General features: G+C 40.2%; 1 long non-coding RNA gene across 1 annotated transcript; it reads left to right on the top strand.

Moving 5' to 3' along the window:
• Positions 1 to 30,932: 30,932 nt before the first annotated feature.
• Positions 30,933 to 32,681, top strand: LOC138407469 (uncharacterized). The gene is made up of 2 exons (XR_011240872.1): positions 30,933 to 31,229; positions 31,452 to 32,681. It is a non-coding gene; the product is annotated as an uncharacterized lncRNA (long non-coding RNA).
• Positions 32,682 to 72,089: the final 39,408 nt, after the last annotated feature.

Below are 72,089 nucleotides of genomic sequence, written 5' to 3'. Positions count from 1 at the left end.
ATACATCTGTGACCCATGTATCATGATAATTATTATATTGTGAGCTTGCCAATTCACAACCCAGGTCTATATACATACAAAAATTACAGGTTTATCCATTTCAATGTAGAAGGATGTCTATTGAGACAAGCAGGCAGAAAGCAGACATGAGTAAACTTTTGAAAGAAGAAGATAATTGTTTCGCATATGGCAAGTGAAATGAACTGACTCACTTGACAAATTGACTAACCAATTTGCAGAAAATGTAATGACTTACAGAGTGGACATATTTGTGCAGTGCGGAGGTTGTTTTTTGGCAAGACTATACAGTAGCTAAGTAAATCCTGCAAATCATACCGACCTTGAGGCAGTGGGTTAAAATGCAAAATTATCATTTCATACCTCCCCTTGTAATTACCATCTCCAAACAGACAAATACTTTCTCTTTTTTGGAAGAATCATTTAATTTTTGGCACACACTGTATAAGCAATTATCAAGCTCTTGTTTCTAGGACATTTACTGATAGATATGAGCATATCATGTTATAGTCTGTAAAGCTCATTTTTGCATGGCTTCATGGTTATTAGTAGAAACACAACAGTAATGAAAACCTTGGTAAATCCAGGTGGTTTGAAGGGATTAGATTAAATAAATTACTTAATTTGTCAATCATGACAAGGACACATTAGAACTTGAATGTTATGAGTGTTTGAGAACAGTGCGATACAAACATGTTTTAGTGTCTGATCATGGCACAGAATGAACCATGAGTTTGTATATAACATTTGATTTGACATGATACATGATGATGTAATGGGTCATGATACTGTGGAAGATAATGGCTTCATGAATATACAGTTAAGATACTAATGCCACAAACGTCTGCCCTGTATGTGGAACAAATGACTTGCAAACTATTCCTTTTATCGGATTCACACTTGGCATGTGTTTTGTAAATTGTTATGAAAAATACTGACTGCAGATAAACCAGGTAGGATCAATGCAAACTCCCCTCTGCATCACAGACTGTTTATAAGAAGCTCTGCACAAAACGTCCAGCACACAGACAATAAAAAGCAACAGTATATTGGAGAACTGTTTAAAGAGGACTTACTAATGACAAGGAATAATTTGGAAGTAGCTCCAGTGCATTACAACAGGCAAAGGCAACCCAAACAAGCAGACGATTTAGAATGCAGTCAGTCAGTGTGTATTAACTTGTTGCATGCCTAACTTGAGAAACAACTTTACTGAATAGAACATGAAGACAAATCAAAAAGCAGTAACACAAAAAAGAGAATGACTCACAAAGAAGGAAATAATAAGGGGACTGCTGATAGCAAAGAGAATTAATCAATCACTACAAGTAACATTCCTAAAATGTTAAGAAGACAAAATATAATAATCTCGAAATGTGTGTGTCAGTTCACATATATAGATGTGGGTATGGATCTATATGCAGGTACTCTCTGAGACACCGCTGTAGTTTTCCATTCTATGTTGACAGTATCTTCCAAGGGCCACTATGAAGCTATTATATCAGCGATGAGGTCAAATTGGTGTCATTACAGACTCAAGGACAGGACTAACAGTTTCTGAAAGAGCTTCTCTATAGGGTTATCAGTATAGACTTCAATATAGGTCAAGATAATAATTAAGGTTAGAGACAATAGTTTGTAGGGGTTAAGAGCTTCCTACACAAAAAATGTAATATCTTGTGACAGAGCAGTTAGCAAGAAGTATTCGGTTCTGTGTGGAGGCTTGTTTTTCCTGGGTCTCTGTGGGTTTTACGCCGGCTTTGTCACATAGTCCAGACATGCAGATTGGGGTTAGGTTAATTGGGGACTCTAAATTGTCCATAGGTATGAATGTGACCCTCAAAGGATACGCGTTAAGATAATAAGAGATAATGGATGGATGGACAAACACACAATGATGTTTTATTATGGATGTTAAAGGATAACTATTCTATAAATATGCAAGGCAAGTCGAAGCACATAACACAAGGCTGCAAAAAGCACATTTAAATATAATTTAAAGGGTAAAATAACTCAAAAAAGAAATTATCTATAATTGAATAAAGATGATTATACAGAAAGTGCAAAGTAATTGTGCAGGGCATGCAACAAATTAATTATCCCAAACATAATTTGATAAAAGGCTGAAATAAATAAAGAGATGTGGGTCAGACTTCAAGTTTCCTGGAAGTTTGTTAAAAAGTGTGGTGTGCTGTACCCAATACATTTACATGGGCTTCATTACTATGAATCAAACCATCAAGGTTATATTTGAATTGAAAAATCAACACAGATTTTAGAATGTGCTCATCCAATGTTATCAAGAGGAGACTTCCAGATATAAAGACCTGTTGACACAACATCGATTTTTGGCATTACCTCATCTGGGGTTAGGTGATTATGGGGATGAACCCATTAATCCTTCAGCCATATGACTCCTCAGCCTGGTTGCCATCACGCTGGTTCTCAACGGAGGCTTAACGCTGCTGTCATCCCCACTAGGAGCTACAGGTGCAGCTAATTGGGTTAATAAGTAGCTTGCTGATTGGTGATTAGCTCCTTAGGGTTGAGAAAGAGGAGATTTAGGTTTAGTTGATCCCAGGAAGTAGGAGGGAGTCGCCTCTTGAACTCTAAGCTGATGAAACTGAATTATCTGTGTGCCTTTTGTCATTTCTACACTAATTACCATCTTGGTAGCAATTAGCTAAATAATACTAATGCCTTATTCTGATTACATTTGAAGCATTGGTTTCATTAGTTTATGGGAGTGTTCAGAAATGAAGTATGTTTACTTTAGCCTCCATCTTTTGGCATGAAATCATGTATATAGACATTAAGATATGGTCCACAGATGTCCATGTTTGCCCATGTTTGTCCAGTTCCGAGCTGGGTGTCCCTAAAATGCCCTGGTTTTAACAATCCTACAAATCATAACCACCTTTAGGCAGTGGGTTAAAGTGCTGTGTTATCACTTGATGCTGCCTGATGATGGCGGAACGGCATCATTTTTTTCAACTTTAATTCCTGTGAGGAGTCATTGCTTAATGAGTGCATTTCATTTCCAAAATGATGTAGTGGAGTCAGAGTGGACACGATGTTTTGGTCCATCAAAGTGCCCGAGGAGGTTTTCTAGTGGATCTTTCACTTTTGCTGCCCTCAAAGTCACTCTGTGCTGTGCTTGCCTGGAGGAAGTGGGGAGACCATCAGTATGCACTATGGAGAAGTACACTAGGTAGGCAGAGTACTTGTGGTGTGTGCTCAAGAAGGGTATTTACTGATCAGAGGATTAGGGCAATGGAAGGCGGGCAGATAGAAGAGACAACAGCAGGGGTGTTGGAGAATGATTAGACTGCCACTAAGCCAATTGGGGAAATAGGACCATGGCAAGAAAGACATGAAGAGAGAGAGGAAAGGAGAAAGACATTGGTAGGGAGATGGGTGAAGATGGGGTTGGTGGCAGGGGACGGGGCTAAACAAGAGAATGAGAGACATGACAGAAAGAAAACAATAACAAGTCAGGTTGAAGGAGTGGATGGAATACGACAAGAGAGGCCAGTGCAGTAGAGAAAGGGAATTAACAAGGGAGAGAGACGGATTGGCTTGTCAAGGAGGAAGAAGAGAAGGCAAGCCTCGATTTGTTGTTTTCCTCCTTGCTTCTCACCGAAGTCCAGGTGCTGCGGTCACCTTTCCAACACACTTTCCTTTCATGCCAATATGTCCTCGAGAAATATAAGTGAGCAAGATCAAAAGACTGATTGTGGCCTGATTTCTAAGGCGTACCGGCTCACCTTTGCTTGCTTGTTAAGGTCATAAAAACCTCAACATCCCATCTGTCATTTTGTCAGCACTGAGGACAGTTAGTCCAAGGTTTGAGAAGGTTGCCATGGATTTGGGTCTCTGAGTATTAACTAGATTACAATGAGACATTTGCAACCCCAGCTAGCTTGTTACTTCTTGACAGGAGTAGTTGTCCTGTAGTTCTTGACAGTTTAGTCTGTGTGTCATTCTTATCTTAATTAACTTTCACATTTGGTAAATTAGGAATCCAAGTTCTACTGCATTTTATTAAGATCCTGATGACGCAAGGACTTTAGCTAAACAGCTATAATTGAAATGTGTGTTGTAAAAGTTGAAAATGGGTTGTGTTTTCTCTAGCCAGACGCATAGCTTGTTAAAGGTTTTGTCGGGAATAAAAAAAGAGGTTTCCTCCAATTGGAGCATTCTGGCAACTTAATCAATTCATTGTAAAAAAGTAAGACATCTTGTACACACAGCTGGGCGATATGCCATACCAATAGCACGACAGACTGTGTGCAAAGTCCCACAAGAACCATTAACTGTCATTTGGGTCCAAGTGGAACAAATCTTAAAACTAATTAAGCTGCACACCCATGACGAGAGAGTGAAAACAAATTTTGCCATTGGGAGTGGGCGAATTGAGAATCGATGGATGAATTTCTAAAGTCCTGTTCTGAATTTAAGACTCGGGTGTTTGTGTGCAGTGGGTGCAGAATCAATCATTGCAAATTGAGTTCTGCGTGAACAGGGACAGGGAGATTGACCAAAACAGAGTAATTCAGACAGAGGGGAGCCAGGCCAACCTTATTGGCGGCACACTCCATTCTTTTAGAGTTCTTGCCAGGGTAACCAACAGCCGGTGCCATTTCGAAAGGTTAGTGCAGTCTGCAAGGCACAAATACTGAAATGAAAAAGAAATTCCAGACAACTACTACTAATAACATGGAGAATGAAGGTAATTATTCTAAGACGACTTATCACGTTGTGTCTCTTATAATGGTTTCCTCAGGCCGACAGGCAGTGAAGATAAAAAAAGCATGCGTTCAACAGCAGGTAACACTTAGCACCTGTCACAGGTGGTAGGAGTTAATTGTGATAGCAACATAATTGTGTCCATTTCCAGGCGGCACCTGGCACTCGATCTGTTTGTCTGTTTCCTGTGACTTTTGGATGACAGCAAACCACAAACAGTCAGCAGCCACCACTTAAAAGTTTATAAATGCACATGCTGATTGTTTTGTGACAATATCCATATTTTGGCACACAAAGATAATCTGCAATCAGTTTGCTTGCTGGAATCGGACAGGCTCATTGGTCCACACTAACACTCGATGAGAAAGGTATGGCTGCTGTTAATTTTTAGTGACTCATCTTCCTCAGTCTGTCGTCTGTCAGTGAGAGGGGCTGATTAGAGACAGAGCAGCATTTCATCAACAAAACATTTGGAGGAAAGGGCAGAGGAGGTGGGGATACAGGCAAAAATAATAACAGGCATTAAAGAGCCTATTATGTATGACCATCTGCAACCTGTGTCTGGTAATGGAGTAAGAGGTTCACTTTAAAAGTTTTAAGCGCTACCTTGGCTAAAGGTCTTTGGCATTTTTAATCTGAGCTTTATTTGTGATCATCAGCCAGTGAACTAGAATGGGAACACAGACCAAAGTGTCACTGACAATTTCCAGAGGAGAGATTCAAAAAATTAATGCAGAAACAAACAAGTAAAAAAACTGAACACCCCACAGTGCACTGGTAATGTAGGCTGTATGCTGAGCTATTGTCATCAGGTTCAGTGTAGTGAAATATTACTGCTGAACAAAGGTGATGCCTGAAAAGAACACTACTCGAAATGATCCCTTTTATATTAATATCTCCCCATGTGCTGGTCGCTGTGAAAAAAACAAACTAATCGTGTTCTCTGCCGGCAGCTGATCGTCTAAATGTTACAAATGAATCAACACACAGAACGTCTTTATATGTCTTTATATGGGCATCACTGACAGCATAGCATTGAAGATGAGGTAAATTATTGATGTATGAACATTATGGATACACATTTCAAATTGACATTTACGAACAGAAAAACAATCCAAAAACCTCAGAGCTTAACAAACTACCCACTTGTCAGAATCATGAAGTCATGTATCTCTCCCTTTGCACTCAAGTACTTTTCTGCAATTGGTAAATTATGACTTCGATATAGACAGACACCATTAATATAGATGAAGTGAAATGGTTTGGAAAGGTTCAGTGTCCACATTCAACACTTTGACTAAGTAAACCTTTGACTCCTGCAGCTACAAATACCCTTAAGCAATGAATCACTCTTAATGCTGGCAATATATTGAAAACTAGAAACAGAGAACCACAGTGGAGTTAAACTAGCACATACTGCATCATCTATTGCCAATTCAACATTTCCCTCGCTGCTCTGTGCAGTCATTTGCTCCACATATGCTGCAGCTTGTATGATGTGTATAATTACTCTCACATGCATTACATGCAAGCAGAGTCTGGTATTTTTCTGTAATATTAAATATGCATGACTAAGTACGTAACAAACTTATTTTGCTTTCTTATTTATTACTTATTAAGTATTTAACACTAGAGAAAGAGATGAAAGCCATAATAGCAAGGCGGCTATAATCAGACACTTGCTCTCAGTTCATGCTGATATCAGTATATATGGTGAAGTTGAGCCAGTTTGTGTACCATGCTCATTATATAGGTTACTGTGTTAGCATGCTTACATTAGATTATTAGCAGTGTCATTAGTAATAAAAGTGTTCTTTCAGGTATTTCAAGCTAAATGAAAGTTGGGTGACCTCCAAAGTTATTGTAGTTCATACTGAGCAGGGAAATAAATGCTTGGTTCATATTCAGATATCGTTTTAGCTGCTAGCATGGCTAAAAACTGGATGCTGATATCCTTAGCTGAGTTCCTTTATCAGGATTGTGTGGTTGAGCGGTTTGAGAACATTTGATTCCATGAGTCTTGGTCAATGCATCATTTGACATCAACACTTTCCTACTGAGCCCCACCCACTACAAAAAAACAGCAAAAAAACAGTTATGACTTAAGCAGAAAATATTGTGTCCATGCAGGGGACCATACCTCACTTTGAAAACGCTGATTGAAAAAATGATTTTCTGGCCTTTAATGGTTATGTCAAACCTTTGTGTTATTCTTTTACATTAGGTTCCTCACAGCACTATGGTAGCCTGTGGTGACTACCCACACTCCACAAATCAATTTGAATTTTGCTCTAACAACAAGTCATGATTTTTCTCCTCTGCTCCAGTCTGTCTCTTTCATTTCACAGATTGAAGGATGATGAGGTTCAAGTGCCTGTGGAGCTGTTTCACCTTGTTGTTGTTGGGACATAGTGAAAATGTCATCGGATGTGAACGCATTATTTACTGAGGTTATGAAGTTTTACTTTCCTATTTTAAAATGCCAATAAAGCAGTGGTGTGTGGTGACTTGTACACATTGGCAAGCAGAGCTGCCTATGAGGGTTTGGGTCAGTGGCTTACTATACCATGAGTTGTGTGAATTTAACAAAATATAAGACCAAGGTGGAGTCATTAAGTTTAGATACAACAGGTTATCTTATAATTGTGGGTTGGAGCAGTGACTTATGTTACAGGAGTGAGCCAGTGTGTGACACTGGTGCATAATCTAGTCATTTCAGCCTGTGGTTGGAAAGATAGGAGTTTGGGAGTAAATGAGTGAATAAATCTCAAATGTATCATCCTGTTGTCATTGCTATATTTAACATTTGTAGATGGACAATAAAAATATGTGAGAGCAATTCTGAACAACATGGTTTATGAGAACAGGGAGAATACAGAGACTTATTTTTCTACCTCTGCTGCTAACGCTGCTACTTCAATCCTGAGGATGAATGTTACTCGTCAACACTGTACTTTATCTGCACATTAGACAAAGTATTTTCACTTAATCCATTTTTGTACTACTCTGATTTGCACTACAATCATACACAATAGCTCATATCCAATATACTCTGTGTCTTTTTGACTGAGTACTTACATGTTGTGTACTTTATATATAGGTTACAGTGGGGATCAGAGAGAAACAGGATGTCAATCCTGTCTGTGTCCTGTACATATGACAGAATTGACAATAACTTTGACATTGACTTGTCTTAAAGCCTAAAGGAGTTGTAGAATGCATTTACTGACCACTAAGATAAACATATCGTACACTGCTAGCTTCTCAATACCACTCACTCGCTCTGTCACCTGCATAAACACAACTGAAATATCTGCACAACTTGTGCAACAATATTCTGTCTCAAACATTTCAAACATATACTGTAGATGTTGTACACGAAGATGATGAATCAGTGTTATCTGCTCATGTACCTGCTGCTGCTGCTGCTGCCGCTAAACACTTAGGAAGAAAAGTTGCAGTCATGTTCTAAATGTACAGTTTTAAAACAACAAATTGTGACAATGGCAGAAATCCTAGAGTTGACTATCAATGAGCAGAAGTCCTAAATGGACTGCTAACTTCTCTGCTTGAAAAGCCCCAGACTTTGTCCACAGGACATGGTCACACACGGACAATGACAGAAATGATGAGTAACATCCTCTGGAAGTCAAGCTGGCCTCCAGAGAAGACAGTGAGCTGCTACAAAAAGCGGGCAGTAAATTACAAAATGAACACAAATGGGCAACATCAAAACTTTTATGGGACAGAATGCTGTTCTGGGATGAGACGTAAGAAGGTATATGAATTTCAGGTATCATCTAATTGATGCATATCTTTAACTTAAACAGGTCAAGTACTTGCCCTGATGGTACGAGACTGCAATTAAGTTAGAAATGGAAGAATGAGGCACCAGGGGCAGATCTAATTAGATGTTTAATAAAAATGCCTTTCCACCCAATTTGGACACTTGGCTGTACAATAACTCAAATGAGTAAAGCTTCAATGTTTGAGTGGAGGTGAATGCACCAAGAGATAACGCTCCCCTGTCCTTGGCTCTGCCAAAAGGAGCTGCTTGACTTTGTGTGCATTTAACAGGAGTCTGCAGACTAGAGGAATGAATGAGCTATGAGGAACCAAACAAACAGCCAGAAGCTGTGAGAGGACACAGGGTTGGTAACAGACCAATTTCCCCCAGCTGCCACTAGCCATCCCTCCAGTGTGGTGCCGCTCCCTCTGGTTTCCCTCGGCCCTGGCAGCTCTCTGTGCAGCCTCTCCTGGTCCCGGCCGCACACGATGACTGCTGATGGCTTTTGTCCCGCTCAATATGCGTGCAGGTTTGCCAACTTCCACTAGTAGAAATACTGTACGGTGGCAGATGGATAGCAGCATGCAGGGTTGCTTTGTTGAACCATGTTTTGTTTAGTTATGGTAACTTGTGTTTGATTGTATGAGGGATGGATTTAACCTGAATAAGCCCAAATTGCTCGCAGCTGCCAACATCACTGCTCATTCAGCAGACAAACATGTCCAAATTTTAGATCAGTCATGCAAGTGCACCGTGCAAAAGCAGTCAGATTAAAACGTACCAGAATCACTCGCTCCAAGCCCCAAACATTAAGCCACATTACTCTGCATTGCAGGGACAGTTCTTTCAAAGCTCAGTGCCTGTGAGTTTCAAGAAGAAGCTTAGAAGTTTAATCGTCATCGGCAATTGTGGCAAAATGTGGCTTCACAAGTTTAAATGTTACTATTTGGTGAGTAAACTCTTTCACATGTTGGTTTCTAGCTAGGAGCCAAATTAAAACTGAAACAGAGAAATAAAAACATCACTCACTCAAACAAACCTTTCACAACATTCAGTGTGAAGTTGTCACCATGATTAAAAATATTGACTATTGACAAAAAATGTAGTATTTGAGTCACTGAATCTTTTAGTTCTTTAAGCATATATTACTTTACAACCTGCTCAGGCCAAAATTTAGGCTTAGTTGGATTGAAACAATTTATTGATTTCTAAAGCCACCTTTGTATATTTCTAGTCAGAGGCACCGGACATTCTCCAGGTTCTCCTGCAGGCCCAAGAGTAAAAACTCCAGGTAAAATATGAATGAGCCCACGTGAGAAAACAGCACAAGATCCTCCAGAGGATTCCCTGTGATCGAGTGGGCATGATGATGACATTTCTAACATGTGATAGTCACAATATTGAAAAAAAAAAATTATATATACATATCTCGGTTAGAAGGAGCCAAGGACATGAAGAAGATTTCAACTTGGAAAGACAAGGAGATTCTTGAGCTTCTGATACAGGCCAACGCTGGTTTGGATTAGTGATCAGAAGCAGAATCGATATGAGCCTCCCACCTGCTGCGCCACCTGAACGCTCCGGACAGTTTTCTTTAGCTGTGAATTCATCTGACAGTAGAATCTCTTGCTGCGTTCTGCATATGTTACAGTCATCTCCCTGTGTTCATGTCTGAAAATGGCTTAAGCAAATATTGAATATGTGTTTGTTTGCAATTCAATCAGTAGAAATGCTATATTTCTGTCAGCTGTTCGGGTCTCCATGCCCCTCTCCTGCTGTCCGTTTGTCCAGATTTGCCCTGTGAGACACATCATTCCACTGGCAAAAGCCACAGGGTCACCATATTCTGCCACAGAGCACGAGTGAAAAGAGCAGTATTGTTTGTCTGCTGGGGGTGTCAGGCCAGTCAGTACCTCCCTGTGCGCTTCCCTCCATTGCCTCCCAAAAAGCGCATCGCACTCTGTCGGAGCAGCACAACTCGGGCCATTGTGCCCTAATGGACTGCTGATGACTATGACCTTCTGCTCAACTCAGCGAGGACAGGGAGAGAGGGGATAGTGGGGTGTGTGTGTTTGTGTTCGACTTTACTTTAGATATGGTAGAGGTTGCATAAAGGAGGCAGAGGACGTCCAACTCATAAAACCAAAATAGTAATAGGAGATGGAAAATGTTGAAGGGGGGGTGGAGGAGGAGGTGGGGGGGTAAAGTGGAGTAGATAGCTTTGAAGAGGAGTATATGATGGAGAAAGAGTCCCAGGAGAAGAGTGGAGAGACAGGGAGAGCAGGGAAGGCACGACTGAAGAGGAAGAGGAGATGTGAGACTTGAGTAAAAAATAAAAAAAACGGAGTGAAAAAAAAGATGTTCTTTCCACCCATAACAATTAAGCTGTCTGTGTCGGTGAGGTAATGTTCCATAAGTCACATCCATTAACCCACACGTCACGCCGATTCTGATTCTGCTCCAATGCTACTCTTTCTCTGCTCCCGTTATCGAGAGAAGAGCAGAGAGCTGTGTAGTTTTCATATGGGGTTGGGGGATTAGGGGAGCTCAGGTAGCTGTTTGAAGCACGGAGAAACACCTCAAACTGAATGTTCTCCCTGCTTCTTTTGCGAGAGCGGCAGCGAGATGAAGCGGCCGGAAACAAACTGAGACATGTCTCGATGAGGGGAGATGAATCTGCAGACAAATCTGCTAACAAATATAGCTCCCCCAAACCCAGGAGAAAGGAGATAGAGGGAGCTGGGAAGTAGGTGCTGATTTATCTAATGTATTTGCCGTGTGCTTATCGAGACACGCCCGGGTAATATAGTGAAGCTGCGGAAGAGACAGCGAAGGGGAATCTTTATGAACAAGTTGAAATGAAATGAGGAGAGGATACAGATGGGACATGCTGATTTGAATGAGAGATGACAGGTACAGTGGTGGAGCTACAACCACAAGACGGGAGGACCGTTAATGAGCAGGTGGAAAAAAATGCTTCGATGTGATGTGTGAGATGTGGAAGAGTTGTAGGTGGATAATTGCTTATCACTTTGGCCGGCATGGCCAAAGCATTTTAATAGCTGAGTGATGCTGATCGCTGGTGATGGATTACATTTGACACAAACTCCTTCTGGCCCCTGCTGTCACTCGTGTATCTGTATATGACACAAGAACGTTCTTTTCCCCCTTTTATTTTCCTTTTCCTGACTGCAGCAACTTTACTGACTTGAACTGACGGGCCTTCGTAAAGTTGGAGAATGTCATCTTTGAACTTGGACTTTGACGGTAAGTAATGGAGACCGTTCCTGTGCGAGAGTGGTGAATCGACAGAGAGCTAGCAGCTGAAAGGAAGCAGGACGAGAGTGAGAGAAAGGAGAGTTGAAGAGGCTGGGATCAAACAACCCTCCCCGCCTGGGGATGTGCTGACTGGCAGAAAGCGACCGCCGAGGGAGGAAGGAGGCAGGAAGGGAGGGGGGAAATGGGAGGGTCGAAACAGGAGGACACAGAGGGAGGAGGTGGAAGCTTAGAGAGAGTCAGTGTACGTGATAAATTGTGACTTTTGTTTTTCAGCAGCTTTCCAGTACGTCCAAGCTAAAGTCATTTGCAGACAAACAACATTATTGGTTAAAAAAACAAAGCCCCTCATTCACTTTTAATTTCAGGCTGCTGCACTGATGTGTGAGGGAGCAGATGCAGTGGCAACAAATGCAGGGTCGTTCAGCAAAAAATATAAAGCAGGCTCAATTTATGCAGCAACACAATGAGATTTAATCTTGTAAAGTGCAGTTTTGGCCAATTACAGACTTTCAAGTTAATGTGGATGGTGTATTTTTACTGTCTACCTTGCAATTGTCATGACAACAGCTAAAATAACGGCTGCTGTGATGACTTTTCAGTGTTGTAAACTTGTTCCTCTTAGTGCTGCTGTGCAGTGTTCGTCAAACAATTTAATCTTTTTCTCTCTTCAGTCCGTCTTTGTCCACACTGACTTTTCTGACGAGTGAGAACTGAGAGAGAGATAACACAGCTGGACTGAGGTTCAAGGTCAGCATCTTAAACTCCAAGCCAACTGGGAAAGCCCCAACTTTCAAAGATCTCTTTTTTTCTTCACACAGCTACTTTAGTCACTTTTAATATTTCTTAACTGTGTCTACTAAAAGCAGCTGAATTTGAATGATTATCATGTTGTGACCTGATCTATGTGGCCAGGTTTTTTTACCTTCAGTTATAGTTGTTCAAAACAAAGCACAGATGTTCACTGTGAGCCTGTTTAAGGTGGCATTTACTGGAACAATATCTTATGCTTGCTGAGTTGTCAGGTGTGTGAATGACAACAGTTAAATTGTGAGTTTGCCTGCATTATAACAGTGAAGGAACAGCACGGATAGAACTGAATTTTCATCAATTGACAGTCAGCAGATGTATCTGGTAGTGTCCCCCCCCCACAAACACATGGACTGAAAAGCTGGAGAGTAAACAGGATGTCATTGTGAACAGAAACAAGCTGATATCTTCTCAACCTCTCGACAAACTGCAGACAGCCACAAGCACCATTCTGCGTCAGAGTGAAAAAACTGTTTTTTCCTCACTAAATAAAAGTTATTCTCAAAAACTGATTGTCGCAGTCAATGGCTTCCACAGTCAATATTATATAACTTTAATGAGCAACCAAGACTTGATCATAAACCATGGAAATGAGATGTCCACAGCTTGTGATCAGTCCTACATAGAATCAGTTTGAAAGGGTTGTCTGAAGCTGTCCTGTCTTTACTGTCCTCTCCTGTGTTTTTAACAACTCAGACTAAAATGTGTGAAAAAAAGCACTTGAGTGCAAGTGACTCTGAATTCTGACGAGTGCTGGCAAAATACACAGATTCCCTCAACTACTGTAGTACTACTACTTCTACTACTACTGCTCAGCTGTTACTCATTAGCTTCAAGTCAGTGAGTATCCATATAGCAAACACAAGTGAGACAGTGTACTGCTGTGGTTCTATTGGGACATGTCATCATGCATTCCATTGAATCGATATCAGTTGAATTGAATCACTTTCTCAAATAAAATATTTTTGGTATGATCGAGGTGGATTTATCAGCAATAATGGAATAGAATATTCACCATCATGTTTTCATTGAATTCATTACAGTGTCAGTAGCTGGCACTGTAATGAGAATTACAAGAATTGTATGTACATGAGGAGCAGGGCCTCTTCCACAGAGTCCACCATGTTTTATCACCATGTTTCTACTCGTAGCCCAGACTGCAGATTATTAATACTTGAAGCAGGAGCACCAGCATTCAGATCAAGTAGTTTATAAAAAATAACAGGCATATTCTTTTTTATGAGTCGACATTTCTGCAACCTGACTGAATATTGAAGGACTTGACAGAGGGGAAGAAAACTTGATGTGGACATCCCTAATGTAATGGCTGTGTGTGGGTCTGTAACTGTGGAGAGACATCATCACAAAACAACCGGAAAACGCTCCTGTTTAAATTTATATCCAAATTAGCCAGGCCAGCATGGAACGGTCTCAGCGTAACACCTCTCCTCAATAGCTTGAAACTTGCTCCATGTAGCACATAAGCACTGTGTCATGGAGGCAGGAGCCGGGGGAAGGAAAGGAAAGAAAAGGGGGAAGAGACAGTGAATGGGGAGGCTATTATACATTTTTCATTAAGTTTCCAAGCACTAAGCCACATCAAAGCCTCTCAGAGATAGAGGGGGGAGGAGAGAAAAGTAGACACAGGATATTCTAATTAACTTCACAGTCGCTTGCTCTCCTCCCCCTTCTCTCTCTCTTCTGTGTCTGCAAGTGTGTCTCTACCCTGCCCACTGTCTCTGTGTGCGCCTTGTAAATTCATCACAACAACCCTCATCTACAAAAAAGAAAAAAAAAAAAGTTGGCAGTGTACCGCTGCAGGGAGTTTCAGCCTGTGCAGGGCGATCAAACGGCAAAAACCAGGGAGGGCCAGGGGGGAGGGAGGGAGAGGGAGTGAACAAATGGGGCAGAGAGGAGGGGGCACAAAAAGGAATATCAGAGGAGAGGGGAAAGGAGCCCGGAGGTGTTTCTGCTGCCACGCCCAGGGAAGCAGGAAGAAGGAAGAGGCAACGACCCACCCTCCACCGCCCTCCACTGCCTCATGGTGTGTTTAAAACACCAGGGGAGGATGGGAGATATGAACTTCCACAGCTTTTAGGACTCTTCCTCTGGCCTCTGAACTCTGCAGCTGCAACAAGAAAAAGCTTGTTATCCAACTGGGGCATAGAAGAAAAACAGATTTCTTTGTTTGCTGACATTTTTTTCTATTGCTGTAAAACATGAAATAAAATAGTTTTGAAAAATTGATCAAAGAGAGCAAAGTTTACTAAAAAACTATATTTCATGTCATCCCAGTAACTTTTTCCCATGAGCAGCATCACATCACGCTCCTCTTCTCTGCTCTCACCCCTCCTCTTTTCAGTGTCCTTGATGCCGATTCCCGCTTGGTGTGAGTCAACAGGAAGTTGAGTGTGCTCTTCACATTGAGCAAATTGTACATCTTGTCATCTAAATAACGTCGCTGAGCTATTAGTTTCCTGCCAGAGTGCTGACAGAAATGAACCCCATGTCAAAGAGAGTAGTTACATGACTCCATATGAGAGTGCATCTGGCTGACAGAGGGCAGAATAAAAAAGAGAGAAAATTTAAGTCGGAAAGTGAGGACGAGAGAGTGAGCGACTGAGAGAGAGCGAGGGAGATAAACAGTGACTCATTTAATAAGAGATTAGCGATGGTTTCCCGGTGATTGCGTTTCGACCAGCCTTAAATATTTGTCAATAAAACACAGCAAATCGATCACTAATCCCAAATGTTTTATTGATGGTTGTTAATTCCTTCAAACTCTGCAGGGACTGGTAATTGCTGCTGTGTTTTCTCCTGCCTCATGTTTACATGAACAACATGAGATTTTACAGGACTGCAATGTTATCATCATAAAAAAATCAGGTCGTCTATGAATGGTATGGATCAACCTTGACACCTCTGAGGACATCAGCAGCGAGCGCAGCTTCTGTTTTTGTTTGGATCCAACTTATTCACTTAACGACTGGATTTAATTACATTCAGTCACTTTTTTTTCCGGGCTGATGTCAGACATTTATGTTTGTTTTTCGTTTTCAGGGACGTGCACATCAATAAGTGCAAGTTTAGAAACATCAGAACTTTAAGAAATTTGATGAATGTTGATTTGAATAGCATTTACAATTACAAGATACTATGATATCATCATGACATTATTTGGCATTAGCATGTACCAGCTGCAGCAGCTGGTGAACATATTGGAAGTTTGAGCAGCTGAGGAGCCAGATGGAAATAGATATTACATTACATTACATTACATTACATATCATTTAGCTGACGCTTTTATCCAAAGTGACTCACAATAAGTGCATCAACAATGAGGGTACAAACCTAAGGACAACAAGAATCAAGTAAGTACAATTTGCCTCAAAAAAGCCAAACTACAAAGTGCTACATGCAAGTGTCATATTGTTTTTATATAAACACCAGAGATGACGGTGGCTTATTAGACATCGTCTTCTTCACCAAGGTGTAGTCGGAAGAGATGTGTCTTTAGACTTTCTGCTGTCCTGTTGTCAATGCGGAGCTTGTTCAACCATTTAGGAGCCAGACCAGCAAACAGTCATGATTTTGTTGAGTGGCTAGGTGTCCCTTGCAGTGAGGGAGCAGCAAGCTGAGCTGGACAGGCTGGGGTTAGGATCTAACCATGTCATGGATGTAGGCTCGGCCTGATCTGTTCGCAGCACGGTACGCAAGTACTAGTGTCTTGAAACTAATGCAGGCAGCCACTGGTAACCAGTGAAGCGAGCAGAGGAGCTGAGTAGTGTGAGTGAACTTAGGTAGGTTGAAGACCAGTCGAGCTGCTGCATTCTGGAGGAATGCAGATAAATATTACATTATTATTAATTCTCTTTCTGTTCTTGTCTGTTCTTTGTTCCTGAGTGAAGGTTGTGGTTCCTAACTCTTCTTTATGAGCAAAGAATGACAAATACCTATAAACAGCAAAATCTTTTACTAAGTTGAAGGAGGTAGATCAGTTATTACCGTACTTATACAAAAAGCAATTTATCGACATATATTGATCCTCTGTCAAATTGCTATTGATGAAAATTAAAGTGCTTAAATAATTGATACTGTTTTATTGCTTAGCCCTATATGACCAATGTTTACCTTTAGCTAATTGCTGATGAGTGTAAAACAATTTAAAAAGGGAAATTCTGCCTTTTGAAGCACAAAAGATTAGCGCCTCTCTCTGGGGAGGCGATGGTAGCTATGTGTTGAGAGGGTAGATTAAAAGTCCTCCCTCCTGTTCTACATTTTTCACCTTATTGAATCTTAAGTATCTTTACCACAATCTAGTCTTAACTTTGAGAGGAAATACTCCGAAAACTTAATAACTTCAGAATTTTCCTAGAATGTCATCATGAGCTGCAGCACAAGTACGCCTTATGAGTATAGTCTCTGGAACTGATAACCCTGAATAACTGTCTGGGGGCGATGCCAAGATGTCTGCCAGTTGGCGATACTTGCTGAAAAAGGATTTAGGGAACACTTGTGTTCTAACACGTTAAACAACATTCAAGGAGAGTGCTAGTTTTCTTCTGCCTTTTACAACCTTGTACTTCCAGTTGATGGTCAGTCCCATTAAACACCAGATTCTTGTCATATTCCACACTGGATTTGCATTGGTGCCAAACAGGAACCTAACAGAGATCTCAAGAGGCAACAGTGGACAACTGATTAACACAGGTAATGAAAGAATACAGGAGATGTCAGTTTGAAGAAAAGTAGCTTGTCCTCCCCCACAGTGATCACACCTACGGCTCTGCAAACATTAATTGGTAATGCAACCTTGGGCACAGTGAGAAAACAGTTCTAGTTTGCTGCCATGATTTATAATTTGTATTTTCGGGGGTTGATCTTCAAATAACACTTGGAAGATAATGAATCATTTGAGATGTCTTGTCACGTAATCCTAAAGATCCCTGTTGGCTTTCTAAACTCATAACTGGTTCATAAACAATGCCAGCATCCAGGGAGCGCCTAATGAAATTTACTCTGCTTTTCAATTTGATAAGTGAATTTTTGTTTTGCCTCACCAGATGTCAGGACCTCAGTCATGTGCTGCCGGTCACAGCACTTGGAAGCTGTCTCAAAATAAATAACCTTTGATTGGAAGGAGTAAATGATAACAATGAGTTCATGTAAGAATCTTTTCAGTTTTGAGTCCATAAAAAGGCATTTGTGAAATAGTAAACTGAAAAACATAATATAAATCCAATATCACTAGTACCCAAGTACCATTGGAGCTATTCAGCACAAACTGTGCTGTGCAGAATCATTTAACCATTAAATGTAAACAAAGATGCTGGGCTTGCAGGTATGACAATACTTCAACAACAGGGATGTGAGTTTGGCATAGCTGTCACACAAATGGCTCCTTCTGTGCTTCTTTATTGACAGCTTGGCAATTATAGATTGTTGTTTACAATGCAAACATAAAACAGCCCGTCTCCTCAATTCTTTTAAATTGTGAGCCAAACATGTGCAGCTTTCACGTTTGTTCTTCAGCAGCCATTAATCCATAAGAAACACAGATCTGCTGCAGAGAAGAAGCTACTTCACAGTGTCATAGAGGGCCAAGATAATTCTCTGAGCACTGAAGTTTACTTTTTTTGGTCAGCTCTTAAGAGAAGTATGGCAACATGGAATTGTAAGACTGTAGTTCTCCAACTGTCACATTTCACCTCTAATAAAGCACAATGCTGTCTTTGACTAGTCTGGCGCAGAAGTGAGGCGAGCCGTGCTGTCAATACGCTTCGTAGATGAGCCCATTAGCTCGTTGCTACTGTCAGCACCAGCCTGATAAGTATGGGGCTGACTGTCTTTGGCCTTCAAAGGCATGTGCGGACTTGGACTTTTTTATCTGACAGATTTGCCTTTTCCTTTGCAAAAAACGTGTGGATGCTGTTCTCTAAACATCTGCTATCTGCTGGTTCTTGATGTATCAAAAACTGCCTGCCCCCGGTGTGGATCTCTCCCACAGTTCATCAGTGAGGAACAATTGGCCTATCAGGCAGCAGGAAGGGGCTTAATGAATAGAGTGTGTGACTTGCCTCCAGACAGGCAGAGACAGACAGCGGGTCTGAAGCCAAAGACAGAGACAGACACTGGCAGTTAGGCAGAGCAGCAGAATCATGACATGCTCTTATAATATTCTATTACTATGCAGAACAGTCATCGGAACAACACAGTGCCAGTGTTGAAATTTAAAGTTCAGTGTTCAGTGCTGTTTCTCAGCACAAAACAGCACATAGATACATTATACACTGTAATAGCAGCCTGCATAGTATAGTATGGTATAGTATAATTACGCAGTATCAAATAGAACATACAAAGCACAGTGCAATATACTGTATGCACATTATAATGTAGATCTTATAGATTTTAATACAAATGTTTTTACATTACATACACATGTGGACACATATACAGGTATGCACAAGCATACACAAAAACAAATATATATATTATGGCATGCCGTTCAGGAAATTAAACCTTTGAATATGTCGCCAGTGCCGGAGAAGTGCCGCGTCAGAGCGCAGTGCCATTACGCACGGCCATTCACTGTGTTTCACCTTCATTAAATCACCTGAAAACTATATCAAGCTGACCATACAGTGTCTTGGGCCCTTCCTTGTGTATGGGTGGAGATTGTACACGGGGTGTTGTGGGGCACTCCTGTGATATTGAAGACATGCTGGGGTTGGCCTGATAAACAGCTGCCTGATGTAGTAGGTCTGCCATGATTAAAAAGGGAGCGAACCTCCTTATCAGAAGAACGGCATTGGGCGGGGGTATCGGGGGGATTTTGGGCCGTTTCATTCAATATATTCAAGGTTCATTCCATATATTCAAGGTTCATTACATATATTCAAGGTTCATTCTATATATTCAAGATTTCATTCAATATATTCAAAGTTTCATTCAATATATTCAAAGGTTTAATTTCCTGAACGGCATGCCATAATATATATATACAAATAATATACTAGACTATCAAGGGGCAGTATATGCTATATAGCATGATCTTGTATTATCTGATAAAATAAAGCATACTATAGCATGATATAGAGCAGTATAATACAGGATTATACTGATTCTGCATTATCATTATTTTATGGTATTAAGAATGAATTCTGTCTCACAGCTGCCACTCTTATATGTCTCCTGCAGATAGTCAGCCAGTACACAGCAGCACACATGCCTCTAGAAGGAAGAGCTGCTCTCTAAAGTCATCTAATTGGTTTTTATTGACTTTAGCAGCAGCAAAAGATATGGAACGATAGTGTAATGACAAAAGATTAGCTCCTCATGCGAGGCTGGGTAATAACAGCTGAGGTGGAGAACAGCTTCACAGAAAGCCATCACAACAGATAAGCACTGTAAGCAATGTGATTATGTGGATACCAGTGTAATCTCAGCCCTATTAATATGTTTAATTGTGACTATTTGCAGCCCAGAGACTCTCACCCATGATTGCCCCGCAATCGTGCAAAGTGTTATTTCATGAAGACCTAAGCTAAATTCTCTGCAGGCAGGCAGCAATTATAATGCTCTTATACGTATATACGCGTGTTAATAAAACATACTTTGTGACAGAATTTAAAATTCAATCAGGTTGAGGCAGAGGGGTGCTAAATGGATCCTGGAATATGAATAGCTATCTCATTCTCCACTCAACCAAAATGCGCTCTCTGTTATTTCTTTCAGAGAAAATCTTCATCTTCTCCACTCCTCTCATTTTCTCTTTGGCGCTCTTTGTTACCACCTCTTGTTTCTCCTCTGCTCTCGCTCCCTCCTTTCCAATTTCTCATTTTCTCCATTCAATATTTACAACCTTGTTACTCTTTTGTTTCTCAGGCTTCCTGCACACCTCAGTGGCCCCATCCCTCTTCCACTTCTCCCTGATGTCATCAGATGGGGGAGCTCAGTGAGGAGAAAGCCCATCTTGACTTCAAACGCCTCCCTATGAATTTGTCTCCACATCATCTCGACTGACAGCTACCCACACCCCTGGAAATCAACTCTTTCCTCCCCCCACTTCATTTCTACTCCCTCCATCTCCCCTCGTCACTGATGTTTGTGCTGCTCTTAAACCAGTGTTTTCTTTTTTTGCACCCGCAAAAATACGCCAGCGTCCCTGTGAAGTAATTTTCGTCAGAAAATGTATGCAAGGCTCTGTGCTGACAACTTTGTACCCTCCAGTTTGATGCGTCCCCACGGACACTGGTTCTATTAGCATGAAAAATTAAAATGGACACTGAATTTGATGAGTCATTTTGAATACAGGCAAGACGACAGCAGACAAAGGAGCTCTTCTCTGTCTTACATGAATGTTGTCATTTTGACTTGGTTCCTTGTGCACACGATCAGAATAGATTCTAATGTATAGCAAATCTATTTAAGGCATCCTCCATGTCATATCAATAATGTGATGGAGGCCTCCACAGGTGCCCATGTATGCATCTGCAATGGACTATAAATGAGGCATTACTTCCTCCTCCTATTGATCTCTCTCTTCCTTCCTTCCTCCCTCCTCCTCTAATTTTGTGTGCATCTCTTTTCTCCCTCATTTTCTTTCCCCTGGTCCTCCCTTCTTGTCCATGCAGGAAGTGCATTTACATGTGATATTGCCTGTAGCTGCACAGCCTGCGTCTATCTCGCTCTCTGTGTGAAAGAAGTACTGTTTACATTAATGTTATTTATGACTCAAACAAAAATCAGTCTTTTGCTCCAATTTGTTCAGACCTCCCCATGACAATTCCAATAGACGTTGATGTAAAGGTGACGTGCCGTGACTCAAAATACAATTTTAAAGGAGAACGTACAGGAGGGAGGGGGGGATAATTCACTCCTTAGGAAAAAGGGCATCAGTGGATAGTAGAGTATACAAATGAAAGCATTTATGGAGAATTTAAAAAGCACCCTTGAGCATCATTACAAAGTTGTGTTTTGTTTTGTTCTGCATTTCTGGCTGGTCTTTGTCTCACAGAGGCATCAACCTGGCAGACTTCTTGATGTGTTTGCATGTTTTAGGGTCTCTGATAAAAGTGCTAAGCCTCTCAATGATGCAACCAGAGGAAACCATTCACAGGGTAGGGCAGCAAGTTCTGCCACGCCAACTCTCCCTGGCATCTCCAACTTAATGGGAGAGGGTTTTTTTGTGCCATTGAAATATCTGCACCAACTGTGGAGGATCTGTGTTACAGTATGGGTATGTGAGACTGTCCTCTTGTATAATATGACCCCTCTGGTGTTTATGTAGCAACCTATTACAATATGTTTTAAGGGTAGCTTACCGCTAGTAGTCTTAGTAATCATGACAGGGGCAAAGAATGTGAGGTAATATAAAGAAGAGTCTGGGCTAAGAGGTAGTTTCATAATTTGGTTGCGCAATTATTGCTTAGAATTATCATTATATTATTATTGGAACTTGAAAACGTTTTAACAACTTGTTTTCCTATATGAGCATGAGAGGATGTTTGTGCTTCCACTTCACTCCTTTAATTGTAACAATCCAGAATAGCACTCAGTATAGCACATACCTCCGCCAAGGCCAAGTAGTACCCTTAAGATATTAGTCCCCTAAACATGCCTGAATTTTGTCAACAAGATTAATGAATTACTCCACGGGAAGTCAGTGACATGGATCTGCACCAAAATTGAATGGGTTCTTCTCTGACCCATATCACATCCTTCCACCAAGTTTAGTTTTTGCATAATCTTGATTACAAACAAACAAACCAACAATCAAACAGACAATAGCCCCTGCTTGTACTTAGATTTGCTCTGCTTGTGCTCAAACTGTGCGCTGGCACTCAGATATGTTGTTGTTTGGATAGTTTTCCTGTGCTTCAGCTGTCCTCCTTTTACTCTCACTGCTTCTGAGCGCATGTAAGTGTGCTCTCGTATGTTTGTAATGTTGCATTGTTGAAATATTAAACTGCAACTGAATACATATAATCACATTGTGCAAAACAAAAGGACAAGCAAACAGAAAAATAACTACACACCCTATAAACTCAAACTGAATGAATGGCCTACATCTACAATTATCCTCCATCTGACAGTATCCTGCATTTTTCTCCATTCAGTACTTTTTAAAAACTGGGATAGAAAATTGAAATTGCTGTTCTAATGTTTCCATCTATTATTCCTGTTATTTGCGAGTAAATAGGGGCATTCAATTATCTGCATACAGTCACGTGCATCTGAATGTGAGAGCACATTCATATAAATGTATTACTGAAAGCTCTAACCTCAGATTGTTTCCTTCTTTACCCGGCCAGCTTAAATTGCAAACATGCAGCTGGTTCCTTTTGAAAAGAGAAATGGGAAGAAAGACAGCAATGACTTAGATGGCTGAACTGCTCCTATAGAGATTACACAAATCTGAGTAAGCAGAACCTAGTGATGCATCCTTCGTATCACACAGCCAAAGTCCTCATTCAATGCCATAGATATTTCCTGTGTGTAACTTAGTGCCGGATTAGAGAGAGCAGTGAAGGAATAAGCACATAGATTCTTTACTTAGGTAGCAATAAACAATTTAAAAGCGCAATTGCTCATTACAATTCAATGCATGATGAAAATGCATTCTTATTCTTTAACAAAACCTGATGCCTGCCTACTAACAAAGATGTTCCCTAGAAACAAGAATAATAGAAGCAGTGAGAGTAAACCTGGACAGTAAAGTTAACTGCCTGGTGTGATGATTCTCTGTGGCAACAACACCAATGACAACATTTTGTCATTTGATCAAGTTGTAGTATTAAAAAACTTGATTAGAAGAGCATTCAGTGTTCATAATGCAATATGGCCCCTTTGAAATTATGCTATCTATTATATGACTCCACTATTACTGCCTCAACATATGAAGTGACCACTCACAACTAAGAAAACAGTGAATGTCAATTCCAAGTGAAGATATGGTGAAGAGTTATTTAATATAGGCCCCTGTGTGAGTAAAGTAGGTAGTTTCCAGAGTCAATATCGGAGAATGAGTTGTGCTGAGTATCTGAGAGTGCTATTTCAAAGGTATTGCATTGTATTTTGTCTCTATGGAAACAATAAGCGCAATATCTAACCTGCCTTTCTACTGTAAGGGCGAGATAAGATGAACAGAGAAAGAGCTTTAGAGAATCATGTGGAAGAGAACAAAGCAGAGACAGAAAAGAAAAGATGCACATGCATCATGCATGCACAAAATCTACCTCAAGCCCTTACTCCTTTCTCAAGGCTGCATGTTTTTTAAATAGGCAGCATGGCGAGGAGCTGGTGATTTATTAAGTACCTGTGTTTAATACAGAGGGAGCATTTGAATTAAATGAAATAAAACTAGCTCCACGACACTGCTCCTCACACTGCCGCATCGACAGGCTCGACTAACAGCCAATTATCACCGGTTTATGCTTGGACAGCACAGGTGAGTCCCTTATAGTGCAGTTTACGGTGGTGGAATATGGAGAAGCAAAAGGATTGGAAATAACTGCTAACGTTCTGTTAGAATGCCACAATTCACTCAGATTAGCAGGCATACAGGGTTTCTTAAGGCAGGAAAACCCACTAAAAAGGTTCTCACTTTGCTGTTTTGCCAGTATTGCATTTTGCATGATACCAAAAAAAGAAAATTGTTGTTGCACTTTGTTCCCTAGATGTAAAGAACAATAAGTACACAAATGTTCAATGTTATTTACACACCAATGCCCAGAAGTGCAATGAGTGCCATGATGTTGCGCAGTAAGGATGCAGCGTCAGTATCTAGACTGACAAAATAAAGACACATTCACCCAGATGTCATGTTTTCATTCAGTCATTTGACCAAGTGAATGCTGCTTGTATCCATTCCCATTGCAGACAGTAGCCAGATGTTTTTGTGTTTTCTGACCAGTGGAAAAGGAGCTTTAGTCCAACATGGACCTGCATTAAGAACATCAAGCCTTTGAAAAGTCGTTTAGGATTTTGTTCTGCACGACAAACTACTTTTCTTATAAGAAGCAAGGCAGCACCGCAGTCCTCCAATCGCCCACCACTGCTTATACAGTATTAGCGGGTGCACTGTGGGTGGTAAAGTCAGTCTGACAACAGAGGAACTCCATCAATCTCTAATGCATAGCCAATGATGGGCTCTCCGACAACAGGCTTTTGTAAGCCACTGGAAACAGATTGATCTCTTTGTATGCCATGCACGAGTGTGCCCCTGATCCCTACGGCTCTCATTGTCTTCTATTTGTTTAACATGATGGAATATGCTAATCAGGCAGGCACTGCTGAGATAAAACTCGCATGCTGGCGCTAACGCACTTACCGAAGCTGACAAATAAAACTGTAACCCTTTTAATTGAGCTTTCCCCTGATAAAAGAAATAGCAACACAACTGAGGTATAGGGGACCTATCATGCTTTTTCTTATTTTCCGTCATATACATATAATGTTACAGTGACAGTTGTCCATATTAACATGAGCAAAGATTCAAATAATTGAAGAAATGTTAAATATGTAATTCCTGTGAGACAAATCCTAATGAGACTAAATCCAATGTTATTTTACACAAGCTTCATGGGCTTAATATTTACCCAACAGTGACATTTTGCTGTTTTTCAGTATTAGGGTGAAACATTTTATAGATTTTGAGAACAAGGTCATAATATCACAGGAATAAAGCCGTAATTGAGAAGAAAATAATCATATCATCAGAATTATTCAGAATAATAAATAATTCAATGGTAAAAATAAAATACAAAATGTTTTCAATGTACTGATATTTATGGTTATGTGTTGCTGATGGGCCAAAATTCCTCATTGTAATGCAGGTGACATATTCCCCCTCTAATATGACACCTAGTTTATGACTTTATTCTCATAATATTATGACTAGTTTCTCTGCCAAGGAGGTTATGTTTTCATTACATTTGTTTTTATAATATTTGGACCATAATATTTAGACTGATTTTTTTTTACATCAATTGGATTCTGGCTTGGACATCTATATATATATATTGGAGAAGTTGCCATTTCTAATCAATTATGCTTTTTTACTTAAGTTTAGATACTAGTTACTTTGTTACTTGTAGAACCTCCAAACTGATGACTATCAGTTTGGAGAGCTGGGTGAGCTGGCCCGTCAGCCGGCTCCCAGATGTTTGGCCTATGGGTGTTCTCTTTAAGAAGCCTGAGCTAATATTGTCAGTTTTAATCACAGGCCGAGGTGCTCCATATCTCTGTTTGACATAAATTAGGATCTTTTGTTTTTAAATGTAAATCATTTAGTCACACAGTAAAAATACAGAGCTGTAAATGAACATGATAGTTCTCTGTTAAATAAACAACAACCTATTAAACACAAGGATCCTCTTGGTGCTGAGAAGCCGCTTCTTATTCTGGTGGAATGTGATTTTGCGCATTATTCAAACAGATGCTGGGAATTAAACATTACCACAAGGGCATGTTTTCATGTTTAAGATTGCAGAGTGGCAATTCTATTTGAAATATCCTGTTTTCTTCATTTCACAGAAGCTGGAGCACCCGCAGAGGCCTGTGGCTCTGGAGATCAGCAGGGTGCCCCATGGTGCGCGTGGCTCTTCTGATACAGGTTTATTAAGCTGCACATTAACATGTGCATGTGCTCTGACTTTCTGCAGAAACACTCACAAGGGTGGGAAATGAGCACACACATAAACTCTGTAATACGTATGCAAAAATAAACACAAACACCCCACTCATGCAGACTTGCTACAAGCAGTCACAGGCTTTCATGTGCTGTGCCCAGACTTTTGATTGGTCCCAACAAGCATGCATGGGCACTTATTTACCTCCTGGCAGCAAGTAAATATTTTACATGAAGCCCCTTAATGTTGGGAAATGAATGTGAGATATCTCCTCAGTCTAGATAGTAAACAACTTACAAGTTTGCAACAAGGTGCAACCTCTGGCAGACCAGACATAGTTCACTTATGCATCTTTAAGAGCATATATGGATGAAATAAGTACAGTTACATGCAAACATACATGCACATGTGTTTCATAAATGCTGGCATTTATAAAACATGTCTTCACTCTTGGTAAATACAAAATAAATTAAAGGTTAAGATACGTAGGTTAAATCAACCTGCTGTACAGTGATATATACTTGTTTCCTTTTTTTTTATCCTAACCTAATTGTTTAGTAAACAGGATTTAATTTAAACACAAAGTGAGGACTGGAAACTGAGATTTACTTTGGAGTGCACTTTTTAAAAAAATATTTCTGTCCTTGGACGGCTTGGCTGCAGCCCACCAGTGTGTGAACACACCAAAACAAGCCACGCAACCCGGCCACGAAACAGCCTTTTAATTGGGGGCCTCTGGTCTGGTTGCACGATGCTGGAGGAATCTGTGTCATTCGTCTCTCAAATGACACAACACGAACTGTCCCGCTTTTTTATTCCACTGCTGGGACGGAGCAGCAGACTTGGCAGGGATTTACATTCGACACTGAAATAAGAGCCGGCCTGCCGAAGCAGCCGCAGAGCCTGTCTTTGGAAAGATAGGGCAAAGACGGAGAATTAGAGGGAAAATAAGAACGGAAAGTGACAGAAAATGAGAGAGAGGAAGTTTGGAGTTAGAAAGAGAGTATAGAAAGAAATACAGGGGCTGAAAAAAGAGAGGATTGTGGTTGAGGGAGAAAAGGGAAGGCATGTTTAAGACTGGCATCATGTTCCACAGAACTGCAGTTTGACACCCGAACCAGCATGGTATCAGAGAAAGTGAGCTGGGGAAAACGAGTTCAGATTCCCCTAAGGCAAGCAGAAATGTACATGAAAAGTGTTTGTGGCAGAAAATGGAATGAAATAAATAATTGTGTTAAGCCGCAGCAAATTAATGCTGGCTCCCAATAAACCAAAGGAACTGTGCATTATCTGGACTGTAATTCAGATACAGTGAGGTGGCTGAAAGCAACAAGACAGCAAGAATATGGCCGTCTCCTGACAGAAATACTTCAGACAGTGAACAGTTCATATCCTGTATGTGCAATCCTTCTAAAAGGGTCTAACATATGCCGCCTCGGACAAAGACCAATGATTCATGCAGAGCTTCTGATGGGACGCTCCCTGCTGCAACATAATAATTAAAAAAACTAGAATGGCACTCTGTACAGCTCTCACTGCAGCCAAGGCCCAACCTTCCCCTTGTATTCAAACCAGCCACAACAAATTGCACACACCCATATACTTCTTTTACACCAAAATGAGTGGGTATATGCAACTCACCAGACCCACCAGAAACTGAGAAGCTCTCTCACCTCCCTGTCCCAGAGTTGCATTTTGCATGATACAAAAAAAACCAAATGCTGTCGCACTTTGTTCCTCAGATGTAAAATACAATAAGGACACAAATGTTCTTGGATATAAACAAGCCAATGCTCCGTTCAACACGCATCATGACATTCACAGGACAAGGTGTAGTGTCAAGACATCAGCAAAAGCAGCCATGTCTCATGTCTCCATCACTGAATCGGTGAAAATGTCAAAGAAAAATGTTCAATCTTGCAATTTTAAAGAAAGGATCCTGGATCTGCTACTTTAGCCCCTCCTTTCACCAAGTTTTGTGGAAATCTGTTCAGTCCTTTAGTGCAAAATCCCACTGACAAACAAATAAACAAACGGGCAAAAACATAACCTTCTTTGGTGGATAAACAATATATAATCTTAATAATGAAAATTATAATAATAATATGGAAAGAGATATAACAGCACTAGTGGCTCAGACAGAAATCAAAAACATAATCATCTCAAATCCTCTGTATAATATGTCAAAGACGAAAAACCTCATTTCCCAACGTGTCAAAAGTGGAAATATTATGCACAAGCAGCAGGGTAGAGCTCACCAGCTATTAAGGCTTTATGAAGGCTTAATTTAGCATGAATATATTTTTGCATTATAAATAATTGAAATTGGTAGAAATTAAGAGGAGGGGAGGTAGGTGGAGAGACGCAGCTCAGTTTTGCGGCACATTACACACAGACGGAAAAAATAAAATAAATAAATAAACAGCTGTGAAAAATGATGCCCTAAGTTCAAAGCAACTTCAATCAGGATACATTTCTGTGCTTGATGAATAATTGAGCATCAGCCTGAATAGCCTTGAGTCCCAGCACTTTTTTATGGTGACGGCTTTTGCATGAATAAAACACTTTTTGGCCTGCAGAGCTGTCTGCGTAGCAGGGATACGGCACTGTGTAGTAACATGGAAATTGCTGAAGGTATCGTTCTCTTCTGCTGCTCCTGGTTCAGTGTTCTCTGGCATATCTCTGCATATCTAATTGTGCTTGTCTTTCCCTCCCTGTCTTCAGACTTCCATCAGCCTCCCCATCCTGCTTTCACTCCTTTGCCATTTCTCTCTCATTACCTCCTTATTATCCTCTCTCTCTCTTTCTCAGCCACACACTGGCTCTCAACATGAATGGATGACTTGCCTCCTGTTGGGCCATTTGCAAAAAAAAGAGAGGAAACATTAAAGAGACAAACGTGCACGCTGATAAATTCCATGCACTCCAGCTAAAAAGAGCTTTTCCTCTCGCAGGTCAACACATCTGGACGTGAGAGAGGCAAACAAGTGAGTTCAGAATTGAGCACCACTTTCTAAATGTTCAATCACAGCGAATAATTCAGCTCTGGTCCCAGCCTGTTGTCAACATCACTGACAGGAACAACAAACCAACTCTGTGTGAGCAGCATTTTGATGTAATCACAGCATCTTTAAAATGTAACTTTGTTTTTAGAATTAGAGTTCTGCACAGAAAATGGAACAGTCGACGGCAGTTGTTGCTCAGGTTTTTTCTTGATATCTTAGATAACGACTCCACTTTGGACTTTAATTTCATTCTGACTGCCTGTGATTGGGTATCTTTGTAATTTGAAGTTTCCTTTCTTCTATAAAAGAAAAGTTGAATTCGTAAGTGCACCAACTCTCAATCCAATACACACACTGTGCTGCTACAGCGTAACTCAGTGTGTCATGACCAGCCAGAGAACCTGAAGAAAACCCACTCACACACAGGAAGAACATGCAAACTCCAAACAGAGAGGTATTGGTTGGCCATGAGGTTCAAGACCAGAACCTGCTGTGACCACTGTAACATTGTGCCACCCATCCATCCGGCCAATCCCAGCTGACATTGGGTGAGAGACAGGTTGCCAGTGTAGCACAGGGCCAACATTTAGAGACAAACAACCGCAATCACAACTATGGACAGTTTATAGTCTCCAATGAACTTAACCCCTAAGTTCATTTCTGCGGACTGTGGTAGAAGCCACAGTACCCAGTACATGTAAAAAAGGGCCCGGCCCAGCTGGGATTTAGACCTTCTTGCTGTGCGATGACAGTGCTAACCACCTGATCTGATTTATATGTAGCTTAATGTAGAAAACAAGTCGGTAAAGTTCATCACACTCAAATTATTACTTGGCCACAACCTACAGGTTTTATAGCTTTTCCTTTGAAATGCAAAGCTCTGAAATCACTGCCAGGACAATCTGTCCTTTATTAACTTTAGTGGGTGCATTAATAATGTAATTCAACATGAGCAATGGCACAAGTGGACATGTATTGACTTCTGTTTGTTTATTGTACAAAACAATCATTCCTCCATCTCTTGGATCCTATTGTATAAATGTGCACACCAACTAGAGGCCCAGTCATCTTTACGCTAGTTAAACAAGCCACACTAATCTAATGTAGAACTGTCTGTTTAGAGTTTACACTCTGTTTTCTGAAACCTCCATGAGCCCAAACACTGTTTTTCAATGAACAGAATCCAACTCCAACTCATTCTTTTTGTATCGCAAGGGAACGATCACACTGCATAATTTCAGTCTGAGTTTATTTTAAATGTCCCCTGATATGGAAATTAATTTTTCTCTTTATCTAAATAGATGCACACAGAGACATTAAAGTTGGGGTTGTGGCTAAATTCTAGGTTATTGCATGTTCTGTGCTTTTGTGCAGAGCAGTTTCAGACACACACACACTTTCCTCTCACAGTAGGAGACTAAAGCAAACTTTCAATCAGGCCGGCTCAGCAGGTTTACCACAGTTTATTAGTGTAAGTGCTGCGGTCAGCCTGTGAGGGGATGAGTGTTGTAAACAAATCATCAAAATTAGATAGAACCTCAATGAAGCCGTCTTATGTTGGACACTTTTAAAGGTGATGTTGCAGGTCGGAACACGGTGACGTAGTGCATTCATCTCTGGTTGGCTCACGGCAGGACCTCACAGGGTCAGGTTCACATTAGTGCTTACACTTCTACAGAACATTTTACAACTATTCCCATCCCCGCTGGTCATTATGTAAACATTTCAAACTCTTGCCGCGATCCTGGGGGGAACGACTGAGAGCTCATTCACTGGATGATGTCGTCACTGACAAGGTTTCAGGAAATGCGGCAGGCAAAAGGAAAAGGGATCGGCTCCAGTCTGTCATGGAGAGTAATGGCACGTCAGAAAGCTGAGAGGAAACTCCTAATGGACTGCACTTCAATATTTAATGCCTTATTTCTGGTTCTTTCTGTTTTCTGCTAAAGGCAGGTACGTACAGACGCTCCATATTTCACAGCAATAAGAGTTATTATAATGGTGAGCGGAACAGTAGCTCAATGGGAGTGTGTTTGGGGGCAGAGTTATGGTGATTTACGGCCGCTTGCCACAGTTGTGTGCCACTTTGTGCGTGTGTCTGCCCTCCAAATTCTCACTGGAAATAATGAGAGCAGGTTATTAGTATGCGTAATTGGTTGTACATGTCATCCACAGGATTGCAGTGTGAGAGCCAACATGAGGACTGCTGTAGAAGAGGCTGTGCGTGGACGCGTTGCCACCACATAGCCTGGATCATGAAGTATTTCTTAGTGGAAAGGAAAATAAAAAAGACAAAGAGAGCAAGTTTGTTTACAAGATATATGAAAGCACACATCTTGCCCACTCACCCACTACACTCCTTTTTGTCAGCACTTTCAAGTTCTCAAGGCTTTGCCCTCATGATCCAGATGGGACTGGGAATAAAACAGTATCGACTGTATCAGGCCTCATTATTTACTGTGGAAGTCGTACAGTTTTTTGTGAAACAGTTGAGACTCTTTTCACTTGTTCACTTCATCTGTCCCCTTGTTGCTTTATCTCGAAACAAGTGGAGCAATTTGCCTCATATTGTTATTCCCCGCGTGAGACAATAGTGGAGAGAATTGAAATTATTTCACCCCACAGTCAGGATTTCAACGCGGTAAATAGGATTAAATGTCTTGCTCAAATAGACATTTGTTGGCTCTGAGGGTTTGGAAGGGAGAGCGGTTAAGTGAAGAGAGCAGGAGAGGATATCCTCCCAGTGCTGCGTGACCTTTGACCTGGGATATCCTACTTAAGATATCAGCTCTCCACTGCCAAGGCCATGGCACTTCCCCTGCTGCTGCGCTGTGCCAACTGGGAAATGGACCAAAGTTTTGGTAGAGGTCTGTGCCCAGAACCAAAATCTGGGGAAAGACTTAAAAAAAACTTACATACTGCATACATACTAATTGAAATACATTACATTACTTAACTAATTAATAAGCAGCTAAATTAAGCTGCCACAAGCTCCCTTGCTCTATTCAGCCCAGCTCCATCAGTGGTGCCTTTACTGGATCGCATCATAAGATCTGTCACACATGCACTTCTTTCAGTACCTGCTTACAAAAACAGCTATGGTCAGAGAATCATTTTCTCTCTCTCAAACACACACACACACGCACACGCACACGCACACACACACACACACACACAAGCCTAGAATACCATTCCCTCTCATATACTTAACTTACTGTCTTCATCTCTATTGATGTCCCTGTCTTGATTTTGTTCTGTTTTTGTATTTTGATAGGATTCTTGTCTTTTATGTGCTGCAGAGCAGGAACCTGCAGTACACCAGTCTAGCCTAATTAACTATAATTAAATAAATGTTCCTTTCCTGTGTAATAAAACAATAGAATAAAAATAAATTGAAATAAAAAACATCCCTGTGATAATTAATGTCATTGATGTTAAATGATAACTATTGGGTTTCTGCAGGGCCTTACAATGTCTAAAAAAAAATCACTGGATCCATATTTTTATAGAGTTTCATTAACTATCTATTCAAAATCCATCTTTATTGATCACAGTGTTACAAATCTACAATATAAAACCAGCATGGAACCAATAACTACTTATAACTGTGCAGAATTTATCAGAGCAAACAGAGCCAGTGTGACAGGATGTGGTGTGTGAGCTGATGCTGTGTCTCCTCTCATAAAAACGAAAGGTTTCTTCTAAACGTAATAAGTTCAAATTGTTTCATTTGATATGGGTAAGTGCAAGTTCAGCAAGATCTGGCTCGAGGATGGTGCCTTTAGTTCTCAAAGGAGGCCTTTTGAAAATAGAAAATTAAAGCCGAAGGAGAAGTCATAAAAACATAAGCTGCTGTTAAAAGCCACCAGCAAATCCACAAACACTACCCTTGTGTTTACACTATTCTGTTAAGGTTAATCTTCATGTTGAATGTGAATAATTAATTCACTTTGTAAGTAATTCTGGGACTTGACTTCCCCTCATATCCTGTTTTAGCAATCTGGATGTGATCTAATTCATAATGGTCTAAGAAAGGTCTGAAAATTCTTAAACTTAACTAGGAAACCCCGAAGAAGGGGGTGGGTGATGTGGAACAATCAAGTATCTATACTCCAAATACATAGTATCGATACTAAAGACCGTGTTTAAGAGCAGGACTTATTGATGTTCCTGTGCCCGAACTCAAATAGCACCTGCTTTTGTTTCGATTTTCTCGGCTTGTGCTCAAATTGTGTGCTAACACTCAGATTTCCTGCGCTCCAGCTTCAGCTCTTCTCCTCATATGTGAGCATGAAACATCTGCTCTCAGATTTCTCCTCTGCCCTCAGATTTTTTCTGCTGTGTTTGGACTTTCTCTTGCAACGAGCCCGTCAAAATTCCACAACCAATCACAAGGTGCTGTGTCATCACTATCAATATCAGCATCAATACCAAAACATGTAGCGCTGCATATTTGCATCTCTGCTGCTGTGTGTAGTAATGACCTCTTCTTAGGTTATTTTAAAAACTCTTGGGTTGAAGCATGCACAAGATTTACATTAAATTTATTGAATTAATAAAAGTAAATTGTTGAAATAAATTTAGCACATTCATTTAGCGCTCCAGAAATCCTGTCACACAAAACTATTAAACTAAAGTTACCGTTGTGGGGTTGCCTACTGCACCAAATAACTGTGGAAAAATGATTAATGATACAATGATAACGTTTCATTACTTTTATAACAATATTGGTTCACACACACTGAAAACTTAACTTTTGTGCAGAGACCAGTTCAGAACAGGGGAAATCAGAGAGTGCATCATGTAACAGAAACATGTTGAGCAAAGACAAGTAGAATAACAAAGTCAAAGGGTTGTGCTGAGGCTGGAAACGCATACAAGCTTCATCGTTTTCAGCCTGCCGGTTGCCCACAAGACTGAGAATGCACAGGGGTTTGGAAGAATAATAGGCCAAGGCAACAAAAAAGTATTAGTTAATGTAGCTACATGTGAGGAAACAGGAAGCTAATTCAGGCAAAATAAAGCTGAGATTCTGCAACAAATATTTCTCCAGGCACCAGTCGAAGCACATGCATATTAATGTTTTTTTCACACTACCAGTTCCATGAACACAAAACGGTATATTTGGAGAGAAATCCCACCTGCATCTTGTTCTCTCCGCCTTAAGAGACGGAGTCATATTTCATATGGCTGCTTTATTGCAGTTTTATGTTAGTTACACCTTCGGCATGTTTATAATATACTCTTGTATTACCATTTCAGGGGCATCTATTTTTTATTTAGAGCATCTATTTTTCATAAGAAGAGAGTGCTGCATGACCCAAAGGTATTGTGGTTTTGGCTGAGCAGAGGTATTCAGAGAAAACATCACACTGGACCCCTTCACCTGTGTTTGGCTGGCAGGAGGTTTAGACTGGGGACACAATCTTAATCTTAATATTTGGGTTGTGCTGCCAGGCACCAGTCCCTTGTTTTGAGTTTAAAATGTAATCCTCTTTAGATGTTCAACGTGGGCCTGAAAAAAACTGATTATAAGTGCAAGCAAACCACGATTCATTCCCATTACTCAGTGATGAGGGTGAATTTGGGGTTGTTCATATTTTAAGTGATATAATTGTACTTGTTCGTTGCCTTGAGGGGTTTGGCAGATCCCACAACATTTGTTTGAAGACTGGTTGAATTACATAAAGAATACAAACTGCTCCCTCGCCTCATTTGCAGATTCCCCCTTGCGAAGAAAAAGAGCAGGCTGCGAGATTGTATTACATGTCAGGAATTGGCAGAGTAGCGAATGAGTTGTGAAAGGGATGAAGTGATGGTAGTGGGTGTGTGGTGATTCTCTCAGCTTGCAGCCGCACTGATCTTGTGTTAAAAGCTGCTTAGCATGATGATTACGATCATGTCGGCGAGTCAGAGCGCAACATCAGATTCCAGCATTAAGGAACGATCAAACTGCCACACAAGATTTAAGTCAGATGATGAGCATATGGTCATTGTTTGTGTGTGTGTGTGTGTGTGTTTCACATTTTTCACTCATTGTGCAATTTCTCTCTAAAATTAGACTCTGCCATTAGCAAAAATAATACAATACCTACTCTGACAAATTGATTGCTGACACGACAGTGAGACCCTATTATGAGGCATCATTAAATCTAATTAGCTGAAGCAGCTTAAGACCTTTGCTTGCAAAATAATGACACTTTGATGAAACAGCTTGACTACTTGAAATGACACTTAATACATTTTACCTCACAACTAATTACTTGCACATTGTGAAACCTCCCTTGTCAAAACATGTAATGGTGGATAAAACCAACATCATATGTGCATATAGAAAGAAAAAGGAGAAACTAAGACCACATTTCTACTCAGCTGGGATAACTTTTATTCACATACCATTGCAGTGCACAAAGAAATTATTAGAGGTTCTGTAAATTACACTTCTTTGCTTTCTTGCTGGGATTTAGATGAGTAGATTAGCCTCATGTCTCTATATTAAATATTAAGGAACCACCATTTAAGCACAAAGACTCAAAACAAAGAGGTGAAAAAAGGCTGGAGCTTAATATTTACTGGTCAGGAATCTCAGAAACAGAGCTAATAAATGTATTTTCTAAAATATTGAAATGTTCATTCAACATGTACAGTATACAATATTTCATATAAGCTGGATGTGTAGTGTGTGTGAAACAGCTGATGGTAGGAGAAGTACTATCAAGTTCGGAAAGCAACACTTCCTTCTGATGAATTCCTGGAAGCTCTGACTGACAAAGACAGGAAGGTAAGGAGTGACGGATGGCAGGGGGAAGGGAGGGAGGCAGTCAATAAGGAAGGGAGGGAGAAGGACTATGGAAGCATGAAGGGAAAGACAGAGGTAAAGAAGGATATAAAAAGTGGTGAGACAATTCTGAGAACAGTATGGGAATGAAAAGGATGGATGGGTGAGCAATGCTTGGGTGCGTTAAGACCATGAGAGAGTTTTGGGGTAAGAGAGAGGGGATGAGGGTAAAGGGTGAACGACAGGAAGAGCAGGGAAAGTCAGCAGGGATATAGAACAATAGATGAGGTCAAGATGGAAAAAGGTCTCAGAGGGATGGAGAGAAAGCGGAAAGAAGGAAAAGAGACGGAAGGAAGTGACGGAAGAGGTCATGGTGAGCCAGCCAATCAGAAGATTTGTGCTGTCGAACCCTGCAGGAAGGAGTTCAACCACAACACCCAAAACTCAGTCTTTGGCTGCAGGGAGAGTCACTTCTGATCTGGAGTATCTATTTTGTGGTGAAAAGAACTGAAATTCATGCAGCGCAGCAGTGTGAGATATTTATATTGTGTCATTGAGTGTTATCAACAGGAATGAAAGATGGATGCCTGCACGCTGCCTGGTCTTTCAGCTTCCAAGGTTTCAAAGGAAAGACTGTGCTGCCAGGACCTGGTGTCCCTGGTGGAATCGCAAAGGTCACAGTCAGACACAAGCAAATAATGCCTCACTCACACTCACACACACACACACACACACACACACACAGAATAATACCTAAACCAGTGGATAAGACCTGAACCAGACACGTTTGAGGTGGTTGCTACTGGATGGGAAGTAAAACATTTGATGATCTCAAAGTCAAATGCCTTTTCCTTGTTGATTTTTAAGTTAATTCTCAATTTCTACTACAAATCAACTCTATATGTTGTATGTTAGCTAATCTTAACATTTCAAATTATGACTCCTGTTGTTCTCACTTAATGAAAGTGGCATAAGCAATATCTTGTTTCATGAATGATCCCTCCTTGTTTTGCTTGTGAGTGGTCCCTGCTTGTGTCATGTCTCAACCCAATAAATTAAATGAAACCCAATAAAATTATTTCAAATTGGAAAACAAGAAAATGAATAGTGATAAATAAAAAAGTACAATGTGAATAATATTAAAGGTCCAGTATGTAGGATTGAGGTGGATCTATTTGTAGACATTGAGTATCATATTCATTACACTGTTTTCATAAGTATTTCATCACCTGAAAGTAAGAGTTATGATTCCATCGTGTTGCACTTGATGATGGAACATTGGAGCAGCTAAAAGAGCCAGATCGTTTGCTCAGGAGTTGGTAGAGACCAAAAGCAGAAAAGGAATACTTGGTCAAGTCTCCAAATGAATAATTCTGCTGTTTAACTGCTGGATGTGACTGTTTGCTGACAAGTTCACCAAATAAATACCACTGCTGGGTTCACAGCTTGTGTTTAGTTCTCACTAACACTAACCCTTCAGTAATGTGCACTATGGCTGCAAGGAGAAATATGTTTCAGATTCAGGTGCATTCACGTACATTTGTGATTAACACCAGATTATGCTAATTGTTCTAATGCCTTTTAGTGTTGGCATAACATTATATATATATATATATATATATATCATTGTTTTGCAGTGTTATTTAAATATTCCCCATGTTAATTATTATTAAACAAGAAATGATCTAGTGTCCGATCACATCTAAACATATAATATGTTTGCATGTTAACTTATCTTTGTCAGTCACTTGAATCCATCTGGTGAAACCGGCTCCAGGTGAGTCAGCGCAATTTTTTTACAAATTAGCAGCACTAGTGCTCCTTACTGAAGATTTTAGGAGCATTAGCACAAAGATTTAGGACCACTTACAACAACATTCCCAGATTAAATTTCTTACTAATGAATGTTTTAGAAATAAATAAACACAAAATACAGAAATGTTTTGGTCACACTTTTGTTACTTTAGGGCTGGGTATTGCTAATGATTTCCCAAATCGATTTAATTCCGATTCACAAGGTCTTGATTCGATTAAATTTCTGATTCAATTCATTAATTCCAGAACTAAAGCCGTTAACTGAGCAAGGAAACCTCTAACTTGCTGTATTATTAAAAATATTAAGGCAGGCCCGTCGTGAGAACAATTTTGTGGGGTGATATTTTGTCCCAGTTGATAACTGATAATAAATGATAAATGTTATTTTAAAACAATTTCCTACCACTGAAATAATGATAATATTAGAGCTTAATAATAAGTACACTCTTTCAAAGAGCAATGAACTTTTAATTCTTAAGAATATTCAGTCTCTGTTGAGACATTTGAATAAGAATTTAAAATATTATAATTTCCTTAATAAATAAAACATAAATAAGATAAACAACCAAAACAAAAGATAAAATAAAATCTCACAAAACTCATTCTTCATTATGTTTAAATGCAGCCTCAAAAACTCTGGAGCCAATCAAACAAACACTGAGTAAACCTCATGTACTGATCAGGTCCTGATAACCTGGGATTAGAGTTGGTGTTAAAGTCAGTGCAGGTCAGCAGGAGTGTGGCGGGAGGACACAGGAAACTCAAGCATGGTTCATTCTGATCATGAAGCAGCTGAGTGATCATTGTGCAGCGGTGGACCGTAGTGGAAAGCCTGAATTTTCACTTATTGTTGCCACAGTTCTAATAAAGTCACACTGGGGCCCCTAGTTGTAAAACTGAGTCACACTGTCTCCAAAAATAGCCACGACATGTGACTAAATTGATGCAGTATGGAGCCCTGCAATGTAAGGCTGACTGGGTCTTATTCAGCTTTTAGTAACCCTGGAAAGTAACACTACTCAATACTCCTATCTTAATTATTATCTTGATGCAGGAGTGGCATATTTGACAATAATTAAAGCACTTCAGCGTGATGCACATTTTCTTCTAGGGCTTCTGGTTGATTGACACTTACATTATCCAACAGTAACTATCTGCCATGTTTAATTAGTGATTTTAGCACCATCTCATCCCAACTCACAAGCTTCTAAAAGTAACCAACATGTGAGCACAGGAGACTGACTTGGCTTTGTATGTAAAAAAACAAAACAAATAACAAGGTGGTATTTTAACTATTCATTGGAATCATCAATCATCAGCCTGGTCGAATATGTTTTCAGGAGAAAGCTCTAAAATTGTTATTCTGTCCGTAACAACAATGTCGGTGACTTTCTCCTTCAACCTGAGTGGGTCCCAATTATGCAGCAATTTTCAACACGCTTGTAGTCTAGTGATTCTAGTGGCGTCCACAGAAACTCCTCTGTGTGTCATTTTGGAGATGATTTGGGAGCCACACAATAGATTGTGCAGTTTTTCATTTACTCCTGTGAGAGACAAGCCCTGCGAATAGCCAGTTTCCAAATTTAAAAATGCTTCCTGTTGTAGTTTGGGTTTTAAGGGCCTTATTTTCTTTTCATTTGCCATTGATGTCCTCTTTGCAATGTGTCTCATCAACTGACTACCTTGTCAGACCTTGTGGTAGCAATCCCAGCAACTGACCATTTGCTAAACAATCTACCAAAACAGGATGTGTCTAATCATAGCTCAGAAACCATAGAGGACTGGAACGCATGTCAAAATTAGATTTTTCTAAATGGCTGTGTGGCTTGTTGTGGGCTGTAATAACGGGGATTTTCTACATTTGTTCCCTTCCAAAATAAAATAAAATAATATAATTGTAAGTAATCTATTTAACTGTGTTTATCTGCTCTGCTCTAATGTAAGATGCAGTTGTTTTCATGTTTGCTATAACAGCGTAGGGTAATGTCAGCAACTCTACTGCTTTTAATTGATTTGCAGATTTTAAGGGTGCTTTTACACTGAAGTCTTTGTTATATTTTTTACATTTGATGTGGTTTGATTTGGTTTTACGTTGCAATTTAGGGAAGGCACTTGAGAATTGTGTATGACATATGCACATCCTGCCATCGATAAGTTTGTTGACGGCGAGCATCTAATGTCGGAGTGTTGCCAACTTGGTCATTGTATCAACTTTTTTTATTGCCACTGTCATATCATTATAGTACCAGCATCACAAACATCAGATGCTGTACTCAACACTAGTTGGACTGCGTCTAATGAACATCCTTGTCATTTAAATATTTTGTGTTCAGAGGTGAAAGATTCCTGCTTCTTTTTACTCTTCTTTATAATTTTGTCTCAACTTCCTGCAAATGGTCCAAAAGTCTGAAATATTCAAAAATGTTTTCAGACTACAAACCAACTTAACTGTGGTTCAGTTTGATCCAGGTCGAGACCACCTCTTAAAAGTACAGACCAAAGTACAGACCAAACAGGATTTTTTTTCCTTTAGCCCAATGTCCTGTGAGTAATCATCAAGTGAAGACTTAATAAAATAAGTCAGTTGGAGACAATGTTACCTCAGTAAGCTACAGCTGATTAAATCTACCAGTCACAGTTTGAATTTCTGAAAAGCCCATGATGACCAGTGAGAAATCTGTCTACCTCTGTCTGAAGTCAGGAACCCACCATTTTGTTATGAATTTGCCATTGAATATCAAACAGACAATTTATTGCAGTCGTACTGTTCTATGGTTTGATTTAATTGTTTATGGCACCTTTAACTGACAGTAAACTCTATTTAATATTCAAAATACAATTTTTATATGGGTTCATGTTGCAGTCTCATTGTGACCTATTTACTTTCTTCAGAACATAACCCAAGTTTTAAAAAGCAAAGTTTTCACTGTGGAATAAGTGACTGTTCCAGTGTAATTGGGGAAAGACAAAGAGCAATGAGTAAATTAACAGAGTGTGGCTATTAGCCTCAGCGTCCTGCTTTTATAATCCCAGTAAAAAGGGATTTATGTTCTCATGCTTCCCTTCACCTTGTTGAGCCAGATGGAAAGGATCGGTCAACTAAGTGCCCAAATGACCAAGGGTAGGAGCTGCCTTTCCCCCATGCGCTGCTAATGACAAGAAAATAAACACAGGAAACGGCCAGTCCCAGCTCCCTGCAATTAGGTCGCCGTCACACAAACACACACTCACGCACACACAAACACAAGCACACATTGTGCTGCTGACTACATCATGTCGTGTATTTGTACAGTAGAAGCTGCAGCTGTTATAAGACGGGATGTCTGGAGAGAAAGGGAGAAAGAGAGTGCGAGACAGACAGAAAGTCAGAGGCCTATGGTTTCATGGTGTGGTCTGTGGTGAAGGCTGGGCGTAAAGACCAGTGACTTAACTTTGTGTGTAAAGCTGGAAGTAATAAGACTGGAAAGGTGGGGTTGTTGTCCCTGCACCATTTAAATCAGCTTCTCATATCAGAAGCCTCATCATAGTTCAACAGAAACACTCGAGATCCATCAGCCTCCAGATAAACAAACAACGAGTAACCACATCATCTGACTAAAATCTGACACAGAACAACGAGTCCACGTCTCCGAGGATTTCTCTGTAACTAACTGTTCTCGACTAAAGATGCCACAAAGGTAATGTTTGAAAAGAAAACCAGTGTGAAAGCACAGATACAAACAACACAGATGGAAATCAAGATGAAAACAAAGCAAGATGGAAATCTCTCATGTGAATTCAATGAAACAGGCACATGTTCATGTCGGACTTATTATTTTGTTTAAGTGGCTTTTTTTTTTTATGTATACAAACAACCCCCCAAATTCTTATACAGCAAATCTGTATATGTGTATATATATATTTATTGAACATATAGGCAGTCCTGTTATATAACAAATGTGCCAGTATAGTTCTCATAGCCCTATGATACTTCAGTCTGTAACATTACAACTATTTGATGGGTTCAGACTATAGAGAACTGTTACTATTGTATTTTCAAAAGTCATCCTGCAGTATCAACTATAGTGTGGTTAGCACATCCAATACAACAGGCCAGGTTTGTACAAAAACTAAAAATGATATTCAGGTTTGGGGCTATTTGTTTTATTCGCTACACATGCCTGCAATCAGGGAGCACACTGTGCTCGGGTCGGTTTGGAAACAAAAACAGAGACTGCTTGTTGGGTTTAGGTAAGGCTGAGTTAGCTTTCCCTCAGGAGTGGATGGAAAATTGAGGCATGAGTCACACTTTAGTATCAGCATTATAGACTTATTTATCTCCATTTTATAGCAGGATTGATGAATGATTGAGTAATTTATTAAGCAAAAACTTAATTGTCTAAAAATGTGAAAATGTGAGAATTTGTTAAATGTCCCCTTTCTATATATAATGTAAACTCACCATCTTTGGGTTTTGTACTGTTGGTCAGACAATAAAGGACTTTGGGCTCAGATATTCAATTCATCAAATGCAAACATGCAAACTACTGTCACTGCATTTTGGATTGAAATGTTACTAGACTGGTTGTTGGATGAAAGTAACCCCCCCTTCCCATTTCAGTGAAACTGTGAGGTTTTAATTTCATGACACTGATCCGGCATGAAACCATAGAGGCCACAGAGAGCGTGACTTAGAGAAAAAGAAAGAGTGACAACAGCTGGCACCAGGTGCTGCTCCTACCAGGGCCTTCATCTCTAAAGCCCATGTTTAGATTTTGTCACTCAGACCATGACTGAGCCCATTTCCCACCAACACGCACACAAACACACACGTCCTCCTTACTTTAGTGGACATTACACTGTTGTACAATCATTTCATGGACACTCGCTCTGAACTTAACAAGTTCTACTTGCACAACCCTGATGTTGAAACATGTGACATTACATTTGAATGAGTCCATAGTGTGACTGGGTTAACAGATTTATGTCGTTTCAACACGAGTAAAAACTGAGCCCATTTCCCACTAACATGCACACACACACGTACACACTGACAAACACACACAGCGGGCAAGCCAGATCAAAACAGTGAGGCCAAAGCGGCGGTCTGATAAGCTGTGATAGCAATTAGTCATGTCTAAGGCCAAATGGCTATGTCAGAAATCCAGAGAAAGGGAAAAAAGAGGGATAAAGGAAGGAGAGAAAAGGATAAATCTGGATAGAGGAAACAGACAGCAAGGATTGATCAGAGAGACAGGACTGTGGCATGAGAAAGATAATGAGTGTGCCACAGAGGATGAAATAAAAGAGAAAGAGAGTGGGGGGCCTGAAGGGAGCCTGGAGGAGATGGAGGATAAGCGATAGAGTTTGGATGGAGAAATAAAGTAAGCTTGATGTGTGTGTGTGCATGTGTGTGTGCGTGCGTGTGTGTGTGTGTTTGTGTGAGTGAGAGCATGTCAGTTTAATTGATGCTGTGACAGCCTGACTATTTATTTTAATGGTGTTGTTTTACAGTGTTCCATCACAGCAGACACTCACCTCTTATGTTGGACAAGTTGCTACATTTTTTTGGCTGAGGGGCGAGGATGAAAGTCAGGGTTAGTGATGTGTGTGTGTGCGCGCGCGCGTGTGTGTGTGTGTGTGTGTGTGTGTGTGTGTGTGTGTGTGTGTAAGTGCACTATGGCGTCTTTCTTTCTGGGAAAACAGGAATTAATGTCTTTGTGGACCTCTGTGTGCATGCGTGTGTGAGTGAGGATCTGAGCTTTTGGTGACATGCGTAGTATTTTGTGTTATTAAACGTGGGTATTTGATTTGCATGTATGTCTGCAGCCTTCGTGCTACATCCAGCAGGATGGATTGTTTCCTCGTCCCTTTCCTGCTTCATCTTATTTTAACCCCAGAGCAAACCCGGTCAAAGGAAATACATGCTCACACAGCTATCCACCTCTCTCTCTCTCTCTCATACACACAATCACACTAACACAAAAGTACACACATCTACAACTCACCTTGACATGCCCACACAGACCTTCCGCACCACACACTGACAAACCACAGCCTTTCTTTAGCTACACGCACACACCTCAGTGTGCAGCTGGCATATGACCAGGTTGTGTGTGTAAGTGTGTGAGAGATGAGTCAGAGGACCACACAGGGACAGCAGGGTGGTGCTGGCAGCAGGGGGTTGCTGTAACCATATTATTCGAAACAGACTATTGTGGTCTTTCCTCAATGACAGAACTGTTTTTACACGCACGCACGCACGCGCACACACACACACACACACACACACAAAGACACACAGGAAAAAGCCAGGCCAGCTGTCCAGGGACAAACCTCCGACTGCCTCTACCTGTTTTATTAATGGAGCGCCAGGGCTCTGTCGACAGTGCCCTCCGATCTTTCTGTCTCAACAGACACACACACACAAATATTCACAGTGATGCACACAGATACAGATAGAGCCACAAAAGTGCATAACAAAAGGATAGGTGCTACCTTGTATAAAGGCTTAAATACTTATATTTATTTAAAAGTACACACATTCTATTCCAATTTAGAACCTTTATCAAAAAATAAACTTTTAAACTATTTGTATTAATCTCAAAACCCTGCACAAATAAACCATGCCCATATTCATGATACAATAGCATAAACAGCATCTGCGAGTAGAAAACTATTCATGAGAAGGAACCATCTCTGCATGCACAAAAGTCATCTGATGAAAATGGAGTTGAGATGAGCAAGAGCCTGGCCCTACCTATACGCTTGTGACTTTTCAAAACTTGCTCGCCCATTAAATTGACTTTTGAGACTCTGGAGGCAGGGACAGTGGCAGAAATACTCTCGCAAGGATGGTTTTCCCCTCACAGATACAACTTTATGTGCTCCTATCACCTGCATTAATGTTGTTCGTATGTTGGAAAGTTTTGAGACTAATTAGAAAAGCCAATATAAACCAACTTTCAAACTTGGAGAGGGTCAGTGATGTTGATAGGTTTTCAAGGTAGTGAGTCCCCGAGACCCACAGGTGGTTATTTGAGTGGGTCCTTTGATAATTCAACAAACATGGAAGCCATGTAACTCGATTCCACCCGACGGAGGAGACGGGGAGACGGCAGGCTGTTGTCGCTGCGTCTAGTGGCGCTACTGACCAGAGAACAATCAAGGAAGCAATTAGAAAGCTGCCAGCCTTCGTCGTGGAAAATCAGGGATTTCGAGCACTTCTGCATACATTGGAGCCCAAATACACCATCCCATCCCGACGCTATTTCACCGACACAACTGTATTGAACAAACTTTGTTTACATTTTTTCTTTAATGTGTATAAGAACACATTTTAATTTTTGTGATTCAAGAAACCTGTTACCTTTGGTTCTGTACAACCAAGTTCTAACTTTCCAGTTTGTATTTCCATTAGTTTAATAAAATATAATGGAAATTAATTCAACTCGTTTCTTATTACAAATGCACTGTTTATAAAAATTGCAAGGGATGAATGTGTATTCAATGAGACAAAAAGAAATGTTGTGAAAAAGTGCATCAATATACATAAATTGAAGATGCATCAATAATCGTTTTATAATCGAATCGTTGACCTCTGAATCGTGAGGTGTGTTTTAACACGTAAACAAAACACTCTCATCACCATGACAGAGTTTACAAATAACACCAAAATCTGATAACATCAAAAGTCTGAACATCATAGCAAAATGGCAGCCACCATTCAAAGTATTTTTTATCACGGCCACCAGAGTATGTTTTCTTTATTTCATTACACCACGTCCCCTAGATGTTAAAATGTGACTATTTTTTAATGTTGTAAATTTTTGGTGATGTTGTGACTGGTTAGTTGATGTGGTAGTGGTCAAACTAGCATGTTACGAGACTATGCAAACGGGATCTCATCTACACTGACTAGATGCACAGAGGGTTGAGACAACGGTTGCCTGGTCTGCTGACAGCAAGGTTTGTTGTTCACGACGTATCGCTCTTCATGGGAAAAAGTAGGTGTTTCTCTGGGACACAAGGATAATGAGTTTTATGTGTATGTGTTTTTTATGTTTAATGCACCAGGGACGCAGGACGCATACCTAGCAACATCACTGGAGGGTGTCTGAATCTCTAACCCAAACTAGGGTCAGTCCACAGGAGAGAAGCCTGGTAGCTGTAACTACCTCTGCAGTCTGAGAGCACAGTTTTCTAATTGGGTAAAAGGTTACTGAGAGGTGAGAAGTTGGATTTCATAGAGAGACAGTGCAGAGAAGCTAACATAAGAAAAATTGGTTATTTTTATAAGATAACTCACACATGTTTTGCAGTGGTGCTGGTTGTAAGGACAATGTTTTGTAAAGCTAGCTGATGGTAGCTAGCTAGGTGGTTTTATTCGTTTCATTAATACATATAATTTGTAAAATCATCTGCATAGCCATTACAGGTTATGGAATGTTCCCTAAAAATATTGCCCAAAGGAAGCATATATAGATAGATATACAGAAGGTGAGTAGAATTGGTCCCAACACAACACCTTGTGGAACTCCCTTAGTAACTTTTTTTATATGGATGATATTGATGTATGTAATAGCTTCGAGTGAATCACATTAATTTAAATTAATTAAATGTTTCTGACTCTAATAGCATGTGCTGTCTCTGTGCTATCATGCACTTTAAATAGCCTGTAGTCACACAACTGACTGAGGGCGATGTTGTCGAGTGGAAGTTTAACACAATATCCACCATCGAATATTAAGCTACAATCAGCAGCCACCTTGCCACTCAGCTTCCATTAGCAATTCTCCCGGAGGACTTAGTTTCACAATGAGATGTGATCCATCTGGCCCCCCAACACAGGGCAACAAATTATCAACAGCCCCCTAAAACATCAAAGATGCGGAGAGACACAAGAACAGGCAGAAGAGGAGGCGGCTGGGGGCTCATTAAGAGTTAGCTTTCATTAGGAGCAAATTAGAGACTTTCACTCTGCAGACAAAATGTTGAGGGTGGGAAATAAGAATAGAAAAAAATTGTGTTTGAAAGAATGTGTGTGTGTGTGTGTGTGTGTGTGTGTGTGTGTGTGTGTGAGCATGAGCATGAGCATAAGTGTGGGGGATTACAAAAAAGCTCAAAATGGCTTTTTAATCACATCATTAAAAGGACTTTAAATTATTAATTTGTCACAATGGATGTCCTTAGGCATTGGAGCAATATCAAAGTGGGATATTTTACTTTTTATTTTTATGCAGAATGGGGCCAACAGGGTCAAAGTGTAGTTTGTGTGAAGGTGGGGTTCATTGTATTAAAGTCAATCAAGGATTGCAAATGGATATGGATGAAAATAAATTGCAGAAAATCATAATTACCATGTTTAATTAACCCCTCACAGCGAAGTAACCATAACCAGGCCTGTCTCAGGGATTTTCTGCATTCATTCATTGGTTGTGTTTCATGTATTCATGAGAAAAATCCATGTGAACACATCTTGAACCTCAGAATTTTACGATCTTAGATTTTAGTTCATGGATTGTGACAGGTTTGCTGATGTTATCAGAAGTTGCATAGACCAGAATTTAACCTTTCATAGAATAGTAAGTTAATATATTGTTATTTCATATTCTATATTGTCAACTAGTTTTATTCATGATCTTATAATATGTCTGAGCAGCCTTATCGTTTTCCCATGGTCAATATGACTTTGCATTTCTTGCATTATGTTACCTGCTTGCAAGGATACTAAATTGTTTGACTGTGTCTTCCAGTCACAATGATATTACCTTATATGCTAATGTGTTTTTAGCGTCTCTGTAGCCTTTACCTACAAGCAGTGATGTCAACATGATCATTTGAACTACAATCATACCTTCAACACTTCTTACTATATCGAAACCTCCAGCTCACAAGCTCTAATTGTCTTTTTAGTGATAGCATGCCTGGCTAACTAGCTCACTATAGTAGTAATGTTATCTATTGTTTACAGTAAAAAAAGCTCATATCACAGGCACATCCACGAGGTGGTCCTTCATTGTTCTGAGTTCAGACAAGAGAATCCATCATTTCATTTTTTCCCCATTTATTGAAGCCATGAAAAATGACAGAATCCATCATTTCAGAAAATGCCAGTGAATTGTCCTTTTGTCTAGTTTTTGTTTCCCAATTCACAAAGTCACACAATTTATACAAATACTTTTTTTTGCCCAACCACAAAGTTTAACCTTGACTGTAATTAAAGCCAAACCATTTCATGAACTAAGTCATATCGCTTTGGACCATCAATGTCTACATGGACCAATGACAGAGGACTTGAAGCTACAGTAAATTTCAGTGCAGGCTGGTGTTTACAGAACTGTTCTGCTTTTTGAATTCAGGGAAATTAAACTCTAGCCAGCATCAATATTTAAGATTTGCCAAACCAAGGTGAGTCCTTCTTCTCTTGTAATGTTCAGAGAACAAAAGTATTGCTTGAAAATAAATACAAAAAAGCACAAATTTGATCTCTGTCTTACTTGTCCTTGACCTTAGATGCTGGGATTTTGTCAAGGATAGGCAGCTACAGCTTTAATCTTTCAGCGTTGCCAGCAAGTACATATTAAAGACCTTTGAATTGCATGTTAAATGTACAATATTGCTTTACACAACATTGTCAACTGGAGACAATGTTTTCAACCAACTCTCAAAACTAAAGTTTGCTTAATACAGCAACTATTTAGAGTTGTGGGTAACTTTGCATCTACAATATTATAATATTGCATATTCAAGACACCTGGAAATCAACTAAGTAGTGTTAGCTGATAAAATCTGCTATTGACCCTTATAGGTGAGAACATATTTTGGCCTCTGCCTAAAAAAACATCGTGCCAAAAATGACAGTGAATTTCAAGTTGTGGATATGCTGTAATTATCATAGTTAAACACATTTAAAGAGTGATAAACACAGCACGAGTAGGAGAGGAGCAGAGCCTTGTGGATGGTGTAGCTGCCGCTTTGGGACAGCGATACAAGCTGATGGTCATATCTGGTAACCAGGGGCATGAGCAAGAGAGAGAGGGATGTTACAGGAGATAAAAAGCAACCGAAGGTTGAGAGCAGGGAAGGAAGGAGTTAAATAAACACAGTTTTTTTGCTTCTTTTGCTCTAACCCTTTACACTACCCCTGCCTGTCTTGTTGCTCTCTGTGCAAAAGACAACTTACTCAGTGGAAATCAAATGTTGATAAAGAGAAAATTGCATCGGATGGATGGGGGCGAGGAAAACAGGAAAGATACACCCAGAGAAGCCTCACAGGAGCAGCCAGGAGGGAGGGGAAAGGGAGAGAGAGAGGGGTGGAGGGGGGCAGTGGGAGGATGAAGGGAGAGAGAAAGAGAGATGGGCAGGAAAGATGACAGGGAAAGAAGGCAGAGATGAGAAATTGTGGTTAGATCTCAGAAACTGATAAGAGAGCTGAATAATCCAAGTAACACACCACACACATTTGCATGCACACCCACTTATTTTTTTACACATACGTGCACTCGAAAAACATTTGTAACACACACCCAAACACCAACACACAATTTCTCTGGCTAACTCTTGATGTGTTGACACTATTAGGAGTTGACACAAAGAGGAAAATGGTTTGAGGGAAACACAAACAAATTGAGAGAGAAGAAATTGGCCCTCTTGTTGCACCGCACTACTCCTCTGCAAACACCTCAATTCTCTCATTACACTCCATTACAGCAGCCATCCACAGACAAAAGAGTTCCTCCACCACGGGTAATAGGAAATCAAGTCCACGCTCCATCGTGCTTTGTCCCCCATCAGTCCCACAGGCCTGAGAGAACAGCCAAGGTTTTCCTGGGCTCAAACCAAGGAGACAGACACTCGGCAGAGATAGGAATTGATTTGAAGTAGTAGGAGGTAAATAGAGGTACAGTCAATGATGGTTTTAATGACAACTGAGAGCTACAAAGAAGACATAAAACAGATTATTCCAAATTTGACCTCTACTTATTTTAATGTTGGGTGTCAATATAGTGTCACCTTGGTGAAAGTCATATTAAAAAATATTTTTAGTTGCATTTTGTGTTTCTAGTGTTTTTGTACCAGCTGCCCCTCTCGCTCTCTTTCTGGACTGTATTATATGACAGGTTTTTGGAAACTGGAACTCTATCCCTCCTCTAGTCGAGCATAAGGGAGCTATTCATTTTATCTACAGCACATTAACTTTGCCAGTGTAAAAGGAAAATGAAGTGTTGAACCGTGGGATAAGTGGAAATCATAAAAGCCTGTGGGACTTAATGCTGGCTTTACAGCACTGCGTCATGTATTAAGTGACTAAAGGAAGAGCGTCTCAAGGTCTACAGGTGAACTTCACTTTATTCACGTGTGATTTTCAACAGATACAGAAAAGATTACAAACTCTGCACAGAAGCATGTGAAGCAAATGGTAAATCATTAGCTTTTGGAAAATATTGACTTATAATTCAGGACTTTAATATGAGTTTCCAGATATCTGTAATATTTTAATATCCTACTGTGGTTAAAGCAGGATTAATTGATCTGTTGGCCACTTGTGGGCAGTGTAATAAGTTGTAAAGACAACATGTGTAACATTGCTTCACAGAGCACCGTCCATTTAAAGTTCCCTAACACTTCTTTTACCTTTGGTTTGGTCTCCACCAAATCCTGAAGCAAATATCTGTCTCCGCTTAAAGGCTCCACTATGTTTACCTGTTACAGACTCAAACTTTCTCTTTACGGATTGATACTACCAGGTAGGTTTCTTGATTTATTGAATTATTCCCATAAAAAGGTGCCTGCTGTAGAAAACAGAGTTGATAAGTGCAGGCTGTGTAAATAAAAATAGCTGATAGGCACTAAAAAGATTTGCAGAGCTACAACTGATTTGTGAGATACTTACCTTAGGTTATGCTTCCATCAGCCTTTGTCTGTTAGATAGGGATATTAAGTCAAAAATGACTCAACCAATTTCCACGAACATTTGTGGATGGGTAGGGTATGATCCAAGATAGAACCAGGAGTTTCTCTAGAGGCCTTGGCCTACACCAGCAATAAATATCAGCCTAATCAAATGGGAGAGCTTTTAGCCTGAGGTTAAATGTAGAGGGGGTCTGCTTCCCAAACACAACCTCAGAGCTGGTTCTTTTCATTTGTCAGCATTCTCTATCTTATTATGCTTTAAAATACCTGTGTTTCTGCCTGTATGCTGTGAGGTGAAACTAATGTAGCGAACATCAGTGCCAAATGTGGGTTGAATGTTTGAATTGTTTGTATTGAAGCTGTGGTTACTTTTTACAAGGCTAAAAAACTCAGCTGGAAATGTCTTCCCCTCCCTGTCTCTATCGCTATCGCCTGTCCTTTTTTGTGGTCTTATTCTCTGCACGGCGTGCATTCCCACTAACAGAAAAAACTGTGCTCGAGCTGTGTTGTGCATAAAATGTGTAACATGAAATATCTACAGTCTAACATAGGCACAAGAGATGGACTGAATCTAATGCAACAATAGATACACATCACAGCTAAAAGGGGGGGCTCATTTCAGACACTCTGTCACCATCTTGGCAGGTGTTTATTTGAACTGAGCCTGATAATGCAGCAGAGTAGACAGGCAAAGAGAAGGTTCGCAACAAAAGATACTCACCATGATGACAGAGAGTTGTAGGATAGTTAAGGTGTTTCAGTTCAGAAGGTGTCTAGTGAGAGAGTGGTTACGAAGGTGCTGCAAAAAGCTGAGATTTGGCCCAGTATTACACAGATCACTGCATCTTCCTACAATCCTCTTTGAAGACAAAGTCAAACAGTGTTAACCCCCATCACATTATTTTACTGCTGGAGCTTTTGAGACTCAACCCAGTCACCAATCAGATACATAAGGTAAAACCAATCCTCAAGAGTTCTGCCCAGTTTTTGTGCTTAGAATTTAGTTCCATTTTTGGGGGCAGATTTTTCCATCTGTCAAGAAATAAAAAATTTTTTTATAAGGATAAGACAAAGTGGGAGTTCACAAATCTAGATTTGAACTGTTTGTACTATAGTGGAGTTTGTGTGTGTGTGTGTGTGTGTGTGTGTGTGTGTGTGTGTGTGTGTGTGAGAGAGAGAGCGAGAGAGAGAGAGGGATAACAGACTTGTACAGATATCTTTGTGAGGATAAGTAAAGAGGATTTTGAGCCTACAAGAGTGAGGACATTTGAGGAAAAGTGAGGACATTTTGGATAGTTCTCATTTTCTGACCCACTGTTTCAGGGTTAAGACTTGGTTTTAAGGTTAGGGTTAGAATTAAGTTTAGGTTAGGGTTAGGTTTAGGCATTTAGTTGTGATGGTTAAGGTTAGGGTAAGGGGCTAGGGAATGCATTATGCCCATTAGTGTCCTCACTAAGATAGATGTACAAACGTGTGTAGGAGAGAGTATTAGATGGGTATTAGCAGGTCGGAAATGGAGAAGCCTGAGATTTGATTACACACAACTTCGTGAGAGTGTGCAAGAAAGGAGGTGGGAAGGTAAAAGCATAGAGTATGATAGGGAGAGCAAATGAGATGGCTCTCTTCTGATGCAAGGGGGCAAGCAAAGAATGAAAGAAAGCAAAACAGATCGCAGGATGTATGGCCAGCAGCCATTTGAATGAGTCATAACTCAGCTTCATTAGGGAATATGTCTCTTGACCTATTGACATCCACGTCACACCATGTAATCCCTGCACAATGATCCGCTGACCTCCTGAGCTTCACCATTGTTACCACTCCTCATTGTTTTAGCATCTGAACTCTTATATATTCCAAAAACTCTCCCGTTCTGCCTCTGAGCCACCGCCCCCTCCTTTCCATCAAAATAGAACATCCACAAATGAGTACAAAGGTCAGGATTTGTTTATGCATTTGGCAGAACGGTAGAGTGCTAATATTCAGCAGAACAGCAAAATGTCAATTTGAAAATGTTGAAAGTTTAAACTTGACTTGTACTTTGTCAAACTGGAAAATATAAGTGTTTGACCCATTTGGCAAAATGTGGTTGTTATGTCATGTTTTGATTAGTGGCTGCTGAATTTACAATTGGTTTAAAATGTAGATATGATGCCTTTTAATGGGTCGAGATCAACAGTTCAAGTGAGTTGAACACTGTCTGAATCTCTGAATTATTTGTATTACACTTTATGTGCTATCAATACTGCAGAGATGAGTGAATGCTTAAAAAACATTAGAGTTGGTTAAGTGAAGACAATATTCAATTATGCTCTGTTTAAAATACATTTTGATTAAAGCTGCCTCTATTTTGCCTTTTGCAGCCACATGATGGCAGAAGAAAAAGCACAACACTGATATATACATGAATTTAGCGAAAGTTGTTATGGCAATTTGTGTTTGTAAACAGTTTTATATTTATAAATCCAGCATAGTTCGATTTTTGTTTTGAGCTCCTGGGAAAATATTTATCTCTTTAGCTGCTGACTTTGTTTGTTGCTAACTATGCCTATCCACTGTTTGGTGCTGGGTAGGTACAGTGGGTTTTTAGAGCATTTTGACTGAAAATAGCTGTTGTGTGGCTGAAAACAAAGTAGATGAGAGCAGTCAGAATCAATTGAAGTATTAAAATTGTACGGCATTAAAATGCTCGACTGTATACGAAAAAATGGCGTAGACTCTGACTATGATAATATCTTGATTGTTGTTTTAATGATGTACAAGCTGACGTTATCTACTATATGGTAGAGCCACACGGAGTGTGCTCCCCTCTCCACCAGCCCTGTGAGGGAGAGCCAGGCGCCTCACACAAGCTCCACAGGCCGAACCGCGGTGAGCGAAGCCCGGAGATACAGGGAGCGAGCGTTCCTCTCCACCAGCCCTGTATTTGATGACAATAAATCATTTTTCCAGCGTTCTAGAGATCACAGAGCTTGCCTTATCATTCACGCTGTGTGTGCATGGGTCTCTCAGCCTCATCCCTCTCTCTTTTACCCGCCGTCCCACCCTCACTTTAACTCTCATTGACCCACTCTTTCCAGACAGAGAGCCTGGCCAGGTTACACCAGCGGTCTAATTATACATAATATTATTTATTGTCAATATCGCACACCCCTACGTTTAACACTAACAGGTTAAAATCCCTTAATACTCATTTGATCATTGACCCAGCATTCATTTGCATAGGTTTGTCTACCAACTACTTTTGAACAAAAGACACATAGGTAGGTCTTTCAGTGGTCTTCACTGCCACCATCCTATACTAACATAAGTATCATGGCAGTCATATTTATTGTATTATAACAAACAGTATAATACTGGTATATATACACAGTATATTTTCATTTTCAGATGGTTGTTAGAAATCACTGTCAAATTGTCAGCACTCTATCTGTCATCAGTGAAAATAAACAAAGAGCTGGAAATTAACTGTCACCCCTAACTGACAACACAGGTTTGGTGTGCTATGACAAGAGATAGTGTTGCAAATAATAAAATGTGAGGTACACAGTGATTTCTAGAGGGGGATGTTTATGAGGCAATACAGATAAAACATAAAACGAAACTAAAATGATGCATTTTATATCATTCATCCACTTAAAAGACTATCTTTTTGTTTATGACAGAACACGTGTGTATTTGAAATGACAATATAAGATTATATTATACTGATAGACATCTGGAAACATTAGTCTAGCTTGATACATCACTTTAAATCGGTTAGCAACATTGAACAAAATGTGATACTCCTGCTAGTAATCACCATGATTCTGTTTTTTAAGTGGAAAAGAGGGAAACTTCCTGTTGAAAAGCTGGGTAAGCCTTGTTTGTCTGTAAAGAAGACATATCCCAGCTGTCTTCACAGACGTCCTGCTCCCCGGAGCCTTTCTTATTTTGCCTCTAGTTTATTTCCAGCGAGGAACATACAGATTCAGTCCAGCTGTAATGGCACTTGTCTACAACTGAGTGGGAGAAGTGTCCTGCTTCTGAATCAATGACCAATTCAATTTCGAGCGCCATGCTGACATTTAACCAACAGAGCCAGAAAGGTTAATAGAATTCCATATGTACGCACAGGCGGCGTGTACAGTGGCTGATTGTATCGCAGTGCTACTTAGCAGAAAAGCCAAACCAAAGGGTGAAAATCCTCCTCCAGCTAAGCCTCATATCAGCACATTCACACACAGGGCCGACTGGAGGAGAGTGGTTTAGATTAGCTTCTTTTGTCCATCAGTTTGTCTACTACCTAAGTTTTCACCTAATACTCTGTCTGGTTTTCAAATCTCTGTGTCCCTGCCTTTTATTTGTTATTTAAGTCCCAATTCTACCACTTTGTCAGTCCTAGTTTATCTTTCTCTCACTGTCTTCTGTCTCTTTTTGTTGTTTTTTTCCCCCCTGCAGACAATGTGTCTTCCTCGCAGACTTTATGTATGTCTGTCTGCTTTTGTACATCTGCCTGGCCTTGCATTCAATCTGCCTGCCAGTCCTCCAAGCCTTCTCTATCTTTCACGTCTGTGCGGTAAAACAAGAAGACACAACACCCACCCGATCATGATGTAATCTTTCTCTCCACTGCTGCTTAACTTCTGTGTTTAAAAAAAACGAGGCTTGATGAAGCATCAACATTCTGAGAACGTTCCTGATCTCCTTACACATGACGTAATTTCAGCTCATGAGAACGGACAGATTCAGCACAGAAAGGTGAAAGCAACGTTTGCTGCCAACTGTGCTGAGCCCCAGTAGCCGCAGTGATGAGAGCAGGGTAGACACTGGGCTCTGGCTGCTGTAATGCAGCGGGACAGCTTATAAAAAACAAAATTACCCAAACACAAGGCAGGGTTGCTTACACTGCCTCTCTGACCCACTGACGACAGACTGGACACAGCCAATGAGGGGGTTACACACAACTATTTGTTGAAGAGAAATACTACGGCCATTAAGAAAAACTGTAATGCAGGTACATGCTTAAGATGAAGAATGTGTAACACAGTGCCTCAAACATTGCACTGTATGTCAAGCATCAGATGGTAGAAAAAGCCCACATATCAGGCCACACACACAGGTTTGTGCAACTGTCCTTATTAGGACTTCCATTCATTGTGGACAGCCTAACCAAAACCTTAGGCAGCGTTTCCCACAGAATAGATTCAATCTATGGCAGCAGCCGGGGTACACAAGCACAGATGTCTGATGTGGGACAAATTAGACTATGGTGGGGCAAACACAGTCCAGATGATTAATGAAAAACATCGTTAAACTACGACCAATCAATGCCTGACCCTAACTTTAACCTAACCACAACTCACATTGTACCCTGAACCTTAACCAGGACCTTAGAAGTAAAGTTTTGCCTCATTGTGACCAAACTTTGATCAATATGAGGCCTACTGGTCCTAACAAGGTCTGTGTTTATGCTACAGAAGGTCCTAAAGTGGTTATGAGTTCACACACACAGGTTACTGAGGTTGCAAGCTTACACAGCATACAACAGAGCATTACAACTTGATTTACAACTTGAAACTACAGATCTACTGTTTGAACAAAAACAAGTGTTTTCTATGTTTCTGAAACATAAAATAGTTTGAACTAGGTTCAACCTGCAACAAAAGAATAAATCATTCTGCTGTGGAAAAAAGGACGCTGTTTGAATAATTTTGATGTGTTTAGGTATCTCTTTTTGAAACTACTGAAACTACTAACTTTAAAAGTTCTTTATAATTCAACATCACTGCATTTATCTGATTGACACTAGGTACTTTCAGATTAAAGTGTCATTCTTTTGTACCTAAACTTACATGAAATGATGAATGCTCCTTTACCAGTAGCAGAGAATTGTAACATCGTCAAGTAAAAGATCTACATAATTCCTCTAGTTATGTTTCATCAACATAAGTGGATGCAATTATGTTTATTTTCTCTTTAAGGTCAGAGCGTACTCACTGTAACTTCAGACATTGTTTCTTGCACACGTCTTGTGAATCAGTTAAAGATTACTAAACATGTTCGACTTGCACTGAGCTAATTTTATGATAATTTATAACTCCAGGATAATTGTTGTTATTGTGACCTGCGACATCAATCTGACTGAAGACACCTCTGCTGAACCACAGAATTTAATTTTGTAATAACTCAGTAAAGTTTCAGATTTACTTCTCTGCTATGCCTGCTGGTTATAGCTTACTTGCCCACACATGACCTTTCTGTTGCTCTCTAGTGTTCACGCTGTCTCTCTCAGTCTCTCTCTTCAGAGTTTCAGTGAAATGATTATAAAATGGCAGTATTGGTAAATTAAGTTTTAATCCTTGTTTTGAAACTCCTGTGGAGTGAGGTTACAGACCTGGTCCAGTTGACCTCGATTGACTGTTTCCAATCAACTGCCAACATCCGTTTAATCACGTCTGAATGGGGCATCAGTGTTCCCTAACCAGCTCCTTTCCTTTTCCTTTAACTCAATTAGAAACTCTTGGAAAAAGCATTCAAAGAGGAGGTTTGGAGGCCTATCACTGCCTCATGGTTATAAAGTCCTGTTGAATGTACCGTTTTAAACAGGCTCCAGATCGATGTGTACTCGCTGCTTCACAAGTTAATTTGATTGCTTCATTAAGGGCAGTGGCCTTTAAGCATCTGACTAGTATAACAAATGTTTGTGAAGCATCAGCTTGACATGGCATTCTCCACTACACATTTAGAGAACATAATGTCACAAAGCCTCAGATAGCATTGGCAGTTAATTGTCAAATGTGTAACATATTCATGCAAACAAACACTTTAGAAGTTACAGCCATGCTTTCTGTGTCAGACTGGATGGTTTTCTACTTGGAAAAGTAGATCCGTCAGGCGATGGGGATTTTAATCACCTTACCATCTGCACACATCTCAAACAAACATTGTCACAATCCTGCATTATGCCCCTGACTTTATTATATTGCTTTACTTAAACCTTCACTGCTTCTTTAAAATCCTTCTTACAGACAGAAAACTTACTGTACCTGTTTAAATGTATGACATGAATACTCAGATGAGATAAGAGCTACTGTGGTTAGTTTTATCTCAGACAGCAGTGCTATGGTCCTCTTCTGAGTTAAATGCCACCACTAATTATATTCCCTTCCCTTACGATGTTTTCCAGCCATAAACGTTATTCTTGCAGCTGCACTTAAACCTTTTGTACAATGTGAGCAACATAAAAAAGAAAAAAGCTGTGATTTTATTGATGTTATGAATAAGGTGAATTTTGTGTGCCCTGGCAATTAATCATTTCCTGTAAATGGAGGGTATATATCGACCTTGAAGTTTGACCAAATACTTGGAATTTAAGCAATTGGAAAGAGTAAAAATCTATTTAAGCATTCTGAGAATAAATGCCTTTTGTGTCAAAGCAATGTAAAATGTATTCATTCAATTAAAATATCACATCAAGTGGAGGTGTGAAGTATGTGAATGACTGTTTGCTTCTGTAAAACAACAAATACTGTTTAGATGCCTGAGACTTAACTGTGCACACAGCAACCAGGAAAGAAAGACACACTATTCAGGAACGAGTCGACCTCACATACACAAAAAAATTACCCGCTCTCTGGTCACTGATTCGACCCAAAGGGAACAACAAAGCAGCTGAAACAAAAAACCTGGTTGTTCAAGAAGAAAGGGTGAAGAGAAGGCGCAGTAAGGCAAGAACATCGAGATGCGGGGGGGGGCCTTTCTCTTTCGGGGGCAGCTTTTCTGTTTATGCTATATTCCATCTGTATCGCGTTACAGCTTGGTGCCGATGTCAGCCGAGAGAGGCTTAACTGAAAGAGTCAAATAGAGAGAGGGAGAGGCCCAGCAGGGAATACCAGGTCACAAAAGATTTACTTCGCCCCTGTCCAGAAACCAGTTTTTCAAACAAGAACAATACAGCCAGTACAAAAAGAAATGGAGCAAGATAGGCAGGGCCAGGTGAGGGTGGTGGGGGTGGAGTGGAGGAAGAGAAAGAGCGAGAGAGGCAGAGGATTGATGGCACAGTGAGGAGAAATATAGAGTGGAGGGAAAAAAGAAAAAAGGTAAGGAGTCCCAGAGTTCAGTCTCGGGGGGGTTCCCGCGGCTGGCAATGGCTTCAAAGCGTTTTTGAAATTGAAAAAGCGAATTGGGAGCAGGACGGGATGAGATGGAAAGACGAGAGGAAGTGAAGGAGAGGGACAGAAGAAAGAGAGAGAGACAAAGAGAGGGGGAGAAAGGTGAGGTTCCCTAAGAATAAGTCCTGCATTTGAATTTGAATATGGACACAGAGTGGCAGGTCACTGATCGGCATTGCAGCTAGTGCCACTATCTCTCTAAGTGTTCTCTGTCTCTCGTTCTCTCTCTCTCTCTCTCCCCCTCCTCCTCTGTGTTCTGAGCAGTGCAGATGGTGCAGTGTTCGCCCGCAGATATTAAGAAACCCAGGAGACCAGGCGCGTGAGAATGTACTCTATTCTCCGCTACCTTTACAGTCCTTCAGCAGCGCACTCACGTTCAGCAGAGAGCTTTGCATGCAGGATGCAAGTATCACTCAAATAGCTTTGGGGATGAATCCCATGATCTCTTATTCTCCGACACACATAATGAACATATGCTGCTATTTGAACACAAATGCACATTCACATTCACAAGAGTGAACCCTCGTTGCTTCACACGCAGGCATGCACAAAGGCGCTGGAGTCTCGTGCCTCTGCTGGTAACATGCAATTATGTGGCTATGATGTCATTGATTTCCTGCGTTGGTTGGAAGCTGCGCAATGCCGAACGATTAGAGAGCGCTGGAAAGTGCCTCGCTGTGTGGAATACTAATACACTCATTTGTGAGCAGTGGCTAAAAGGGAAATGTTTTTCCATGCACCCCCCTGCTAATGTTTACCTCTGCAGAGTTGAGACTGAAGGGAAGACTGACTGACTGACTGATAGGCAGGCTGACTCATCCCTGACGGATACGTCAGATCCCGGTTGCCTGACAGGCCGACAGACTGACCCCGGGGCCCTGAGTGGACGGGAGAGGAAGAGGAGGAAGAGATGATAAACAAGAAGGAGTAAGAAAGAAAGGCAATGATCAGCCCTGTCTGTAAAAATCAATGATGGGTCTCATTCCAAATAAGATATCCACTGTTTGGAAAAAGAAATGTGACAGCTACTCTCAAAAAATGATTGATGGTGCAAAAGAAAAACAAATAATTGGATTTCCTGAAGAGTATCAGGAAAACAATAGTCTCGGAGAGTAACACCTGAGTGTATATGTGCATCACGGCACAAATAAAAGGTAAATGACAGTGTTAATGCTGAAGGTTTCTGTACCTTGTCTCATCTTTCTGTCAAACTCTGTGACACCAAACTCCAGTCAATAAATACAAAAATCCTGCACTTGACCTATAGGGGCATTTGTATTCTTATTCTTCGAGACAGATATTATACTGTATCGCTTTATTGAGAGCTATGTGTCACGTATCATATCTTATCGTGAGTTACCTTATCGTCAGTTACACCTATTCCAAATAGAAAGTGACTTATGAGAGTCAAATAAAAATCTGATGCCGGTTTTGGTCAATCTGTGAAATTGAGGCAGCAGTTTGAAACTCTTGTGGGACTGCTGTAAACAACTGGTTTGAGATGAAAGTAGAAAAAGTCTGCTTGAAAAGTTTCTAAATGCCACTAGATGATGCAATACACTATTTACTGCATCCTCCATTCTGTGTTTTCAGGCTACACATCCCAGTCGCACGGCATAAAAGCAGGATCTATGTTTGTATGTATGTAAGTGATTACAGTCACTCACACGTTACTTATTTACACCACAAAAGCATTAGCTGTAAGAGTTTTGATTATAGCTGTTAAAATAATTTGACGCCTTAAATTTCACCATTTAAACTTCAGTTATATCACTCTCAACATTGACTTCCGTCTCCAGAGTTTTTTCTTTCAGCTATCGCTCGAGCTGTGCAGCGTGAGGCATCTTTATAGCTGAATGAGAGGTTTTTAAAGAGAGAAGAACATTGCTTTACTGTAGTTTCTGGGATACTTTTGAGTTTGTCTCTTCTTTCAAGTCCAAATGCAACTAAATATTATTTAAATCGAAAGATTGCGTGATAGGGTTTAACTATTCTAGGTAATAGGCACGCCACTCACTAGCTTGTGAGCACTGACATGCACAATGGTGGTTTGATATCTGTACAACTTTTCCTGTGCCCAGAAAAGTGAGTTGTATTCATCATCACGATGTCAGGTTAATGGGCTGTGGGCGAAACAGGGAAGTTAAACCCTGCCAAGCATTTTTCAGTCAAATGAGTGGATGCCATCTTTGAGGTCTGACATCCTGTCCCTATAACCAGCCATGGAATGCCTGACACAACCATCGAAGTATTAACACAAACAGATTGAAACATTTGTGCCTCTGTGCTCCTACATTTGTAGTCTTCAACTCCAACCCCAGATTACAGTGAGAGTTTGTCAGAAATGTTTCAGGAGTTATGCTGAACTACTGGCTGATGACAATATGTACCAAACAGAGAAGCAGTAATTATCTTCTCGTCAAACTCTTGGCAAGAAAGACATTTCTCTTTCGCAAACTTCTCTAAATGTCAAACTTTTCCATTAGTTTGTACAATATTTTCTCTCCAACACTCAAGATTCCTAAGATATTCCATTTATTGTCAGTGAAGACAAGCAGTGGAAAAGCTGTTCCCAGATAATTATTGCTTCGAAAATTACTTCAATTATTATGAGAACTATTGTGAATCACAGGCTGTGCAAAACATGCAGTGTTAAGTTAGCGGACTTTAACAGTGCAGGTCATTCGAGTTTCTCTTGGCAAACCTTTACAACTTTGTCTTGCATAAAACAGTGCACACACTCAACCCTTACAAAATAAAACACTATGAATAGAAATAGAGGAACTACACATGCAGTAACACGAGCATGAGGCCACAGATGGCAGGAAAAGGAAAGGATTACTACGGAAGAGGTGATCAAAACAGTCAGGAAATAATTAAATGAAAGAGATTAACTCAGAGGTAAAGAGAGAACAGTTGTGTGTTTAATGGAGAGATGATGGGAAGGTGAAATAGACATAAGGCAATAATGCTGAAGTGTGAGAGGAGAGAGGGTCTATGGACAACAAACATTCCTGTTAATGAATAAAGAGGTGGTAAAACAAAAAAAAGAGAGGAGCAGTTTTCAGAAGTGACAGAAAAATAGATGGAATGAGACAGAGAGAAAATCCCAGAGGACAGAAACCAAATGCCCAGTCCTGCCGACATGGTGTCGACTCCAGCAAAGTCTCTCTGTTTCAGCGGTTATGTGATGAGGTAGAAGGAAGGAGGGAGAGAAGTATAGAAATGAAGAGAGAGAAGTACAGCAGGTAGAGAAAGAGAAGCAGCAGTGCTTTCAGTGAGAACAAGGCCAGAAGAGACCGGCAGAGATGTTAAGAGACAATGGCGAGGTTAAGTGAGGGACTCTGAGAGAGGGACAAGAGCGTGTGGCAGGTTAAGAGACGGCGAGGATCAGAGACAGATAGAAGGTAAGTGGTGTCTCTCTATTACAGAGGAGCTCTTTGTGCCTGAAGGAGCTGGAGAGGAGCGTCCTGTCACTAGAACCAACGTACCGGAGGACTTTGAGGCGTCTACTTTCCTGTAATGCAGCAGCAGATCAATTGCTTTAGTGCATGTGAGTGTGACCAGCTAATTCTTAGAGCAGAGACAAAGCGGCAGCACAATCCTGGCGCAGCAATGTGGAGAAAGAGATGAATACATTACTGAGAGCAGGACCGCTGTGGCAGCACATGGAGTCACAGTGAGCTGCAGTTAACATCTGTCTTCACCTTTAAAAGCGGAGGACAGTGAAACAGGAGAAAAGTTCAAAGCTGCTTTCACACATGCACTGAACTGCAGAGATTTTCCAGAGTTTGTGTGAACGCAAATATCTGACTGAGAACCACCGGAGTCTCTCCACCTGGCCCTGTAGTATAAAGTCCACAGAAAGTCCAGAGGAGCCGATGTGGGAACACATCAGGAGATTCTTTGCAGGATTCATCATGAGTGAGTGGGGGGGTCGGTGACTTTTTTTGAACATGTGACAGATGCAAAAATGAAGAAAACAAGAAGAAAACAGACGCCTCCAGATGAAAAGAGTTTGTGTTGATAAGAGCCAGTGTCGACGTGCTGAAAACAAAAACATCTAATCTCTGCAGCTAAATTCTTACGATAGATCCTGCCACTGTCTGCTGCACCACCCCTCACCTGAATCCTGCAGAGACTTTGTTGCTGTTGTGAACGTGTCTGAGCAGAGAACCTCCTTCTGTGTTGTTCATGTGTGAAAGGCAAACTGCAGAGAAAGTCTGGACTCAATTCTCTGGAGTTCCTACGCAGGTCATGTCTGAAAACTGCTTAGGTCTCTTTTTAGGAGAAATCTACATATGAATGTACAGACCCATGTGTTTGAATGACCGATGTTCCTGTGGGATGTGAGGTTTGCTTTAGAGAGATTATCTGTGTAATTACGTGTTAATTCATTTTTGGAGATAAGGAAACAGCGACCGTAACTTGTGTGTGTGTGTTAACGTCACCGAGTTTTGCGTAATATATCCAATGACTGTTCAGATAAAACAGACTGGACCACAGGAAGCCTGAATGAATGACACTGGCCTCTCTAGAGCCATGAGAAAAGAAAGGTATTGTTTTCGAACCGCCTCTGTGTGTGTCTGTGTGTGTATGTGTGTGGGTTCGTGTGAGCTATAAAATTCAACAATGGTGTAAGAATATTTCTTCCAAGGATATCTCCACATAATTAACTTTTGGAGCTGATTGGTCAAAAGTCAAGGTCACTGAAAATATGGCCAGAAAAATACATTTTCCAAGAAAATACTAATCAATCTTAAACTTCTGTTGATCAGAGAATGAATCCACATTATATGATGTTAGACACTGTCTTTTCTTATTAATGCCTGAAGTACTTCAAAGTTATTTTGTTGATGTCCTCTTTTTCATGCAGCATCACTATTGACCTTCTGTCCGTCCTGGAAGAAGGATCCCTCACATGTGTGTCTGAGGGTGCATCTGCATTTTTTCTGTTAAAAGGAATTTCTTTGGAACCTTTTCCTCAATCTAGTCAAGGGCTTAGGACAGAGGATGTCCCGACTTGTACAGATTCTGAAGAAGTATAAATCAAGTTGTGATTTGTAAATATGGGCTATAAAATTATAATTTGATTTATTTTTCTATCATTTTAAAATGTGCTTTTATCTGAATATAATTATTATAATTATATTATTATTATGGTATTTTGAAACCTGGGTTAAGTAAGATATTTCTCCATATCTTTCATGGATTCCTGATATTCTCCAGATGAAACTGTGTAAGCACCACCACAGTTTGGAGGCCTAATTTAAAAGGGATGGTAAACCAGCACCAACCCCCATCAACAATAATTCACACCTAATTCAGTTCCAAGCAATTAAATGAGAACATGGGATTATTTCACTCAAGGTGTATGGAAGCGTCACAAGCTCACAGAAACAACCTCAGTCAAGTGTCTAGAAATGCTGACATAGGCTGCAAACCCACAGACAGTGTCTCTCACACAAACACACAAAGAAATAAGCCATACAAAAAAAACAAACAAAGCACTTTGAAGCACATGCACACACTCATTTGATAGACACACACACACACACACACACACACACACACACATTTGTTCATTCAGCAGTTTAAAGCAAACCATTAGTCGCTCAATCAGGCAGACCCCACAAGGGAGAGAGAGCTAATTAACGGCCGTATCGAAACGCCAAGCCTCGCACTTTATCAAGGTTTCGGGAAACACGATGGGCCCGTATTGTTCTGTCTCCCTCCCTCCCTCTTTTGCCTGTCAGTCTGTACTTGCTCTGTGTCTCTGCCTATTAATGCTACCTTATGAAACATTTTCAATTGCAAAAACTATAATGAATATATTGGATAATGAAGAAAAAAAACCACAGAGACTGGCTGTCACAAACTGATTGTAGAAGTCAAACAGCTAATTTGAATAAAATTGAAATTATGGAATTGAAGTCATTTTAGACGGCAGATGTGTTGTAAGAATACAAATTATATGTTAACTGAAATGCCATCAAGTGGGAGTTGGACAAAAACAGGATAGCAGAGTAGGTGGTGGTATTCACGTCAAATGATGTTACTACAGTAGACATCTTAGGATCATGTTGGCTGCAGCTATTAGAGAGGCACAAATGAATTGCTTATTAATTAGTTGTTAATCAACTAATAATGCCAGATAATAACAATTTGCATTTTGATTATATATTCTAATCAGCAAAGACCTTTACAGCAACTCCATCTAGAAATACTTTCAGTAAGAAATGCTTCCCATTATGTCAGAGTAATGGAGTATTTAAAGTAAAAGAATATCTTAAAGGTAGCATTCGTAGTAGCTGATGGATATATACGGTATATTTATCTTAGAATGAGAACAGTAAATCCCAGAAAGTCCAATTAAAAACCCTCTATGAGAAACAACACTGCTTTGTGGAGGTGGCTGGACTCCGACCCTCGACAGTTGCATTGTGAAAGCTCAGAATATTAATCATTGCTAATTTGAATTGTAATAGATGATGAAGTGTGTTCAGCAAGTATAAACAGAGCCAACTGTACAAGCGCTTGTAGCTGCTGGAGGACGTGACTGACTTGTTCTCCGTCCTCATCTTTATTACGTGGGTGTTTTCACCTCATCATGGATTCAAGCACCTGACACAGAGCTCTTGTAGAATGATGCTTATTCCCCAAAGCAATAAGTGTGGCTGGGAGGTAAACTTACACGACATTCATAATATAATTTCTCACCTGAGATTGTAGAGCATGAATGTGCTCTTTGTCGGTCAAACTATTGATAATGCGATGTACAGTTCATGGACAGTTCAGGACAGACAGAGGTGGCTGTGGCTGAGGGGTAGAGCGGTGGTCCTCCAACCAGAAGGTCGGAGGTTTGATCCCCATTCTTCCAATCTGCATGCCAAAGTGTCATTGGGCAAGCTGTTGAGCCCCAAATTGCCCCATAGAACAAAAAAAGTGCTGCTAACAGATGCACTGTGTGAATGTGTGTGTGAATGGGTGAATGGCAAACTGTAGTGTAAAGCGCTCTGAGTGGTCATCAAGACTAGGAAAGCGTAACTTGTGGATGTAACTTGTTGAATTACACTTGTGTAACTGAAAAGCCATCGATATTTGAGGAATGAATTTCTGAAGCTGTCTGTGTTGATGATCTGTCACATTAGTCATGAGGGGTTGGAGGTCGCAGGACAAAGTGTCCACTGTGAAGCTGGTTAACTGCATTTGAAACTGCATCAGTCAGCAGGCTTTGGTGCAGCATGTGCTTCCTTTTGTTTGGTTTCTGTGTCAGATTTTTTTCTGTGGTATTTTCCTATATTTCTCTTGACTGTAATTTGTTCATGTCAAATCTTCAAGTTGAGTCAAGACGAGTTGATTACGGTGATTAAGGCATCTGTTCCGTCCACTGTTCAAAATATTCCTTGTAAATCTGTCTCATAGACAAAGATTTGCAAGAGCACGGATAATTGTCTCCTGCGATGAAACTAATTCACTGAGCACTTAAACTTATTCAGTGACTATTCTCTTTATTGTTTGTAATTAATGTACAGTCTCTCCAATACACAGGAAAAGAAAATGTTTTGTTTTGTTCTTACGACAAAAATTATAGTTTTATATCTGCAAAAACGAGGTAAATTACAGTTTCTATCACAGCCTCCAACATTATATATATATACAATGTAATAAATGTTAACAACATATATGTGGTATTGTTTTTACTTTCCAGTCAACATTAAAGCTTTCCACATTTCAGGGAGAAGAAAATGAAGTGATTGGGAGAGATTTCACCCTCAAATCACCAGCAATAGTATGTAACAAACAACAGTAATGATAATGGCTTATCTCTGTTGGCGCTTTAAATCCAGCTGAACTGTGAAAATCCCTCCAGTGCACGTTGAAGAGAATTTAGCTTTAGAAGTCTAAACCAAATCAGATGCAACAATCAGACGAACACTAGGACTAAAGTGTGAGGAGAATATTAAAATGACCAGTGTGTATTTTCTGTCCAAAGTTATAACTCACATACTATGTGAATACTATGTGAATAGTGTGTGGAGCATAAATAAAAGGTACTTATGTTATCTTATCAGAAAAGCCTATGACTCCATATGACTTAATACTACTTATGCTTATTCTAATTGCTGTTCCTAAGAGCCTCTGCAGCTCAGTCCCTGCAGAGTGAGCTTCAGTTCATCTTCTGGACCAACATGGAAAACAGAGTTTAGCACTCAAACCATGTATATTTTACATCACACTGGTTCAGGGGGGAGGAGAGCTTCTAATTATGGTGCAGCAAGTTATTTACAGAGCCCAGAGAGTCTTTTTTGAGTTTCTCAGCAGAGGTCAGCTGAGATTTGAGCAGTGTAACATACAACAACTCCTTGCACTTTTAAAAAGAGTGTATCGATTTTTTTTTTTTTTTTGCATCAAACCTTTGTCAAAAATGTTGAAATTTTTATGTGCTAGGGCAGTGCCTATTCTAAACCTGCTCAGAATGAGCTGCTTGTCTGGCCTGGGGTAATCCTGGTTGCAGCTTTCCTTCTGAAAGTAAAAGTGAACTGCATTAATCAAGCTGGAGCAAATAAAGACCTGCTGCAGGACTCAGTCCACGGAACCCTGAAGCTGCTCCCCCGCTGCTGCTCATCTGCACCGTTCACATGTTTATTCACAGTTCAGTGAAGCTCGACTTGGTACATACGTAGAATCACAAACCAGAAAATACGTTGTAGCTGCTGTTGTAATGAATGTGCTTTTACTGTGATAGACAACATCACCTCTGTTGAAGAATCGACCTGCCACTGCTGCAGAGCACTGGTCGTCTGCTTATTAAAACTTTATTGATATTGAAAATGTTGCATGTCCAAATCCCACCAAATTCAACATTGCAGTTCCTTGGGCCCTTAACAACACAAATGCTAAGTGTTGATAAGACGAACGGTTCTTGAGATATGTGTTCCACATATATACAGACAGATTTCTAGATTATAAATATGCACCACTGACCAATCGTTCTGAGCTGCAAAGTGAAGGGAGCTATACTTTGGCATTGCAGCCATGTTGCACCAATTACTTTTATTTAACCTTCTCTGTTAGAGTGAAAATATCTCCAAAAAAAGGACAGCAGTGCTTTGCAGACTGGAGTCAAAGATGCAGATACAATATGTCTTTTGATGATAAACTTACCAGGCTGACCAACTTGTGAAGTGACCTTCAGAGAGCTTTACTTTTCATCAGCAATATTGGATGAAATTGTGTGCAATGGGGAACAAAATGCCAGACGGGAGTAAACATTACGTCACCAAGCTTGCTGCCCTCATGATTTTGTGTGAAGTATGAAGTGAATGAATTTGCAGTATGACGGCTGCTTTGCACTGGCTTTGAATGTGACAACGAGTAGAGGACTGAATCACAGTTTCTCAGCTGCAGGCGAGTTTAGACACGATCTATACATGTTGAATCCAGGACCCATAGAAGCACTCTACTGTGCTTTAAATGCTTGTATCAGAATACACTACTCCTGTCGTGAAAACAAGTCGGAGCTACTTAGCCTAATCAAAGATGGTTCCCCGGGGGGAAAAAGACCACTCAGAAAATGGCCACTAGTGCTAGATCACACCCATAAATGACAAAACAGGGGAAGAGATCAAGTAGTGAAGTTGTTTGACTTAACTCAAGTGGGTGGCAAAGATTAAGAGCATAGTTAAGAAATTATCATGTAAATTGACACATTAATATCTTAATTATAGGATGGTTTATAAAATCTATTGCTGGTTAAATCAAATTTAGCTCCTAATGTCAGCTCACTGTGATGCATTTATTGTCTGACTGAGCAATTGATGTGATTATTTGTATGACGACATCTCCATAAAATGCACGAGCTGACTGAGTGGATCTTTAATTTATCGAACTGGCATGGCCCTCATCTCCCACCTTTTCTTCCCAATGGACTCCTTAATTATATGTGACAGCACAGACAAGATCTCTCTGTATGCTTCAGAGTTCATTTGGCTGCCATTATCAGTAACATCAGTAGAATCCACTGAGCCAGGTCCACAGGCAGCCATGCATGCTGTAATCATGACGCTGCTCGCAGATGCTTCACAGGTGAAGAGATGTGCTCTGCTGCTCCTCTCTCCCTCTGTAGTGCCTCTGTTCCTGGTGCAGATGAAAGACTTGCATCCTGTGGTGTATCTTTGTTCTTCAGACGAATTAATCCTCCTCCAATGGTGAATTATGGCTGTTTCACCCTCACATTCTCGAGATTGTCTGCTATTTGTCTGGCTTATTCTGTATTTTCTTTTTGTTCTTTTTATTCACAGCAGCCGTTTTCTTTTATTCATTGCCACTGTCTTTCTTGGATTTTCTGGACGTTGCTGATTGCACCTCTAGCAGGTCTTTCATTTCCATGACAATCAGTACAAAATCTCTTGTTTACCGATCAAAGACAGTGCTTTTGTTGTTATCTCAGTGTGCCCCGTCTAACTCAAAAAGCAGACTCCAAAGACTCAACACAAACCAAGGCCTTCACAGCTTGTTTATGCATGCATAATAACTGCGATGTGCAGAACCTGAGCTGCTCAGAACACCTGTCTCCTACTTATCCCAACATTTACGATCATCTGTGACTGATGGACTGGGCACAGCACATAAACACCAGTGTGTTTCGGTGTTATTGTCAGCGTGGCAACATGAATGAAATACTATGAATACTTTGTTGGGAAAAGAAACAGGAGAACAGAAAAAGATTGAGGGGAAAAAATGGGTGTGTAAACATATACACACACACCCAACTTCCCTGCACAACATGACGGACGGATGCTTGGAACTGGGAGGAAGCTCATAATGAATACTCTTGATGAGAGTGATTTGTCACTGACAGACTTTTGCGGTGACGACAAAAAGTCGAGACACACAATCTGTTGGGACGACGATGACGGGGCAGGATGGGAGAGAGAGGGAATGGAGGGATGAGGAAGAGAGGGAGCTATACAGTGTGTATTTGCATGCATGTATTGTTTGGATAGACTGGTTGTCTCCCAGACGAGATCTTAACATTCCAGTCACGTTATTTAAAATAATGTGTGAAATAAGTTGATCTTCATACCTGAGCTACTGCTGAAGATTTGACCTGTTCACTCCTTTCTCTCTCTTCTCTGAGCACCTTAGAAGTGGGTGAGGTTGTTCCAGGATTCTCTGCAGTCACTCACATATGATCATGTCAACACAGGTGAAAAGAACGCTGCCACTGTCCAGCACTGCTCTTAACAAGCACAAAGGAAATTTGTGGTTTTACCTGGTTTGGTCAGATGCAATGAAAAAGTTGTATTGATATTAATTTCTGTGCTGTAAGCAGGGTTGTTAAAAGTATTGAACGTTTTTTGAAACGATGGAATCTCTTAAAATCACTTTCAATAGTATAGAAAAGTACCAAAGCAGATCTTCAATCAGATTTGAACCCAGGGCTGCATTAAAGCAACAACAAGCAAAATAATCAACTGACCCTCAACCTGTGGCTCTGACATAATTCATCCAGAAGCCAACTGTCAATATTTGGAGGCTGAACTAATACCACACTTAAAAAATACAATGTTTAAAGCAGCTAACATAGTAATGAAAATGTACCAAAAGTATGTTGTGATCGTGTTGAAGTGGAGCTTGTTTTCAGCTATTTGCTACATGACTGCAACTAATAATTATGTTCATATTTCAATTAGGGGTAAATCTGCTGATCATTGAATCTGCTGAGTATAATGTGAGACTATCTCAATCAATATTCACAAATCACAATTTGTCTCAAGGAGCTCAATGCTTGTTTTATCTAACCAATAGTACAAAGCATTACTATCCATTTTACCTTCCTTTATATAAACTGGTCTGGCCACTGTGTACTGTGCATCTATTCTTTGTTTTAGGCCTGGTGCACACTAAAGGATTTTCAACTCTTAATCCATTTTAAAAAATGGGTTACAGACATAAAAACAGATTTAGCCTATTTTCCAAAATTATAATCCTTAGAACAAACACAAGACGTTTTTGCCAGAACTCAACTTAAGACCAAACTCTGTGAAAACAATTTCATAGTGACAATTACAGAAACTTGAGATCTCACAGAAACTTGCGTGATGTTACGTGACTTCAGCAGAAAAACAAACATGGAGGAGGATCGGTGCAGTCAGCTTGCCACACTTGCGTGTGTTCTGTTTTGCAGTGAAAAACCAAAAAAGAAAAATAGTGGATTACAGGTTTGCTCAGAATTCCGTCGTAGCCGATTATCAGGGATCAGGAAGGCACTGACCTAATCGTTAACACTGAGAATATTTTGTAACCCTTCACACTTCAGGATTATTTGGGCAGAATTGGAATGGAATGGGGAGAATCAGGTCTATAATCGGCCAGATTATCCTCTAGTGTGCACTAGACCTTAATTAGTTAATTAATTAAATGTGTATTTCTTCAAAGTTAAGTATTACATTATCATAGCAGGACCTTGATTCTTTTTATCAAAGTCAAAACTTTTGTTATCATGACAGCCCTAGTTGTTAGTCACAAATGCCAGGATCAGGCCCAACAGGACAGATGTAGACCACTGTTATACAAACATGTTGGGCACGACAGTTGCTTTATTATCCCTGCAGTGCATCATAATGAGAGACAACCAACAGATTAATTCTCCTTTCTCACACCTAGATCAACTTCTTTCCCATAGAAACATAATATTCTTCTAGCACAGCTGGTGGAGCAGCACAGTTGTTCATGGCACCTCCTTCCTAATTATCAATGCATCTCATGCAGGTTGTTGAAGATGGAGAGCTTTGATAGTTACGGCTCCAACATGAATCCGGCAATATGTCTCACTACAATAATTCATAACTTTATGATCACATAATCCAGCACAGTGACCGTATCAGCTGTGTAAGCAGTACATATATATTTATATGTTAAATTATCAATGAAACAAAGTAAAAAAGAAATGCTCTATTACAAGTTATCAGAAAAATGTAATCAAAGTATCAAAAGTACTCGCTCTGCAACTAAAATGGATTCATATTATTTGATGGTTATCTTAATACTAAAGCAACAATGGGTAAACAACACGTAGCTGTTACAGCAGCAATTTTGCAACTGCATACAAACTGTCATCTGAAATGTGACCAGGGTCCCTAAGCTAAACACAGCTCTTTATATTGGGCC

This window comes from Paralichthys olivaceus, chromosome 4, assembly GCF_024713975.1.
Source record: "Paralichthys olivaceus isolate ysfri-2021 chromosome 4, ASM2471397v2, whole genome shotgun sequence".
Lineage (NCBI taxonomy): Eukaryota > Metazoa > Chordata > Actinopteri > Pleuronectiformes > Paralichthyidae > Paralichthys > Paralichthys olivaceus.
The sequence above is the reverse complement of the archived record's forward strand: the minus strand, read 5'-3'. Positions and strand labels throughout refer to the sequence as shown.